This window comes from Phyllobates terribilis, unplaced genomic scaffold, assembly GCF_046119375.1.
Source record: "Phyllobates terribilis strain yellow unplaced genomic scaffold, ASM4611937v1 Scaffold_5__5_contigs__length_657084704, whole genome shotgun sequence".
Taxonomy (NCBI): domain Eukaryota; kingdom Metazoa; phylum Chordata; class Amphibia; order Anura; family Dendrobatidae; genus Phyllobates; species Phyllobates terribilis.
Window position 1 is genome coordinate 440,352,996 of NW_027362765.1, and position 67,005 is coordinate 440,420,000.

At 41.4% G+C, this 67,005-nt stretch overlaps 1 protein-coding gene across 1 annotated transcript; it reads right to left on the minus strand.

The window, feature by feature from the left end:
- Window positions 1-32,724: 32,724 nt before the first annotated feature.
- On the minus strand, window positions 32,725-58,220 carry TLX1 (T cell leukemia homeobox 1). The gene is made up of 3 exons (XM_073685288.1): window positions 57,561-58,220; window positions 55,392-55,629; window positions 32,725-39,564 (listed from the first exon to the last, which is right to left on the minus strand). Exons 1-3 carry the CDS (start codon window positions 58,033-58,035, stop codon window positions 39,342-39,344), a joined length of 936 nt encoding a protein of 311 aa, XP_073541389.1. The 5' UTR covers window positions 58,036-58,220; the 3' UTR covers window positions 32,725-39,341.
- Window positions 58,221-67,005: the final 8,785 nt, after the last annotated feature.

Here is a 67,005-nt window from a genome sequence, read left to right on the forward strand (position 1 = left end):
GCGAATCAGTAGTGTTGGCGGGGTTATACACAGCTCAGCATTCAGAGAACTGGTAGATCTGCAGCAGATAAAATAGTCAGCATGCAGCCCAGTAAGTGATACATCACTTGAATGAGGGTCTCTGCCCCATACCATGCTGCTCTCAGATGGGGTAGTAAAAACCTTGTAACAGATGTCCTTTACTTAAAACAGAAATAGAAATAGTCGGATGCTTCACGAGTCTTGATTTTAAAAAGGATGAATTGCTGACTGAACCTTGAAAACAGTCAAGTTGCATATCCTCTTTCTATGTTTTTATTTCCATTCAGTATGGAGCCCTAATCCATAACATAACAGACTGGGTTTTAATGGATTGTAATGGGGTCCGACTCGTTTACATTTTGTCAGTTTTTTTAACTCCTTCCCGATATGGTCAATTTCCATTTTTGTTTTTTGTTTTTTTCCTCCCGTTCCTTCAAGGGCCATAACTTTTTTATTTTTCCGTCCACGTAGATGTATGAGGGCTGGACGAGATGTACTTTCGATTGACGCTATTCATTTTACTATATAATGTAATGGAAAACCGGAAAAAAAATCAAAATGCAGTGAAAGTTAAAAAAAACAAAAGCAGCGTACATTGTGTTTTAAAAATGACCTGGCACGGTACGATTCCGGCGATATCAAACTTGTACAGTTTTTTATATTATTTCAGTGCTGAAAAAAAATTTGTAAAAAAAAAATCTTTGATTGTGTCACCATTTTCCGAGACACGTAATATTTTCATTTTTCCGTCGTTGGAGATGTGTGTGGGCTTATTTTTTGCAAAGCAAGCTGAAATTTTTATTGATAACATTATGGGATATATATTACATTTTGATTGCTTTTTTTTTTTTGCAGTGTTGAGGCAACCAAAAAAAAATGCAATTTTGTCATTTTGACATTTTTTTTGTTTATGTTGTTTACTGATCGGATTAATTCATTTGTATTTTAATAGATCAGACATTTATGGATGCGGTGATGCCAAATATGTGTTTTCTTAATATTTATTTATTTTTAAAAGGGTAGGTGATTTGGACTTTTATGAGTTTATTTTTTTTTTTTTCTTTACTTTGTACTTTAAGACTTAGTCCCCTTAGGGAACTTAAACCTGTGATCCTCTGATCACTTTTAGTATATTTAGCAATGCCTTAGTCTTGCTGTATGTAGTAAAACTCACTCTCTATTTTGAAGCCGAGCCACAGGCTGGGTTTCAACGGAGCTCTGTGATGATAGGAATGGAGTTCTTCCACAGACCCCTGGCTGTCATACCAAACCCATCATCACCATGCCAGCTTGCTGTAAAAGCTGCTGTCAGAGAATAACAGAGAATAACAGCATTTAATAGGTTACAATTGAACTCCACTTGCAGCTGTTACAGGCAGATCCTGGCTGGGTGTCTCAGACTGTGAGTCTAATCCATAACCAAGTTCCAATATCCATGACCCTTTGCAGCCTATTAATATTAGCCCGCAGCTGTCTGCTTAGCCTTTGCTGGTTATTAAAAATAGGGGAGACCCCATGTCATTTTTTTAGGGTCCCCCCTTCTTAATAGTCCTGCTATGTGTAGCACAAACGATCAGATAATCGCAGCGTCAAGAGACTATTGAAGCATGTAAAAAGTAAAAAAAAAAGTTGTTAAAAATATAAAAAAAATTAAAGATCTAAAAGTTCAAATCACCCCCTTTTGACCCAATCATAATAAAACAATTAAAAAAAAAATCAAATACACACATATTTAGTATCGCCGCATTCAGAAGCACCAAATCTATGAAAATGTAAAAAGAATTAATCCGATTGTAAAACGGCGTAACGAGAAAGAAATTCAAAATTCAGTTTTTTTGGTGGCCACAACATTGCAATAAAATGCAAGAACAGGTGATTAAAACATTTAATCTAGCCCAAAATGGTATCAACAAAGTCAGCTAGGTGCGCAAAACATTTTTTCATTACTTAAATAAAAAATAACCTATACATGTTTGACATCTGTGGACTTGTAATTGACGCGCCCCCTGGGACATATTCCTTTTTGAGGGGAATACCCGGCACCGGATCAGATGGGGGGTTGTAGTCTCCGAGCGGCTGTGACCCGGCCCCGTACCCAGGGCGTCAAGCTCAGTGTTATGTGGCAGTCCTACAGATGTTATTAAGAGTTCTTTTGTGTCGACTACGCCACCCGTTGTGATGCGGTCACTGTGGCCGCCGCTGCAGCAGGGTCCGCTGAGGCTGATGGTGGGTGCGCAGCTTGGTGGGATAACCCCCAACGGGAGGGGTATAGCCTCAGGGAGGACCGGTGCAGAGGATGGGGGTTGTGGTGGTGCAGTGCAGACGGCAATGAAGACAGAGTCGGGTTGTGCAGTTAAGGGTGTTTACTTACTGCAGATGTTGTACTGGTCACTCCAGCTCCGAGTGACCACCCGAGCCGTGCTGCGTCCACCAGGTCCTGGATCCAGCCAACCCCCAAACAAGTCCGGAGCGTGGCCCTGAGCTCTCCTTCTGTCCCGTTCTCTGGCCGTCCCCACCAGGGATCCACCTAGGTCCAGCTCCCTCGGGCCTTCTGTTGGGACACCCTTGGCCTTGGGTTCCCTGACCCTTCATGTGGTGTGCCTTCGGGGTGGATGTGATGGGTGGCCGTGGCAGATGCTGCCCACGGCCTCCGGTCTCTGGCTAGGGTGTGTTTTCTGCCCCCACCAGCTTGGGTTCCGGTACCCTGTGCCGACTCCTCACCCGGTGCTTTAATTTGGGTTCTTGGGTCCTCTCTGTTCTCGCCTCTGGGTACTCCTTCTCTGCTCCTCTCTCACTCAGGGTCTCTCTCTTGCTGCAGGCTGACTTCCTCTCTGCTTGCTGTCTGCTCCTCTGCAGCTGTCTTGCTATCTCCAACTGACTTGTTCTCTGCATCTGACCCTGATCTTAGTTGGTGCCCACCTTATATACACCCTCTATGTGTGAGCTCAGGTGACCAGCACCCAATGAGCTCCTATCTTTACCCAGGCTGCTCCCCCTATCTGCCCCTACACTACTTGGGATGTACCACCCCCCCTCCCACTCCAGCCAGGAACAGACTCGGTCGTACCTGCACATTTCTAAGTGGGAGTACCGTCGGCCTGTTCCTCGGAAATGGGATGTGTGTAGTGCATGCAGCCTACCGAGCTCAGTTCCACGCTCCATCCTTACCCGGGAGTGGAATATCACACCTCTGGGTTGAGGTGCAATACTCCTGTAGCAGCCGAACCCTCAGGGTGCTACATTCCCCCCTGGTAAATCACAGCACGTCCTCGGGCTGTAAAGACAAAAACACCAAAACATACAATTTTTTTTTTTTTTCATATAAAACATATATAAATAACATATCTTAGCAGATAAAACTTTCTCGTCGTCTCTTGTTTCAGGTTCCTCCTCCGGACACTGTGCAACGTGTGTCCGGGAAAAGTGCGACAGTCTCTTAGAAAACTGGTTTTCCTATAAAACCGGTAGGGGGCGCTTTAGGACGCGCAACTATATACAGGGGATTATGGCCGCTCTCAGTCCTCGGCCAGGTAGAGGGAAGGGAATGGCTGCTCACAGTCCTCAGCCTGTGGGATTAAGGGGTTAACGGGTAAACAGTTCACACTTGCTGGTCCCAACGGGGACTATACATAAGTATCAACAGTTTCTTTGGTACCCGGTCGGGTAACTATTTACATCACTTGCTCTGCCGCACTCAACGGCGTCTTCCTCCTGCTCTTTGCTTACAGCTGGTTGTTACTTCAGACCCGTCCGGGTCCTCTTGCTCCTCCTCCTCGCACTGCAACTCCTCCTCCGTCAGGCGGTGTACGTGGAGGGCGTAAGGTCCTTTGGCACACTTGTGCCGGGTGAAGGTGACCTCGTCTCCGATGTAGAGGTCACGACCTCTGTGCCCCTCCGGCAGATGGGACTCCACGTCTCTGCGCGTGACAAAGACGTCGCCGGGGGTGTTGTTGTCTCTAATGAAGCCCCACCCATGCTGCTGGTTGAACTTGATTACAGTCCCGGTGGTACGGGGACTGTGCGCTGCACGGGAGTCCCTCCTGGTCCGGCTCTTTTGCTCGGCGCTCCTTATTTGGGCCTGTTGTTCCCGGACCCGCCTCTCTCTCCGCTCCCTCGCAAACTCCTCGAGCTGTTGGCGGCAGCACTCCGCACGCTCTGCTGCAGCTGCCCTAGTTTCCTGAGTGAACCCCATTAGATCTTCTCCGGTGGGGTCCCACTCAAACTGTGCTTCCGCTAGCGGGGGCGAGATCCTTATTACGGGCTTCGGAGCTGGAATCAGGGGTGCACACATGGCCCCAACCCTCCTCTGGTGCTCCAGTTCGTAATACTTCTGGGGCCAGACGAAAGGCTGCCCGTCCGGCCACGTGTGCTGGGCAAACAAGTCCTCTCCCAGACGCGGCACCCTTGGTTTTACGGGTGCGGGCGCGGTGGTGGTGGCGCCCGGGTTGCCCAGGCCTTGCGGCCAGGCCTGGGGCACCTGGAAGGTGAAGGGCACCGTTAGGACGGCGGCGCCCTGGGCTACCTGGCCTTGCGGCCAGGCCGGAGGCTCCGCGGAGGTAGGGGGCGCTGTTGGTGATTCGGCGCCCGGGGGTACTAGGCCTTGCGACCAGGCTGGTGGTATTTCCCGCTTTGTCACGCCCCGGGTCGAGGCGCGTGACGTCACAGGGGTCGCGGCGGCGGCTTCCGGTTGGGGCCTAGTCTGCGTCGGTGACATGGCGTTTTCGGGCACAGCAGGGGGACTTTCGGGCTCTGCGACGGGGAGCTGGGGCAGGTAAGCGGTGTCACGGCTTGGGGTATAGGCGTCCCCTTTACCTGCCTCCATGCGTTCGGCTCCCTTCTCGGCGCCGTCTCCGGCCTTGGGTCCTCCCGCGCCATCCTCAGAGGCGGTCTCCTTCCTCATCTCGGCTGGCGTGCTCCGGGTCTTGGTTTCAGCTTGCGTCTTGGTTTCAGCTTGCTGGGCCATCTCCCGGCTCCATTCCACCAATATCTCGCGCTGTACCCGGGCCATCCTCCGTGCGAGGCCCTCCAGGGCAGTCTGCGCACACTCCCGGTCTCGGGGGAGCTGTGCAAGGACCTCCACTAGGCCTAGTGGGGTCGCGGTGTCCAGCAGGCTCCTGACCAACGGGTCGGTGCTGCTCTGCTCTTCTTCCAGCAGGCTCCTGGCCAGCGGGCCGGTGCTGCTCTGCTCTCTGGACATCTCCGGGTGAGCTTCTTTGCTGCTCCTCTCCAGGCTTCCTGCCTCCGGGTGCGCTCGCTCCAGACTGCTCCAGGCGGCACCCATCTTTGCTCTTTTCTTTCGTCTCCTCCCACTTCGAGGGCGGTCCCGGGGCAACTTGGTGACTGTCAGCTCCAGGGGTAGTTCTTTCACGCTGACAGACACCTCCAGCATCACAGTCTCTGTTGGTGGGGGCGGTTTCCACTTTTGGCGCCATTTTCTGTCCTGGCCCACGATGGGAGGTGGCCTCTTGCCCTCCTTTGGCACGCCCATAATGGCGTCCGCTGCTCTTCCAAGGCGGGAAATCTGCGGTTTTGGCGGGAAGCGTCGCCCAGTGGCGGGAAACTCTGCAGATGGCGGGAACAAGTTGGAAATGGCGGACAATCGGCGGGAAACGACTTGTGATGGGGTCCGATGGTGTGGACCCTCCGGAACCAGCGGGAGACTTCTTTCTGAGGTAAACTTGCACTTTTCTTCAGGCACGCAGTACCCGGGTGTTGCGGGCACGTAATCCTGCCGACTACGCCAAAGTTGACGCGCCCCCTGGGACATATTCCTTTTTGAGGGGAATACCCGGCACCGGATCAGATGGGGGGTTGTAGTCTCCGAGCGGCTGTGACCCGGCCCCGTGCCCAGGGCGTCAAGCTCAGTGTTATGTGGCAGTCCTACAGATGTTATTAAGAGTTCTATCCTGCCGACTACGCCAAAGTTGACGCGCCCCCTGGGACATATTCCTTTTTGAGGGGAATACCCGGCACCGGATCAGATGGGGGGTTGTAGTCTCCGAGCGGCTGTGACCCGGCCCCGTGCCCAGGGCGTCAAGCTCAGTGTTATGTGGCAGTCCTACAGATGTTATTAAGAGTTCTTTTGTGTCGACTACGCCACCCGTTGTGATGCGGTCACTGTGGCCGCCGCTGCAGCAGGGTCCGCTGAGGCTGATGGTGGGTGCGCAGCTTGGTGGGATAACCCCCAACGGGAGGGGTATAGCCTCAGGGAGGACCGGTGCAGAGGATGGGGGTTGTGGTGGTGCAGTGCAGACGGCAATGAAGACAGAGTCGGGTTGTGCAGTTAAGGGTGTTTACTTACTGCAGATGTTGTACTGGTCACTCCAGCTCCGAGTGACCACCCGAGCCGTGCTGCGTCCACCAGGTCCTGGATCCAGCCAACCCCCAAACAAGTCCGGAGCGTGGCCCTGAGCTCTCCTTCTGTCCCGTTCTCTGGCCGTCCCCACCAGGGATCCACCTAGGTCCAGCTCCCTCGGGCCTTCTGTTGGGACACCCTTGGCCTTGGGTTCCCTGACCCTTCATGTGGTGTGCCTTCGGGGTGGATGTGATGGGTGGCCGTGGCAGATGCTGCCCACGGCCTCCGGTCTCTGGCTAGGGTGTGTTTTCTGCCCCCACCAGCTTGGGTTCCGGTACCCTGTGCCGACTCCTCACCCGGTGCTTTAATTTGGGTTCTTGGGTCCTCTCTGTTCTCCCCTCTGGGTACTCCTTCTCTGCTCCTCTCTCACTCAGGGTCTCTCTCTTGCTGCAGGCTGACTTCCTCTCTGCTTGCTGTCTGCTCCTCTGCAGCTGTCTTGCTATCTCCAACTGACTTGTTCTCTGCATCTGACCCTGATCTTAGTTGGTGCCCACCTTATATACACCCTCTATGTGTGAGCTCAGGTGACCAGCACCCAATGAGCTCCTATCTTTACCCAGGCTGCTCCCCCTATCTGCCCCTACACTACTTGGGATGTACCACCCCCCCTCCCACTCCAGCCAGGAACAGACTCGGTCGTACCTGCACATTTCTAAGTGGGAGTACCGTCGGCCTGTTCCTCGGAAATGGGATGTGTGTAGTGCATGCAGCCTACCGAGCTCAGTTCCACGCTCCATCCTTACCCGGGAGTGGAATATCACACCTCTGGGTTGAGGTGCAATACCCCTGTAGCAGCCGAACCCTCAGGGTGCTACATAATGACCTGGAGAATCATAACGGCAGGTCAGTTTTAGCATTCAGTGAATATAGTAGAAAAAAAAAATAAACAATTGTGGAATTACACTTTTTTTTGCAATTTCAGTGCACTTGGAATTTTTTTCCCGATTTCCAAACCACAATATGGTAAAAACAATGGTGTTGTTCAAAAGTACAACTCATCCCACAAAAAACAAGCCCTCACACAGCCATATTGATGGAAAAAATAAAAAAGTTATGGCTCTGGGAAGAAGGGGAGAAAATAACGAAAAAGCAAAAATGTAAAAACCCAAGGTGGTAAAGGAGTTAATGGTATGTAATGTGTAAAAAATAATTCTCTTACCTTTTATGGGCTTCTAACTGATGCCAAATTATATAATACTTATTAGCCTTCATTAGTTTAGTCATTTCTTTTCAAAATAATTTTATTTTTTTAGGAGTTGATAAAAATAAATCCTGCTAACAGATGTTAATGCATCAGGGGCATATACAGGTGCTTCTCACAAAATTAGAATATCATCAAAAAGTTAATTTATTTCAGTTCTTCAATACAAAAAGTGAAACTCATATATTATATAGAGTCATTACAAACAGAATGATCTATTTCAAGTGTTTATTTCTGTTAATGTTGATGATTATGGCTTACAGCCAATGAAAATACAAAAGTCATTATCTCAGTAAATTAGAATAATTAACAAAAAACACCTGCAAATGCTTCCTTCGCGTTTAAAAAGGTCCCTTAGTCTGTTTCAGTAGGCTCCACAATCATGGAGAAGACTGCTGACTTGACAGATGTCCAGAAGGCAGTCATTGACACACTCCACAAGGAGGGTAAGCCACAAAAGGTCATTGGTAAAGAAGCTGGCTGTTCACAGAGTGCTGTATCCAAGCATATTAATGGAAAGTTGAGTGGAAGGAAAAAGTGTGGTAGAAAAAGATGCACAAGCAACCGGGATAACCGCAGCCTTGAAAGGATTGTTAAGAAAAGGCCATTCAAAAATTTGCGGGAGATTCACAAGGAGTGGACTGCTGCTGGAGTCATTGCTTCAAGAGCCACCACACACAGACGTATCCAGGACATGGGCTACAAGTGTCGCATTCCTTGTGTCAAGCCACTCCATAGACAACGCCAGAAGTGTCTTACCTGGGCCAAGGAGAAAAAGACCTGAACTGTTGCTCAGTGGTCCAAGGTTTGTTTCCAGATGAAAGTAAATTTTGCATTTCTTTTGGAAATCAAGGCCCCAGAGTCTGGAGGAAGAGTGGAGAGGCCACAATCCAAGCTGCTTGAGGTCTAGTGTGAAGTTTCCACAATCAGTGATGGTTTGGGGAGCCATGGCAGCTGCTGGTGTAGGTCCACTGTGTTTTATCAAGACCAAAGTCAGAGCAGCCGTCTACCAGGAAATTTTACAGCACTTCATGCTTCCCTCTGCCGACAAGCTTTTTGGAGATGGAAATTTCATTCTCCAGCAGGACTTGGCACCTGTCCACACTGCCAAAAGTACCAATACCTGGTTTACAAACAACAGTATCACTGTGCTTGATTGGCAGCAAACTCGCCTGACCTTAACCCCATAGAGAATCTATTATAGAGAATCTATGGGGTATTGTCAAGAGGAAGATGAGAGACACCAGACCCAACAATGCAGACGAGCTGAAGGCTGCTATCAAAGCCACCTGGGCTTCCATAACACCTCAGCAGTGCCACAGGCTGATCCCCCTCCATGCCACGCCGCATTGATGCAGTAATTGATGCAAAAGGAGCCCCGACCAAGTATCGAGGGCATTTACTGAACATACATTTCAGTAGGCCAACATTTCGGATTTTAAAATAATTTTTCAAGCTGTTGTTATAAAGTATTCTAATTTAGTGCGATAATGATTTTTGTGTTTTCATTGGCTGTAAGCCATAATCATCAACATTAACAGAAATAAACACTTGAAATAGATCACTCTGTAATGACTCTATATAATATAGAAGTTTCACTTTTTGTAATGAAGAACTGAAATAAATTAACTTTTTGATGATATTTTAATTTTGTGAGAAGCACCTGTATATACATGCATCCTTTTATAATAATGGATTCAATAATCTGTTCCCCTGTGCTCATTCAAGCATAGCCACTAGATGGCAGAACAACCCAAAGAATATATGGCTTTAGCTTCTATGTGATGCATGCTTGCTCTTTTTTCTGTCCTGGACTTTGTTTTGACTTCTGTTACAATATTGATGGTTTTGCAACTATCTTCCATCACAAAGGACTTGTAGTGATCTGCATTATATACATAAAAAAATAACAAAAAAGCATTTATATTTGTGGGATTTTTGTAGAATTTTTGGAGTGTGTCCCTCTTTTATAGCAAAAAAAAAGAAATCAGAAGGCTGTAAGGAAAGCTTTCTTGGACATTTTTCCCTTTTATTTCCCGATAGGAATTAGAAAATGCCAGTAATTTCATGTTATAGGTTAAAAACAAAAACAAAAAAATTTTAAACAAAAATGCTTCTGAAAAGCACTTTAAGTCCCAATGTATAAAAATAGATATTTCTACGTATATGTTAGTATTACTTCTTATGTGTATCCAGGTTGTAATATAGAAGGTATGTTCACACCTTGTAAATATGCAGCAGATTTTCTGTTGTGGATTTGAACATGTAAAATCCAGTATCACACAAGCATAGATTCTCTCCTCCGAGAGAATTGGGGCAATAATGGTAATGACACTTCAAGAAAACTCTGATTCGAGTTTGATCTGAGTGTCAGCTTAGTGTGATCTGATTCTCTCCATCTTCTCCATTCTGTGAGTCCGCGAATGTCGGACTGCATTCAGATGTCATCCGAGTGCAGTCCGATGTTTTGCATGCAGCTATAGACTTGACTTGAGTGTGTGCCATCTAACTTGAGCTGCAAATCACAGAATGCTGCAATTGTTTTCTCATGATAAAAAACGCATTACCCCATAGAATAACTTTGGGCCATGTTTCGGGCTGTTGCCCCTCAGCAGTGCAAAGTATGAGATCTGATTTGGCTATGTGAGAGTCTGTGGACTGAGGTCTAAGGGGTAACGTTTCTCCTTGTAGAGAGTGACATACAGGTTCTGACATGCCAGGGTAAGGAGGCTTATTCGCCATGCCATGTTCCTCTGGGAAATTAAATATGCAAATTGCCTCTTCAGTGAGGAAGGGGACTAGAACTCTATAGCGCCACCTGTTGGAAGCAGTGACCCTACAAGTCACTAACGACGAGTCGTGCAATGTGACTTAGGATGAAAGCTAAATCAGAATCTCAATTTGCAGACACGGTGTTTGGGTTATTGCAAGATCTCAATAGAAAAATTAGGAAATAGCACTTCATAGGGCCCCTTTAATGAGGGGTGATTCTACTCACCTGCGGGTGCTGTGGTGAGAACACAACGCCTAGGCTCAATTAAGACATGAAACTGGGAGATGCTCCAGCGACCCTTGTCCAGATCCAATGTGATCCGTTGATCAACAGGAGTTCATTGCGGGAAACTGGTAGAGTTCATTTTGCCGCGCTCCTACCGCATGTCGCTGTGTGAATGAGCGCTAACCTAACTTTTCTAAGGATAGTTACTTTATTTCATAAAGACAAGTATAAAATAAAGTTACAGTCATTTAAAGTTCGGGCTTGCGCTCATTTATACGGCTACACATGGGAGCAGCACGGCATGCCGAACATTATTAATTTCCTACAATGATCTTCTATTAGTCATTCATGTGCGATGAGGATCTTTTTAGCATTGTTGTTATCTGCAACACAATTTATGAAAGAGTCTCACAAATTTTGATAAATTCGCACATTGCTTCATAGTTTTTAATGTTAAAGACAGATATAAGTCCATCGAATTCAACCTATAGCCTAAAATGATGATCCAGAGGAAGGCAGAAATCCCATGGGTAGATACTGAGAGCTCAATATTAGGTCTCGCGCCGACAACTGTTTAAATCAGACGAGTGCTATCCGTGGTTTTGATACCACTCATATCCATGTAATTCAATGCACAGGTCTGATTTTTTTCGCTGACTGAGTGGTCCAAGGGAAAAAAATTGTGCCTGGCACAATTGTAAAACTTGCCTCTGAGAATCGGATGGCACTCGCCCATTTAAGTCTATGAAAAAAATAGGAAGACATCCGAGTTCAGTCCGATTTTCATGGACTGACATAATGGAGAAGGTGGAGAAACTTTTTTTTTTCTCTCCACCTTTGAGAAAACCAGATCCAACTTTGATCAAACTCTGATCAGAGTATGATTAGCATAATCGGACCATTTTTCTTAGATGAAGCCAAAACAGTCTTGTAACCTTAACCTTAGGGCGCAGTTACTGTAAATGGCCATATTACTCGTGCGTGACAACATTTTTTTCTATGCATCTGTCACTCTCAGGTCAGGAGGGCAGACGGCCAGTCTGAGGATGCTATACTCACACAAGTAATACAGCCATCTGACTGCGCCCTTAGGCCACGGCCCCACTATCAGTATTTGATCAGTATTCGGTCAGTATTTTTTCTCAGGAGTGAGAGCCAAGACCAGGTGAGGAACAATCAGAGAAAAGGTGTAATAGAAACAAGTCACCAATTCAGCATTTATCACCCACTCCTGGTTTTGGCTCCTACTCCTGAGAAAAAATACTGACCAAATACTGATCAAATACTGATAGTGTTGCCGTGGCCTTGGAGGAAAAATGCTTTGTCCACTCCACGTACGGCAATCAGACTAGTTCCCTGAATCAACAGCCCATTATTGTAATACATAACCCTTCTGTCCAGAAGTATTAGGCTATGTGCCCACGATGCAGAAATGCTCCGGACTTTTCCTGAGCGTTTCTGCATCTCCCTGGCAGAAAAAAACGCATGCGGATTGTACATGCGGATTGTGCATGCGGATTGTACATGCGGATTGTACATGCGGATTGTACATGCGTTTTTCCTGCCAGGGACATGCGGATGTGAAGCGTTCTTCACTTGCAATTTCGCATGCGGGTTGACAAGCGCTTTCCAAGCGATTTTAGCATCACTTGGAAAGTGCTTGACAACTTGGTCACACTATATAAATCCATGCAAACGGCATGGATTTATATAGTGTGACCAAGTTGTGATGCTGCAAATGCAGCATCAATAGTATATAAAAAAAAAGAATAAAAATGCAGAAAATAAAAAATAAACATTATTCTCACCTTCCGATGGCCCCCGGTCTCCTTCTCCAGTTTTTCGGTGCTGACGTCAGCAGTCACGTGACCTGTCACATGACTAAATGACGTCATGGAAGGTCCTTTTACCACATCGAGCAGCCGAAGACACCGGAGAAGGAGACCGGGGGCCATCAGAAGGTGAGTATATGTTTATTTTTTATTTTCATTCTTTTTTTTTTTACAGGTTCTATGGTACCCGGGTCTGAAGGAGAGTCTCCTCTTCTCCAGACCCGGGTACCATCCGCTCATTGAATTGTGGCGCCCCTGAGGGTTCAGTCGCCACAGAGGTACTGCACCTCACCCAGAGGTGTGGTATCTCCTTCTCTCAGGTAAGGAGGGAGTGCTGCCCGGAACCCCAACACCTGCATCCAACACTACACTGCTCCAGGCCGGCTGGAAGGGCAAGATGCATTGTGCTTTCCTGCTGAGCCCTGTCCCTGGCTGGAGTGGGGGGAACCAAAGGTAGGGGGAACCAGTAGTGGGTGTGGGTGGAGGAAGTAGAGTAGGGGAGCACCATAGTAGGAGGTATATAAAAAGGGAAGCCATCTTAGGGTGGCAGGTCAGTCAGTGGAGAACAGTCAGTGAGCAGTCTGAGGAGCAGAGTCTCGTCAGGAGCTCTGCTCCACAAGTGGGGCCTAGTGATAGAGGCCCAGGAGGGGAGCAGAGGAGAAAGGCTCCGTTCTATAGACGGGATCCCAGGGGGTACGGCGAGTGCAGGACGGCACCCGTACGCCCCGAATCTGCCAGGTGTCAGAGGGATCAGGCCGCAAGAAGGGGACCGGCCCCTGGACCAGCCGTGTTACTCCAGGTCTCGACTGGAAAAACCGGAGGCTTCTGACTTTTATGGTGCAGTTGCCACAGCCTCATCGTAGTCACCGTGAGGGTCAAGTAGGTCCGGGAACTCCAGGTTGCCCAGAGGGACCCGATCCGGACTGTGTGTGGGGAAGCGCAGGGCAGGAAGGAGAAGACCCAGCGTGAGAAGTCGGTCTAGTAAGGAACATAAGGAAAGCGGGGTTCCGTCAAGCGCTCCCGATCAATCTGAGGAAGAGCTGAACCCCCGGTCTGGTGAACGCAGCGCGACGTGGGAGGCTGACACCCGTACAGTGTACCTGTGGAACTTACAGAAGAACTGTGAGTAAAAACTCGGATGACTGCACTGCACTGCCTCCGTCAATTATTTCAGCTGTGCCATCTCTCCCTCTGCACTACAAGTCCCAGCATCACCACCCACCATCAAACTCTACCCTGCCCTGAGGCCCTCTCCACCTGTGGGGAGCCGCTCCATCCCAGCTGCCTTATGAACTGCCGCAGAGGTCTGCAGCAGCGCTGGTATAAATTACCAGAAACCACAGGTGGCGTCACGATCGAACTATAAACCCCATATAAACTTTATCCTCCCTTTTAGTTGACCGCCCTGGGACACGGACCGGGCCGGCTACTGTGACATATCCCTTTCCCCCAGCATCTATCGGCCCGGACTCAGAGTACCCCATTGCCCTGGGGGCGCGATAGAATCGCTTAATATCTACATGTGCACATGTAGTCATGCGGATTTTATGCGTTCCAATGCATGTCAATGGCAGGTCAAACGCCGCAATTCCGCAAAATTAATGGTAGTGCTGCGGATTTTTCCGCAATGATAATCCGCAGCGGAAATTTCCGCAGTTTGTACACAGCACATGCGGATTATCATTGGGGAACATGGCAGGCCTTTTACCAAGTGTTTTTTAAGCGTTTCTGCGGCGGAATTGCCGCTGCAGAAACGCTTAAAAATTGCATTATGGGCACACAGCCTAACTCCACTTTCTACACTGTCCCCTTACTAGAGTGAGTTTGCATCTTTTTTTGCAACCTTTTAAGACTGTTATGATTTGTAAATCTCACTGACACTTTATTTGCACAGCTAACCAAGTGGCTAGCTATGAAAACTTGAAAAGTTAAAAAGTGTCAAAATCAGAGTACAAAAAAAGTGCCCTTTTTTTCTACGACTTTTTGATGCCAGAAAACCTTAGCAAAAATTCTCCATATCTGCTCCCATGATCAGGTACTCTTTCTAAAAAAAAAAAAGAGGTTTCTGCAAACAAACATATTGCATGTAGCATTCACACATTGCTTTTCTGCAGAGTGCATTTTTTACAGTTCTTAAAGCATCCTGCAATTGTCTCTAATGTATCTAATGAACCTGATGGATTTATGGCAGAGAAGGTGTCATAAAACACGTACAGTGGAGTGTGCATGATTGATGTCTAAGGTGGAGGCTGAGAACTCGCAGACTATAAATGAACTCCGTCTTTCTGGCTTTTCCCTGCCCTGTGATCTGTCACCTCCTATCTGCCAATGAATGTCTCTCCTGCAATTAACCAGGACACTGTGTGAAGTTTAATCATAAAACACACCTATTCTCTTTTTAAATACCTTATACAATAAAATAACCGCTCAAAATGCTTAAATATAGGGTTTTCCCACAATGGACGTTCATCACTTATCCACAGGTTGTGCCTGATTCTTTCTACCAGTCCCATAGACATAAGAGCAAAAGGAAGCATGTGTGACCACGGATCTATCCAAACTCCTCCTGAGAGCGGTCATGGAGTAACTCCGGACCACCATTATAGTGATTGATGAGGCCCCCCCGTGAATAAGTGATAAATATAAATTTTAGGAAAACATCTTTAAAGGGATTCTCTGCGGAATTATTTTTTATAGACAAATAGATTAATTAAGCTGTGTACCCAAAAATTACACCAATCTTTTTGATTCAAGAGGTTATCCATCCATTATGAGAATTAAAAAAAAAAACCTCAGATCATGTCCCCTGCTGCTCTCCTTACTCCCTGCTTGGAAGAGACCGACATGTGACCGCTGCGGTCAGTGAATGGCTGCAGCAGTGATGTGTTACTCACTGGAGAGCCGCTGATTGGCTGCATCGGTCAGGTGAACAGGAGACAAAGAAAAAGGAGAAAAAGAAGCCGCGTGGGCAGGAGATTTCTATAAATCCGTTGCACTTTGCTGGAACAGTGTTAAAACTCACCAAAAACGCATCATGGGAACTTAAACTTAAACTGAATGTGTCAGCAAGTTTTTGTTATGTAATCTGAGAACTTCATGATAACCTACATATGTGACACAGGAACTAGGATAATATAAAATATAACATTTATTGATGAATAAAGATTATTAAAGACAATAAAAAAAATATATATATATATTTATGTGTGTACGGGAAAAGTAACACAACAGAAAAAGTCACAAGGGGGTAGTAGCTCTAACATTATTTTCATACATAAAATCAATCAATCATAAGCCAGAACAAGACATAAATGTGCAACAGGGTCCCTAGCTAGATTGCAGGATAAAGTGCATAGTGCTGAGTGTAAAGTCTATAAAGATAGAGACATAGTTACACAGTCATTGAAGAGGTGATTGTAGCAAATGAATGTATGAAAAAAGTAATAAGCCTATACTGGCCCAGGTGACAAATCCAACGCGCTTCGCCAGTGGCTTTGACGAGGATATGATGTCAGAGAATTGACAAGGGATATTTAACAGGAATCAGGCCAATCACAAGTGTGTATAATAAATACCTGATGGGTCTCATGTGTTTGAGCATGGCGCCATGTCAAATGAGCCGAACGCCGCCTCCCCATGGTGAGCTGCGGCTCCAGAGAGCGCAGGACATCCGGAGAAGGCAGGTGTCGGCGTGCGTGTCACCGTGGAACGCAAGAGGCGGAAGTGACGCGGGTAGCACAGTTGGGACGCATAAAGATAGAGGGAAAGAGAAGACAGTGTGTGTGAGTCACTGGGTGTGAATGAAGGTAGAGGAGATGGTGAAAGATGAATGACAAAGGAATGGATGAAAATAAAAAAGAATATGTAGACAATATTACATTCATAAAGTGATAATGTGCAATTTGTATAAAAATAGAAAAATAGATCAATGGGCATAATATATGTTCAGTCATTTGTGCAAAAAGTATACATATATATCTATAATGAATATAATGCCATAAAATAATATATCATTCAATTAGAATAAAATAAATAATAATAATAATAGTGAAGAATATATATAGAGTATATAATATATAGGAATATGATGATTAAAAAAATATAAAAAATACAGAAATCCACATTGGCAATGTGCAAAATAATGTGCAAACAGTGCAAAAGTGTAAGTATGTTGCTATTTGATGTCAAAAAGTGGCAAGTGCTGTATAAAAATAAAACAGGAATGAATATGAGTAGTGAAAATAAAAATAAAAAAATAAAAATAATAATAAATCTGAAAATAAAAAATAAATGAAAAAATAATAAATAAATAAATGATAAATAAAAAAATAAAAATAATAATGATGAATGAAAAAGGGGTATAATGGGAAATAAATAATAAAAAATACAATAAAGACAAATAATTAATTGAAAAAATAATGAATAGTTATTATTTGTCATTCTGTGCTCCTTCACCAGCCAATGAAAAATGATGGGGACAGAACGATCACTAATGGGATCACATTGCACGTTATCAACAGCAGGTCTCATTTTTATACAGAGCGATGTGCTGCAGGTATCGATGATTTTTCTGCATGCACAATAATCCAATCACTGTTTTGATTGTTTGTTGGGTTATTGCCGGCATGTTTACCGGCAGATGATTAGGAACTAACGTTCCTATTGATGCTCATTCGCCAATTATCAGCTTGTATGAAAGCACCGTTAGTCTCAGTGCCAGTGATGGGACCCCGACCTGTCTATCAGTAATCACATATATATAGGGCTCATGCAGACGAGCATATTTTTGGCCCGAGTGCAATCCGTCAAAACATCGGATCGCACTTGGACCAATGTTATTCTATGGGGCCATGCACATGTCTGGTTTATTCCTCAGACACAGTTTGTCCGATCAAATAATCACAGCATGCACAATTTGCTTCAGATATTCGGATCGCACTGGGCCATATAAGTCAATGGATCCATCAACAAAATCGGACTGCACTCGGATGACGTCTGAGCGTGGCTTGATTTACATAGACTGTCAGGAGGGAGAAGGTGCAGAAACTTTTTTTTTCCCTGCACACCATGATCAGTTGAAATGTCAGCCGGGAACCTTCTTAAGGCCCCCATGTCTGCCATGTGAGATATCCTATAGAGCCCAGCTTCGCAGTAAATTATTTATTTTAGAATTGTATTACTGTGTATTGCACAGGCGATCTAAAGATCCCCTTTGGAAACTAATTATAAATGATAAAAATATATATTAAATAAATATATTTTGAAAAATATTTAAAGATAACCTCAGAATATAAAATAAACAAAAAATATATATATACATTTATTTTTTTTTTTACTGTTTCACACACTTGGAATTTATTTCACCATTTTTCTGTACATTATATAGTAAAATGAAGGGCGTCATTCAAAACTACAAGTAGTCCCGCAAAAAAAAAAAAGTATTCGTATGACTACGCTGATGGAAAAAGAAAAAAGTTATGGCTCTTAGAAAAAGAAGGGGAAAAATGAAAGTGCAAAAATAAATAAATAATACAAATTGTCGGTCCTTATTATATATGTCGCTACACTGTGCAAGGTAACTACAAGAACGACAAGTTTTGAAACAGAAAATACATCAAAGTTGAGACAAGGAAAAAACTGAACTCATACAATAGTTCAACTCATATAGTGCCAATACTGAATAATTAAAAATTGCAACATCAAGGAAATTCATAGGCACAATTTGGAATCTGTACAAAGAACAGTATGAGATCAGTTTTTGTTTCATATATTTTGCATTAAGATGAGAAATGTATTTTTAACTTACTATTGTGGTTTTATTTTTTAAATGTATTAGCATTTTTTTGTATACAAACTATAAGGAGTAGAAGACTCCGCTGTTATAACTATGTGATCAGTATTATTTGGTAAAGGTTTATATTTAGTTTTGAACAGCAAAATACAGAACAAGAACATAAGAAGATTGTCAGCCCCAGCTCACCGCCCAAGTAAGTGGAAATGGAAAGTTGCAGTAATTTTTTCCCTTTTATTTTGTGATCAGATTTTCAAAGGCAAACGTATTGGCTCTAATCACATCCGCATTCCTATATATTTGCTATGTTCGCTGTTTGCCCTGTAGAGGTCGCTGTAGGCCAACTTCTCTTATACTGCAAAGTTAATGAAAGTGATTCTTTCCGACGGTATGTGAAGTTTTTAGAAAAGTTCTAGAATCAATGCAAGGTATCTGCAAAGTGTCACACAGCGATCAGAGGGATGGAAGTAAGAGATTTTCTATATGTATAGAGTAAGTCTGTGACCACAATGGCCCTTTAAGAAAGTAAATATTTTAGGCTTTTGGAGTTTGGTGCATCAATATAAAGAATGTATTGTATGCAAATAAAGGTGCCTTCGGCATGATTGGCAAGTGGCTTGTAGCATTGTCTCTAAACCAATAAGTCAGGGTGACATCTTCAGTTACGCACAGCAAACAGTCTAAGGGCTGGTGCAGGCGGTGATAATTTCGGTCCAAGAGCGATCCAACAAAACATCAGATCACACTCGGACCAATGTTAGCCTACGGGACATTCACATGTCCGATTTTTTCCTCCAACAGAGCCAGTCCAAGGAAAAAATCGCAGCATGCCCGAGTTTGATCCGATATTTTGATCGCACTCAGTCATGCAAGTCAACGATTCAGTGGAAATCATCGGACTGCACTCGAATGTCATCTGAGCACAGTCCTATTTCCACGGACTGACACGATGGAGAAGATGTAGCCATTTTTTTCTCCATCTTCTCCTCATCCGAATCGAATAACACTATGATCACACTCTGATAAAACTCTGATAACAATTTGATCAGAGTGTGATTTGTATAATTCACATGATTCTCTCAGATGAGAGAATATACGCTCCTGTGACTGAAGCCTAAAGCGAACCTGTCAGCATGTTTGTATGTTTGGATGTACTAGTATAGCTGTATAGTGACTTGTCTCCAAATAAAAATGGTACATTTATTGAAGACATCCAATGTGCTAGCCATGAGAAATCGTGTATAGAAGGCACATGCAAATCAGGCTTTCAGTGCAGTGGGGGGGGGGTGTCAGTGCAGTGGGGGGGGGTGTCAGTGCAGTGGGAGGGATGTCAGTGCAGTGGAGGCGTGTTAGTGCAGTGGGGGGGTGTCAGTGCAGTGGGGGGGATGTTAGTGCGGTGGGAGGGGGGGTGTCAGTGCAGTGGGAGGGATGTCAGTGCAGTGGAGGCGTGTTAGTGCAATGGGGGGGTGTCAGTGCAGTGGGAGGGATGTCAGTGCAGTGGAGGCGTGTTAGTGCAGTGGGGGGGTGTCAGTGCAGTGGGGGGGATGTCAGTGCAGTGGAGGCGTGTTAGTGCGGTGGAGGGTGTCTGCGCAGTGAGGGTGTGTCAGAACAGTGGGGCGTGTCACTGCAGTGGTGGGGTGTCACTACAGTGGTGGCATATCAATGCACTTAGATTGCTTCTTCCAGATTCACATGTGACTTCTACACCAGAGTTCTCATTAGTGAGGCATCAGATCTCTGCAAAAAAAGGTATTGTTTTTTTGGGGGCTGCAATCATCTATGCAGCCTCACCCCTACCTACATGTAAAAATGAGCTGACAGGTTCCCGCCTGATGGGATTTTAGAGTCAGTGCATCCTTAGCACTCACTGATGTCATTTATTGGAAACATTATTTATATATTTATTGGAATAATTATTTAATAAAAGGTCAGAGAGTTTCTCCATTCTGCACATTCTGCATTTTTAATGTAGTTTTCCATTACAGCTTATTAAATAAAAAGTACCGTATTTTCCGGAGTATAAGACGACTGGGTGTATAAGACGACCCCCAACTTTTCCAGTTAAAATATAGAGTTTGGGATATACTCGCCGTATAAGACTACCCCTCTTCTAACGCACATACGGTAAAAATTAAAAAAAAATCTGATTTGATTTCAATATGGTAATTTTAAAGTGATGAACCTTACCAGCGATTGGCTGGTTGTTGTATACAAATCCTGCTTGGATTGGTCAGCTCTCTCTGCCTGCTCAGCCCTCCCTTTCTCCAAGACTATGAGCGGTAGCACATCCCTCTGGCCCGCCCTTGTATCCTATTACCGGTACCTCCTTCTCTGCCTCTCTGATCTCGCTCCTGAGGACTGCAGTGAAGTGGTGCAGGTGCGCATGTGCGAGATCTGAGAGGCAGAGAAGGAGGTAATACAAGGGCAGGCCAGACGAGTGAAAGACGCAAGTTTTTCTGGGCACAGCGCCGCTCTTTCTCTTTTTTCCATACCCCGGGCGTCCCGGACGCCTGCAGCTTGCTTCACTTACACTTTCCCAGTGAGGCGCCCCCTCACCTTGTCACTGCAGTCCTCAGGAGCGAGATCAGAGAGGCAGAGAAGGAGGTACCGGTAATAGGATACATGGGTGGGCCAGAGGGATGTGCTACCACTCATAGTCTTGGAGACAGGGAGGGCTTATAAATTACCATAAATACCATATTTTTCTTACTATAAGACGCACCGGACCATAAGACGCACCTAGGTTTTAGAGGAGGAAAATAGAAAAAAAAATGTAAGCCAAAAATGTGTTCACAATGCACTTTTAAGGGGGAGGGGGTCTTCTGTTGACACTGGTATAGGGGTAATGTCCCCCAATTCTGACAATATCCCGCATCCTGGTATATATGCCCCCCCTTCCTTTTATACCTGGCACCCCTCCATCCTGGTATGCCTGGCACCCCTCCATCCTGGTATGCCTGGCACCCCTCCATCCTGGTATGCATGGCACCCCTCCATCCTGGTGTGCATGGAACCCCTCATCCCTATCCTGGTATGCATGGAACCCCTCATCCCTATCCTGGTATGCATGGCACCCCTCATCCCTGTCCTGGTATGCATGGCACCCCTAATCCCTATCCTGGTATGCATGGAACCCCTCCATCCTGGTATGCATGGCACCCCTCATCCCTGTCCTGGTATGCATGGCACCCCTCATTCCTATCCTGGTATGCATGGAACCCCTCCATCCTGGTGTGCTTGGAACCCCTCATCCCTATCCTGGTATGTATGGACCCCTCATCTTTATCCTGTTATGTATGCCCCCTTCAGCCTTATCCTGATATGTATGGCCCCCTCACCTTTATCCTGTTATGTATGCCCCCTCTTCTTTATTCTGGTATGAATGGTCCCCTTAATGCCCATCATGCTGCACATAAAAAAAATAAACACTCCTACTCACCTTTCTTCTCTCCTACAGCACTGCGTCCTGTCTGCCTGCACTGATGTTGCCATGTAAGCCGCGCATGGCGTCACTGCCATGCGCGACTCACAAGGAGAGATCAGCTGCCGGAAGTCACTGCTCCCCACGCCGGGACTGTGTGATCGGGGAGCAGTGACTTCATGCTCCTTAATAGCAGGCACACAGCGTAGCCGCAGCGCGGCTCCTGCTGCTGCCGGGCGATCGTGTGTGCCCGTTATTAAAGGGCATGCATATTCACCCCTCCCCACGCCCATGGTTGAATATTCATGCTCTTTAATAGCGGGCACAGGCGATTCCGGCAGCAGCAGGAGCCGCGCTGCGGCTACGCTGTGTGCCGGCTATTAAGGTGCCCCATGGGCGTGGGGAGCAGTGAATATTCATTTTCTTTAGCAGCGGGGACAGTGTAGGCTGCAGCAGGCGGCTGCTGCCTCCTGTGCCCCGCACCTCCGCTGCAACCGCTCCCCCCACACCCCACACATCATATATATATACCTCCCCCAACATTCGGACTATAAGGGTATACGCCCTATAAGATGACAGCCGGCTTATAAAACGACTCCTGACTTTTGAGAAGATTTTCAGGGGTTAAAAAGTCGTCTCATACGCCGGAAAATACGGTATAGAAAAATATGTTTGGTAAAACTGGTGAATTAAAAACCTATAGTAACAAATCAGTAGTCTAATTGTATCCCCAGCCTATAAAAATACCTTCTATAATCTGTTTTCTGACTATTTAAAAAAAATAATGGTTTTATATAGAAATAGTCCCCATAATTGTAGATATCACAAGTGATGCAACTCCGGCGGTTTGGTTCTAAGTGTCCCATCTCCGGCCATTGTTTATGGTGTCGTCACATTCTCTTCACGCACTCTCTCAGTGGAAGATGCATTCTCTTTCTTCTGGGTAAAAGCTTTACAAGTAGCAAATGACAGCTGAGGGTCTAGATGACAGGATCTGAACAGTAGATGGAAGACAGGTTATCAGAAGTCTCGGCTCTAGCCGTGGGCAACAGACAAGAGGTCTGGACCAATTAACCATTTCATCATAGAAAGTTATTTGGGTGACAGGTCTAGGGATTCCTAACAGTCTTTGCCCACAAGCTGCACAGGTCTTAGGGCGTCAATGCTTCCTGTTAAAATCATCAGCATCATAACTACTTCTAGAACAAATACATAATGTAAAAACTCCAAAATACGCTGTTAATGATTTGGGCAGGATTCTTCATATCCCTCACCGGGGACGTTTGATTATTATTTAATGATTAGGACAGTCCCCTCACAATATTTGCATCCCAGTTCTTGGAAACTTTTATGGCTCATCCCTGATCGCTTAGGGATTGCCCACAAAACATCCCAGAATAACCCAGTTCTATATAAATTTTCCTAAGCTACACTCACTGTGCATCCCCTAATGCTGGAAAAATCCCAGTAAAAATGTGATATTAGGGGGCATGAGCACATTATTATTATTATTATTATTATTATAGCGCCATTTATTCCATGGCGCTTTACATGTGAAAAATGGGTATACATAGAAGAACAATTACAATAATCAAAATGTGACGGCGACTGGTACAGGAGGAGCGAGGACCCTGCCCGCGAGGGCTCACAATCTACAGGGGATGGGCGAGGATACAGTACATGAAGACTCATGGTCAGAGGGTCCACTAAGAACCACATACATGAGATAAGTGGTCTTTACATACAATCCAGGGTTGGTAGGAGGACAGTGATATTAATGGGTCTTCCCAACAACATTACATTTTTTATAAACCTGCAGCAAGTATGTAGCACACCGACACATGACTGCTGCCACTAATCACTAGCTGCAGTGTTGATTAGTCAACACCATTGAGGTCCCTGCTGAGATTAGCTGCATCTATCACGTCATTGCGACATATCATGGCTTTGGCCGAAAAACATAGACCATTATGGGGAAGTGATCCTAGTGGCTGAGGACTGTTAATGCTAGCATTATTCCTTTTGTCATTTTAGATCACAGTGATTTGTTAATAATGTGTAGATTTTAAAAACTCCTTTAGGCAATGTTGCGTTTTTGCTGTATTTTTTTTCTGCAGGCAAAACTTGCTCACTTGGCAGTAAAGAAGCTGCTTACAAAATGGAGGTTTTGCTGCGTTTTTTGCTGCGTTTTTTCCTGCATTTTTCAGGATCCCAAAGTTTAGCTTTGCTTCCACCACAGAAGCATGAATACAGGTCACCAATGCAAGACATGTGTGAAACAATACAACCATTTTTGGAAGAAAAAAAAGGGCAATTTGATCAAATTATTTAGTGGAAAAGATTTTTATGTTCTGAAAAAATAGTGACTAGTCTGAAGAAAAAAGTTCATATTAGTTCATGAAAAAATACATAATTATAAATGTAACAGCGGGGTAGGTGAATTGGTCGGGAATAGTTTACCTAAGACAATGGCAGAGCATTGAATTTGTAGGATATTGTTTACTTTCACACTTCACACTTTGGTCAGCCCTTGAGTTGGTCACGTATTGTTTAATTTCACACCTTGGTCGGCTTATTTTTGCTTTGTATGCATCCCTAATTTAATTAAACTATACTAATCCTAACTGCCATTCTCAGGTGATGAGACCAAGACATTATGGTTTAAACTTGGGAAAATCACAAAAATAAATGGGTTTCACATCCTGCTGTACATGCTTTTTTCACTAAAAACGCAGCAAAACCTGATCTGCGTTTTTGCACTTACTCATCGCTTTCTATGGGTGAAAAGACACTGCAAAAATGCTGAAAAAACACTGAAAGAAGTGACATGCTGCTGTTTTCAAAAACGCTGCAGTTTTCCAATTCAGTCAGGAAAAAAAACAATGTGTGTGCATGTGATTTTTGAAACCTCATAGCTTTTTCTGGTTCTGTAAAACACAGCTTTTAATTTGCATAAAAAAAGCAGCAAAAACACAACATGTGAACATAGCCTTAAAAGGGGATTTTCAAATTTCAGAGTTATCCCCTATCTGAAGGATAGGAGATAACTTCCTGATTGCTGGGACACCCTTCAACACCAAGAACCAGAACTGCAATGACAATGGAACTGTAGTCAATCATGCGCACTGCCCATGGATAGGGGATAACGTTCAAACTTGAGAATACCCCTTTAAGGCATTGTCCACAGAGCAAAGCTCTGGGCACATAGCCTGTAGAGAGTTACACAGAGTCTTATGAAACTACTATTCTAGAGTCGTAAGTACTCTGTATACTGAGATATGGTGTCTGTGTATCATGTCATAATACAGAGACATTCTTCCCTTGTATGTACTTTATGAGCACATTACCTCTCCATATACTCCAGAACTGTAATAAGGTGTCATCAGCCTTAAAGACCTGGTCACTGTTGTGGTAGCCATACACATTAAATAAATGTGGTCTAAACCTATCAATCTCAGTGAGACCTGACAACCATCCAATGTGTATGATATTGCCCTGACTCTCCCCCATTAGCAAATATTGGGGAAGAAGGGTAAGGCATGTTGTATTTCAATATGACCAATCCTTTTTTTTTTTTAAGAAGATAAGCTTACCTCCCCACTTTATATTGAGAATGCAGCTATCTAAACTATATGACTTGTCTTAGTCTCACCCAGAAAGTGGACTCTAGAGATGTTGCTCCGACAATCCCAGGCTTGAAAAGATGGTCTTCCATCAACCTGATGATGGTCTTTGGGTCTAAACTGGAATAATGAAGTAAGTAATTTCCATACAAATGACCAATCCTGTAGATAAATCAGAAGTCTAAAGGCCCCGTCACACTTAGCGACGCTGCAACGATCCCGACAACGATACGACCTGTCAGGGATCGTTGCTGCGTCGCTATGTGGTCGCTGGTGAGCTGTCAAACAGGCAGGCTCACCAACGATCAGGGGAGCAGCGACATCGTGGAAAGAATCTTTCCACGATGTCCTGCTCCTGGTTACCAGCCTGCTGAAGCAGGAGCAGGCTGGTAACCATGATAAACATCGGGTTACTAGGGGCACACGCGCACCTAGTAACCCGTTGTTTATCATGGTTACCACTCTGCTACGGTGAGCGGGAGGTTACCGCTCACTTTAGCAGGCTCGTAACCATGATAAACAGCGGGTTACTAAGTGCGCGTGTGCCCCTAGTAACCCGATGTTTATCATGGTTACCAGCCTGATCGCTGCTCCCGCTGGTCACACACAGCGATGTGTGCTGACCAGCGGGAGGGCAACGACCAAAAAATGGTCCAGGATACTTTGCAGCGATCAGCGACCTCACAGCAGGGGCCTGATCGCTGCAAAGTGTCACACATAGCGACATCGCTGGTGAGGTCACTGTTTCATCACCAAAACCGTGACACAGCAGCGATCTCGCTAGCGATCTCGCTATGTGAGACGGGGGCTTGACTCTCCAGACCCCAGAGCAACAGTGTAGGGTGCTTCAATAAAAGATAACATGTTCCACCACATTTCCCTGAAGTTTTTTTCCTGATTTCGATGAGTCATTCTGAATGATTTCATGTTAAGGAAAACTAAATTTTACTGTCTAAATAGAAAATAATAATGAGTCTATACACAGATACGTATTTGCTGAATAAGGTGAATGAATTCATGTAGATGTGTGACTATTTGGCCCATTAATAAAAACATAAGTTAATATCGAGCTGTATTTTTGTAGTGATGGCCCAACTGGACTTATTGATGTTTAACTGAAGCCACTGGTGGATTTGACTTATGGCTAAAGCAAGAAGCAAAGTTTTAGGTCTGCCCCCTTTTTGGTGCATAATTGTGCACCAGTTAAGTGTCCATGGCCTGATAAGATAACAGATGAGCCAGGGAAAAATCATAAAGAAATCTATAAGATCAGTTCTGTCATCAGTTTCCTTCTGTTGTTTTTATAACATGCAAAAAAAAAAGCTAGATGGCCGGATAAATAGAAAAAAACCCTAAGCAATTGTATATTTTCCCAATTATCTCCACATGGGGTGTGAACTTTCCGATAGGGAATCTTCAGATCGCTACCCCCCAGAGTAATCTCTGTAAGCAACTAGTGCCAAGGTAGCAGGCATGAATGTAGTCTGATGGAGCAAGGGTCAAGGCTGGCCGAGCTCTGTCATAAGTGAAGAACTGGATGAGGTCCGGATGGGCAGCAGACAGGAGAATGAGGGCAGGAACACAAGAGCAGAAAAAACACCTCAAAGCCAAGTAGTCCCTGTTGGTCTGGCCCAAAGTGATGTGGTAAGGAAGCTTATAAAGCCTGGGGAACTTGGGCATTGGTTGGTATCTGTGGCTTCCATTTAAGTGGTCCGTAGCCAATACATGTGTGTATACTCATAGGCAGAGCAGCGGCGGGGAAAAGGACTCTTGGCACCCATAGAGGAGCTTGGGATGGTAAGCTAATGAATCCTTAAGGCTGCTGTACAACCCCTGGAAACCACTCCAGGTTGATTTTTTTTGCCATTGTAACCACTTACTAATGTCAGAGGTTTGAGGGAGATGAGTTGTCTCCGTACCCAAGGGGTGTTGTGTTTTACAGCTGACACCTCTAACTGCCACGATCAGAGCTAGCTCTGACTATGGCAGTTTAATGTCTTAGATATGTGGCGCCCCTGAGGGTTCAGTCGCCACAGGGGTACTGCACCTCAGAACGAGGTGTGGTATCTCCTCTCCCAGGTAAGGATGGAGTACCTCACAGGACCCCAACCACACACTCAACACTACACCACTCCAGTTCTGAAGGGGGCCTAAAGCACCATAGTGCTGCCCCGGGCCTGAATGGAGGACTTGGGGGGAACCAAAGTTAGGGGGAACCATGTAGTGAGTGAGGGTGGAGGAAGCACTTTACTTTAGCACTTAATAGAATCATATATAACTGGAGGCCATTTTAAGAACTGGGTCTTTGGTCATGGGTCTTTGGGACGGCAGGTAAGCACAAGGCTGCAGCCGCCTCACGGTCCACGGTTCCCGGTCTCAGGCCTCGAGACGGGTGATTGGGGCAGAGTTATAACCGGCTCAGTCCCCGGTCGGAGTCCAACCAAGAAGGCCCAGGAGGGGAGCAGAGGAGATAGGCTCCACAGGCGAAAGGATCTCAGGGGGTGCGGAAGGAGCAGAATCGCTACCTGCATACCTTATTCTGGCCCAGCCAGAGAGACTCTGCCGCAAGAGGGGGTACCGGTCCCCTATTATCTGACTTTGCACTTCACATCTCTGTCGGAAAAGTCTGGAGGCTTATGTGGATCCCAGCGGGATACGGACGGAGCGGTGTCGCCACCTGTATGCCCTAATCTGAGTTTATCCAGAGGGACCCGGCCTTACGCCATGTTCTCACCACAAGTCACCAAAAAGGGCACCCAGTCGGTCCGGGAACTACACGTTACCCACAAGGGACATCGCAGTACTTGTACGGGACTCAGTGGGGGACACAAGGCGGAAGAAGTTCAATAAGAGAGGAACACTTTAGAGCGGAGGTCCTGTCAAATGCTCCTGAACTACCTGGAGTGTGCTGAACCCCAACCTGGCAGCCGGAGCTCGCCTTGTGACAGCAGAGAGAAGCTCTGAGCTGAGAAAACGCTACCGTGAGTAAAGACTTGGATGACTTCAACTACTGCCTCTGTCTGTTCTTTCCTCCGCGGCTCTGCACCCACCAGCGCTCTATCCTACACTCTCTACGCTGCCCTGAGGCCTGCTCCACCTGTGGGGAGCCGAACCATCTATAGCTGCCCTGACACCTGCCTCGGAGGACTGTTGCAGCGCTGGTGACCTTCACCAGACACCACAGGTGGCGTCACAAACATTTCCCCTTTCTCACACACCTTTCCCCCCTTCCCTTTGCTTTTAAGAGTGACCCCAGGGTATGGGCCCGGGAGCCGGCCACCGCGGCATCCCCAAAACCAACAATAAGGCCCGGGCACCGAGTTGTTTCCCCATCCCCTGGGCGCGTCATCTCTTCCTGGCGTCACGAACAGGATTTCGTGCCCGTGGCAATGGCAGAAATCTATACCCATTGCCATCGGGTACTGTGCGCCTTTCCTAAAGACTGTATTTCCACAATCAATGTGGCGCCCGCCCAAGAAGAACGGGCGCCATTATGTGCAGGGAAGACAACAACTTAAGCCCTCCCATCGTGGGCCAGGCTCCCCATTGGTGCCAAAATCTCAGACCGCCCATTGCCTTAGAGACTGTCCGCATAGTTGTGTCCGTCAAGATGGATGGGACGTCCCAAAGAGTGCCCATCTGCGAGCAGCCACTGAACCGCCCCCGAAAGAGGAGGAGAAAGAGAGGGAGACAAGGTGTGGCTTGGGCAAGTCTAGACAGACCTCACCTGGCAGCCGTGATGGAAGGAGAACAGGATATGCCCTCCGTCGCTGGCCCACCAGCAGCCACCTCTCTCACCCTGGAGGGATTCAGTATTCAACTAACAGCGGAGGAGGCCGAGATCTTTTGCGGCGAGACGCAGGACCTGACCCATCGAGTTGAGGAGGCCCAGCGGAAAGCGGTCACGGAGTGGAGAGAGGACCTGCTGGAGAAGCTTGCGGCCCGACGCCAAGGCACGTCGCGCCCCACCATCGATGCCCCAGCCCAGGCGGAAAAGAAGGAAGACCAGGAGGCCGCATGCAGCCCAGTAGCGGGTAAGAGTGAAACTCCTGTCCCGGGCACTGAGTGTGCCGACCTGCTCCTGGACCTCCTACCGTCACTTCCATCCCCGGGCGCCACCGTTTGGGAGCAGTTACTAGCCCCAGAACCTGAGGCCCAAGCCACCGCAGCCACCGGGAGCCTGCTACCCCTCATGCTCCCGGAACCGCCAGCACCTGCCCTCGCCTGGGTGTACTCACACCCGAACCCAGACTGGTCCCCAAGGGTCGAGGACCAGCAGCGGCCCCCGTTAACGCTGTTACCAGCGCCCCCGGTTGCTTGCCAAAAAGCAAAGGAGTTTAGATGGGACAACCAGGGGGGGATCTAATGGGGTTTCCCCGGGAGACCCAAGCCGAGGCTCGACAGCGGGAGGAGTTTTGCAAAAGTGAGCTCCTCCAGCTAGAGAAGGAACGACATGCCCGGAGGGTCCGCTGTGAACAGTTGGAGGTGCGGTCAAAAGCCGCCAAGGCCCAAGCCAGGCAGGCGGAGGCCTCCCGTCCTAGCCCCCGGGAGGAAGGACTTATCATCCGGTTCCACCAGGAAGCAGGATGGGGCTTCATCCGCAGCCCCCAGTTCAAGCATGACGTCTTTGTGAATAGGCGGGACGTTGAGCCCCACTTGGAGCAAGGACACCCCGACCACAATCTCTACCCGGGAGACTTGGTCTAGTACACCCACCACCACAGAGTACGTGGGTGGTATGCCCTAGAGGTGCACCGGGTGTTCAAGGAAGATGCCCCCCTGCGCATTGCCACTGGAGACCGGTCCGGATCTGTGGGCAAACACGAGCCGTACCCCCGGTGGGGATACCATCATTAGTGCGGCCCCGGAGGCTGAACTTCCTTATTTTGCAGTTATCGTTCATGTTTTACTAAGACATTGTGTCTGCGGACAGTGAGCAGTCAACAAACTTTATTGTAAATAGTTTGCACCTATTAAGATGCCCCCTATTGGTTTTATATGCGCAACACCAGACCTCAGAACAAAAACCTGTCTGGTGTGGCACAAGAGGAGGTCCAACTCAGGATCACCATGCCCTGCAGCCACCCCAGGGCCTACGTTGAGGGTTTGCTTTGGACAGGTCCCTCGTGCTGCTCAACTTGCACTTATATAGTATTTTCTACTGTTTTCTATGTATACAATGTTTTAATATTTATCACATATAACCTGTAACGTTCAAGCAAAGTGCCTCCCATAAAGGGAAGATTGTTATGTTTAAAAATTTTGAATGTCTGAAATATACCATGTCTTTGCTCTATTGCAGCCCGTGGACGTGCTGTGTTTCACCAGGGGGGAATGTGGCACCCCTGAGGGTTCAGTCGCCACAGGGGTACTGCACCTCAGAACGAGGTGTGGTATCTCCTCTCCTAGGTAAGGATGGAGTACCTCACAGGACCCCAACCATACACTCAACACCACACCACTCCAGTTCTGAAGGGGGCCTAAAGCACCATAGTGCTGCCCCGGGCCTGAATGGAGGACTTGGGGGGAACCAAAGTTAGGGGGAACCATGTAGTGAGTGAGGGTGGAGGAAGCACTTTACTTTAGCACTTAATAGAATCATATATAACTGGAGGCCATTTTAAGAACCGGGTCTTTGGTCGTGAGTCTTTGGGACGGCAGGTCAGCACAAGGCTGCAGCCGCCTCAGGGTCCACGGTTCCCGGTCTCAGGCCTCGAGATGGGGGATTGGGGCAGAGTTATAACCGGCTCTGTCCCTGGTCGGAGTCCAACCAAGAAGGCCCAGGAGGGGAGCAGAGAAGATAGGCTCCACAGGCGAAAGGATCTCAGGGGGTGCGGACGGAGCGGAATCGCCACCTGCATACCTTATTCTGGCCCAGCCAGAGAGACCCTGCCGCAAGAGGGGGTACCGGTCCCCGATTATCTGACTTTGCACTTCACGTCTCTGTCGTAAAAGTCCGGAGGCTTATGTGGATCCCAGGGGGATACGGACAGAGCGGAGTCGCCACCTGTATGCCCTAATCTGAGTTTATCCAGAGGGACCCGGCCTTACGCCATGTTCTCACCACAAGTCACCAAAAAGGGCACCCAGTCGGTCTGGGAACTACACGTTACCCACAAGGGACATCGCAGTACTTGTACGGGACTCAGTGGGGGACACAAGGCGGGAGAAGTTCAACAAGAGAGGAACACTTTAGAGCGGAGGTCCTGTCAAATGCTCCTGAACTACCTGGAGTGTGCTGAACCCCACTCTGGTGGCCGCAGCTCGCCGTGTGACAGCAGAGAGAAGCTCTGAGCTGAGAAAACGCTACCGTGAGTAAAGACTTGGATGACTTCAACTACTGCCTCTGTCTGTTCTTTCCTCCGCGGCTCTGCACCCGCCAGCGCTCTATCCTACACTCTCTCTACGCTGCCCTGAGGCCTGCTCCACCTGTGGGGAGCCGAACCATCTATAGCTGCCCTGACACCTGCCTCGGAGGACTGTTGCAGCGCTGGTGACCTTCACAAGACACCACAGGTGGCGTCACGAACATTTCCCCTTTCTCACACACCTTTCCCCCCTTCCCTTTGCTTTTAAGAGTGACCCCAGGGTACGGGCCCGGGAGCTGGCCACCGCGGCATCCCAAAACCAACAACAAGGCCCGGGCACCGAGTTGTTTCCCCATCCCCTGGGCGCGTCAGATACTGTAATCTTTAACAACTGAGACATCTGAGAAGTCATCCGGGGGGCGCTCTTTCACTCAATGGATAGTCATGGCTGCCAGAGCCTTCATGAATAAATTAATAAAGGAGAGAGGAGTGTGGTGGGAAAAGGTTGATCCAGAAAGTTAGTATAAAGAACAACGCATTTCGGAGTAGAACTTACTCCTTCCTCTGGCATAACCTTTCGGGTTTCTTATACTTACCGCCTGGATTAACCTTTGTTAGTGGCATCGCCCGGGATCCACCGCTCTCCTCTCTTCTTTACTTGTAATGTCCTCTCTTTTTTCAGTGTGAGTACAGCGGCCGGAGCAGCAGCCACGGTTGGAGCATACATCACTCTTTACGTAGTTGTGTTGGGCACAACCAGGTCAGGTGAGCGACCAACCCTCTGACTCACCCTCACCTGTTGCCCACTGTGTTACACTTGGAGCACCTCTTGCTTTTTATCTCTCCAGGGCTCAGGTAAAGACCCCATGTTTGCCATCTCTTTGTACTTTTGTTTTAGTGAAAATGAAAAGTGGGCAACAGGACCTTCTCTCTGAGGTTACGAGTGGGGAGGTGGCTGGTAGCACCTATGGTAATTGGGGGTTAATTTTGATATATGCTACAACCTACCCTGGCCTTTTTGTGCACCACTGAAATTATATCACCACAGCTGTCAAACAATAAAATGGAAAAAGAGTAGAAGGCGAAATGATAGAGAAAGAGACATAGAGAAGGGCAAGGATACTACAGTATTTGATAGAATTTGTAATGTAAATAATCAAATTTAGGCAGAATCTGAAAAAGAAATTATTTTATTTACACGATGTGTAGACAATTCATATTGATGCCGTTATTAAATCTCCATTTGTAAATTGCAATGAAAATTGAGTGTACATAAAACATAAATAGACGGTAGGTTTGATACTGTAAAATAAAGATACAAATAAATAAAAATTTCTTAAAAAAAAAACAAAAACATAAAACACACATACAGGATGTGGCTGCTTTTACTTCGGGCCCCTAGTAGACGGGCTCTGTGCATGTAAGTTTCTTCCTATACATGAACCCATTCTCCGTGGGGCAAGGGTTAAAATACTGCACAAAGTCCGACATCCCCATCTTCATAGGCGAGTCTGCACGCAGCAATATGTTCTGCATCAATCAGTCCATGTGAGCAGTGAAGGAGGTAGTCCTCCATGCATGTGAATAGTTCATTCATGGACATGAGCACCTCCTAAGTGCCTCATTCATAAATGAACATGTGTTTTGCCTGAGACGAGACGTGGGAACAATATTGAGAGAAGCCTAAAAAGTGTAGTAAAAGTATAATCAAGTACTTCACTGAATACGTAGTGATGTAGAAGTGCTTCCTAAATAATTGTAGACGTTCATTAGGTTGGAGACTACATGGCACTGGAATCCAAGGCTCTCCAGCTGGGCTACAACTACAGATCCCAGCATATCCTAGCTGAAGCCCCTGGGTCATAATATAAAATCTGTACCATTAAACCCGATTTACCATGTGCTTTAGTACTGGTGTCTTCTTCTGTGGCACAGAACCTTTGGGCCCCTTTTTGGCACCAGTGCTCAGGTACTGCCTCTCCATTTTTTGGTAAGCCAGTATGGTTTCCCCCCACCCTAATGGGATTTTCCTATCTCAGTATGTGACAGCATATAACTAGAATATGATCGCTTGTGGTTCAACCTCTGGGACCACACTGATCCTGACATTGAGCACTGAGTTCCTGTTACACCTCTGCACAAGAGCGTTCCAGACCACCGGCTGCACCGTGGTACCATTCCAGCAAACTTTGCCTGCACAACTGTGTGGCCAAGAGTGCTGGTGTCCACAGAGAAACTGTGGGCTCTTCTTTTAGTAGGGGTGACAGATATTGTACGTCCAGTAATCATTAATGGGGAGAATAAAATTCTGCAGTCACTTTATGTGACTAAGGATTGCTAAATCCTGACAATGTGTAATATGCATGCAGTCAGGATTCCCCTCTATTGTCAGGTAGAGTGGATGTCACAGGGCAGCAAGTATGCATTCTGGTGGTCATGTGTCGACTAGCAACTTTTCTTGCTTTTCTCAATGTGCTGATTAGAATCTAGTCAGCACCTGACCACTAGTAAATTACATACTTGCGATCACGTGATGACCACCCAAGCTGGCAATAGAGTGTAATCCTGACAGCGTGCATATTGCACATTGACAGGATTTGCAATTTGCAGTCACATGGAGTGACTGTAAGAATATATTTTTAGCCATTAGGTTATGGAATAGCCAAACAATATGCCATCACATCCTAAGACCTGCATACTCCTTTACAGCTGCATCGGAATTGTGGTGATGGTCGTGCAATTTTATCGTGAATGGTGCAACTGAATAGTGCCATTTAGTCTTAGTCAGAAAGTAATTTTTTACCATAGTTAAATATTTCATGCATGGTTATTATTGGTTTTGAAAGGATTATTGGGCAGATCAGCCTAAGACTCTGTGAATTCTTTTAAGGCCCAGATTACAGTAACTCAAGTCAAGCATCACAACTTTTACTGTTTCCGTCAGATTCCAAAGGAAAATGATGAAAATTGGAACTGACAGCTTTCTATTGAAAAATTATATTGGGTTGTAGCATGGTAACAATGGTAATTTTTACATGTCCTGTTTTTTTTACATTTCTTCTGATGACCACTATAGCTATCATGTAGCCTGGACTAAGAGGGGACCATTGGCTCTTCTTGTAATTGAAATGTAATTTCAGGGGTACTCAGGTCTGAAACACTTTTCACCTATCTACTGTTCAAATTCCTCCTAGAATCAATCAACATAAAAAGTTTAGTACCTTTGTAAGGGCGCAGTCAGACGCCCATATAAATCGTCCCTAGATCGGAACGCAGTGCTTGGACTGGTCTTGCGGCTCTCTCGACCCAAGTGTAACAGCTTCATATATTTCTATGCAGCTGTCACTCTCAGGTAGGGGGAGCCGCCGGCCAGTCTGTGCACTGCGTTCCGATCTCGGCCATCTGACTGCAACCAAAATAAATGGTATTCCATATGTTGTATCCTAAAGGCCTCCATACACATTAGATGAAATCAATATCAGCAGGAACGCCAACAGTCTAAAGAGTATGGAGGTCTCCCGACTCTCCCTGACAGATGATATTGGAGGTGATAAGGAACGATCAGTTTATATTTTAATGACCAACGCTTTAGTTGTCCCAGGGTTGGGAGGAGTCTGGCAGCGGCTTTCTCTACTCTTCCCTTTGAAAACACATGATCGCTATTGGCTAAACAATCATTTAGTCAACAGTTATCTAATGTGTATGGGGGCTTTAGCTACAGCCTATATTAACGTCCAGAGCTGAAATGAGATGTGTGGCTTCAGAGCAGAACTCTAAAGGTATAATGTGTATGGGGGCTTTAGCTACAGCCAATATTAACGTCCAGACCTGAAATGAGATGTGTGGCTTCAGAGCAGAACTCTAAAGGTATAATGTGTATGGGGGCTTTAGCTACAGCCAATAATAACGTCCAGACCTGAAATGAGATGTGTGGCTTCAGAGCAGAACTCTAAAGGTATAATGTGTATGGGGGCTTTAGCTACAGCCTATATTAAAGTCCAGAGCTGAAATGAGATGTGTGGCTTCAGAGCAGAACTCTAAAGATATAATGTGTATGGGGGCTTTAGCTACAGCCTATATTAAAGTCCAGAGCTGAAATGAGATGTGTGGCTTTAGAGCAGAACTCTAAAGGTATAATGTGTATCGGGGCTTTGGTCACAGACTATATTAAAGTACAGAGCTGAAATAAAATGTGTGGCTTCAGAGCAGAACTCTAAACGTATGCTCACATGACGTCTTTTTCATGCAGGGGACACTCCGTAAACCCTGAAAAATGATCATTCAGCCAACAGTTATCTAATGTGTATGGGGGCTTTGGTTACAGCCAGAGCTGGAATCAGATGTGTGGCTTCAGAGCAGAATTCTAAGGGTATATGCACATGATGTCTTTTTCAGGTGGGGACACTCTGTAAACCCTGAAAAAGCTCTAAATAAGCGTTAAAAAAATGAATACATGCACTGTAAAGTAAAAACGTCTTGTTGATCACATGTTCAGTCTTTTGAGCTTCTTTTAACTACTTCACATTTGTAAAGACGCAAAGCAGTTAAAAGAAGTGACTGGACTATTCTTCGCTGCTGCCATTTGGAAGACATTATAAGGAATAGTAACTGCCTGACGCATTATAGGAGCACAGATAAGCTGTTATGGAGGTGTCTAATGACAAATTGTTGGCTGCTTCCATAGATGACCAGCAGAACTATGAATGCAGCTCTGGACTATGATATAGCAGTATCACAATGTATATACAAGGTTAGTAAACTAGTTTTAGTGCATAAATGAGAACATTTAATTGAAATGGATATCCAGGCTTACGATTATTATTACTGTAGTCATTTTCCTACTTTAAGCAATATACTTAATTCCTTCTTTAATGTCTCCTAGTTTCAAAATCTGTACTTGCTGTCGATGAATGAAACTTTTTTTGTCTCCAACCTCAGGCTGGGAATCTGTCCTCATCATGTCTATCAAAGGTGCATGACTCATTATAAGAGAGCTCTGACTCAAATAAAATAGTTGTATGAGAAGAAAAAAACACATTGATTAGAGCTGAACTGCAATACCAGAAACAGCCCCTGGACAAGAGTGGCGCTATTTCTGGAATTATAAGGGGGAAAAAAAGCTAGTTGTTTTACAATATCATACAACTTCTTTGATGTGCTCAGCACCTGTGCAAAACTAGAACAAGACCAGGACTTACTTTCAGCCACTGAATATACTTTATACAATTCATTTTTTCATATGTCAGCAAGCAAAAATCTTGAAAATGATCAGGAACTGAAACCCAAAGGGGATGATTATTTTATAAAAAATGAAATAAAATTGTCTAATAGCTTTCCATTTGAGTGTATAATACAATTTTTGCACACTTAGCCAAATTTAAAAGCACAGGCATCATTTTCCATGCCGGGAAATTATTATCCTGCTCACATCAGGTCAGGCCAGTGCTATTCTATCCAAGGCTTTTGAACAATGCAAAATATGCATTTTGTGTAATTTATGTGAATTTGGCACATCATGGACAGTATATGAAACTTTTTTCTAAATGTATCCCAAAGTAAATAGCACAATATAAGAAAATCCCCTTAAAAGCAGATACAAACTGCAAGCCTTATTAAATAGATCTCTTAAAGGGATTATCCAGGACTAAATTATTTTTTTTACTATGAGCCAAAAAACTATCAGGCTAACTACCTGCCAGCGCTCAGAGTGGTTCATCTGCTCCACGTCAACAGAGAAACTCTTCTTCTTCCCGGCTGCTCTGTCGACGGTGCGTGACAGCCGATGTCATGCTGATTGACAGCTGGCTTCCTGCAGTTAGGCAACAGAGAGTTAATCAGCATGACATCGCCAGTCACGAACGGTCAACAGAGCACAGCAGAAGAGAAGCCATGGCTCTGTCAACGTGATGTTAAGGGAAGAAGCAGAGTTACCGGCAGGAGCAATCAGTGTCCGCCCAGTGTCAACAGAGATCAGCGCCGGGCACAACAGGCAGGTAGTTAGCAATTACCTGCTTGTTAGTTCTTAGACCCATAGTAGAAAATTCATATAGTCCTGGATAACTCCTTTAAGACTCCTATACACATTAGATGAAAGTCAGCTGAACGTGCCAGTCTTCGAGGGACTGACCAACCTTCTCATATATCTTGCATATGGGGTCTCCCAACTTTTCCCCCATCAGATGATATCAGGGGTGAAAAGGATTGGCCGGTTGGAATTTCAAACATTCAGCCAACATCTATCTTGTATGTATGACCAGCTTTGGACCTGATAAAACTGGTGTACTTACCAAGGTAAGTATCACAGCCTTAATAGGTCTAAGATCTATTAAATAATGTATGCAGTTTTGTATTGTGAAATCTCATTTCAAGACAACTTTAGATAAATCGGCTTTTTTTTTTCTCGCTGAGCAATGTATTTTTGCTTTATCCACTCCTTGGATGAGTAACCCATTACCATTGTGACCAACAAATACAACAGTAAAGTGATGAGCTTGTTTTTCTTAGTGACAGGATTTACCTTCCCAACTACAGCATTTATGGCAGTTCCGGACATTACTTGAATGAAAAGTTGTTCCAAAATTGGATGAACTTATAAAGTTTTGCTGATCTAGCAATTCTGGCATTAGCTCTTAGAGGTGTGGCTGAGAACACATATAGAGAATAGTCGCAAATTATTTTTATAGGCTGCTCTGAGATAGGGTATGCTTGTTACTCAGTCAGAGGTTCTGTCTGAATCCCAAACAATGGGATTCGAACGAGATCCTGATAGAACCATGAACTTCAATTATCAAAGAAAGTCCAAATATGCAACTTTGGTCTACTTTGGAGAGGTTTTTTTGTCATCATTATTTGTCTTGGACGTTAGAATCAGTAACACCGTAGAATATTCTATTGTTTACGACTTCAAACATGGATTTGTGTGAAAATAAGATCTATCAGAGTCCAAAGTTGCATGTTGATAACTGAAGTTTAGAGCACCGTCACTGGCACGTCCAAATCCCATTTTTTGGGGCATTCAGAAGGAACTCGTGATGGAGTCACAAACGTGTGGCCAAAACATAAATCGAACCAGGCTTTAATCAGTTGGCCAGCCTTTGACTTGACATCTTAAAAATTGCTGTGACATTAGTATATATCAAATGAATCCACTGGCAGTCTGGTAGATCTGTCTTTTTTTTATAATCAATGACTTGGATGTGACTGCATCATTGTGGTTTTCTGGGTAACAAATAGTTGGCCTTCCCTTAGGTCTACAATGCATGATTAGTGTAGGTCGGCAATGGAGTCATGAAGTGGTGCCTCTATATGTGCAGCTGTACCTTAAATTGGAGTTCTGCCCCATTTTGCTTTCCATGGGGGAGTTGGGACCCCCACCAATCACACATTTAAGTCCTTAGGATAGGCCATCAATATATTTCCCCCCAAAACTCTTGAACACTGTTAAAATAAAATGGCAATTGTTATTATTCTAATGAGAAAATATTAAATCAAACATTGGAGAATTAGATTTAGCGCTAATCTCAGTGTCGGTAATGAGAGCTGAACATAAATATATTTTGGGAACATGTACGATCCTTGATGTTAATTGTGTAAAACACAACGATATAATATAATAGAGCCTAGATCCAAAAAAAAGAGGGTGGAGGCTTTACGTGACTCAGTAGAGACGATGAAGGTTGGGGTTGGCGTTGCTTCGACAAGTCTTGTCCTGTGGTTATGTCTGCGTTTCTGGAAAAAGTCCTCGTTTCAACCAGTTCTTGCGCCTCCTAAAGTCATATTGTGTCCGTCTGTTCATTCACAGGCAGAGGCCACGGAGGTGACGCTGGTAATTTTCGAGACATCATCTGACCAAGGCTGGAGGTTCTGCAGGGCGAAGAGAGAAGAGTTGTGGATGCAGATTGGATCTGGCTGGAGAGGCTGGTTTATAGATTTCTGAAAGGCCTCTTGCTGAAGTTGCATTAATATCCTGTTGGCTTGTTGTCTTTCTGCTTCCCTCTCTTCAGCTGTCTGTCTTCTGTAGGTGGAACAACAATAATGTCATTCTCGTTGCAAGCATGTCAAGTAAAATAGCTTTGCTTTTATTCTTTTTTTTTTATAGTCTAATAAACCTAAATGTCATTGGTATGAAAACCTCTCTATGAAAAAGTCTGTTTGAACAACATCAAATGTGTATTGTGTTATATGAGCTGTTCATTAGGAGGATCCCACTGATCAGCCCTTATCTGACTGCTGATTGGCACACGATCCAGGTCAGGATTGGGCGCAATATCTTCTTAACTGAGACCTCTTATAAGTAGGAAAGCTGATGTGACCTATGTGCTGGATGTCACCACCAAGTGACTCTGCCATAGACAACGCCTTTAGCTATATTGCCCCAGGTGAAGGGACACATAACTATAGCTGTGAGAAATTTTTGGCCTCCACCACTATTTCTAACAGTCTATGGGCAAGTTTTAAACTTTCTTTTTTTTTTTTTGCAGATCAATCTGGTCCATTCACTTGAATGACTAAAGAAGGTCTCGACACTCACCTGTAGAATAAACCGTTTTTAATCTATTTGGATTTCCATGTGTGTGCTGGATTAAATCCGATTTACTCTACATGTGAGTGCCGGGACCTTATTTATTCATTATACTGCTTCCCACGAGCACCACTTTATACGGAGTGCCGACCTACCCTTTTTCCTTTTGATTCATTCAAATGAATGGGTCCATGAAAAAAAAATCGGATAGCAATCAGATGCCATCAGTATGTCACCAAAGTGCTGTCCATTTTAAGGGCAGGTGCAGACAACAGTAGATTCTCGAGAAAATCTGGTCGAGTTTGTAAATCACACTCTGATCAGAGTTTGATCAGAGTGTGAGCAAAGTGTGATCCAATTCTATCGAATGAGAAGATGGAGAAAAAAAATTCTCCATCTTCTCCGTTCCGTCAGTCTGCCGAAATCGGACTGCACTCAGATGTCATCCGAGTGCAGTTTGATGATTTCCACTCATTCATTGACTTGCATGGTCGAGTGCGATTCGAATATCGGATCAAACTAAGTCATGCAGCGATTTTTCTCGGACAGACTCGGTCCAAGGAAAAAATCAGACACACGCAGATCCATAGAATAACATTGGTCGGAGTGCGATCCGATGTGTTGTCAGATCGCACTCGGGATGAAAATACGGCCACCTGCATGAGCCCTAATGTGATTTTATTAGGAAACTTAAACTTTTTTTTTGCATATGATGGTGAAAAATTGTGAAAATAAACACATGGACTTAAACTAGAATGCATAAAATTCGGATCTTGCACAATGAACGCTAAAAAAACGGACGTCTGAATGAGGCCAAGAACATGGAATAATTGGAACAAGCAGATCATTCAGATTCTTTTATGTCCAATTAAAATTTTCAATGTTCACATCTATTAGATTTGACAAGTGATTCATGAATCAGTTTTTGAAATAGTCTGTACACATTTTCTGGGATTAGTACAAGATGTCTTTTGTGATAATTGATCGGTTTCCATCTTGTGCTTGGCAGGCATTAAGAAGTATGTTTGCTTTTGACCTTAGCTTTTCAGTTCATGAATAGACTGAATCTACGTGAAATGTTGTCTACACAGTAAGGCTATGTTCACATCATGTTTTAGGCATGTTTAATGTATAAACTCGGATGTATACATTAAACAGATGCCTCAGACAGATACCGCACTATACATCTGGACCATCTCTATAGGAACCGTCTGTAAAGAAGGTGTGCAGCCACCATTCCTTCTTCAGAGCTCTCGGGACAATATTATTATTATTATTTATTATTACAGCACCATTTATTCCATGGCGCTTGGAACCAATATCACTTTCTACAGATACGTGGGTATTTTTGGAGGGAGGATCATTTCTGTTTGTGGCATCATAATCATTATGGAGGGACACATGTGGATTTATTAATAGTTATGGAGGCATTATTCATTTTTGGTGGGGAATTCACAGGACATTATTAACATGGGGGCACTCCATGCGTTTGCGTGGGTTTCCTCCGGGTTCTCTGGTTTCCTCCCACACTCCAAAAACATACTGATAATGAATGCAGATTGTGAGCCCCAATGGGGACAGTGCCGATAATGTCTATTAAAAAAAAAAAAAAAAATTGTCTGCATTGTAAAGCGCTGAGGAATATGTTGGCGCTATATAAATAAAAAGATTATTATTATTATTATTATGGGTTCCTATGGGAGTCGTCTCATTCATCTGTTTATCCTATACACCCTAGCATTTAACATATATTATGGAAAGTATTATCTTTGCACCAGGCATTGTACAGTAGTTCGGTGTAGGAAAAACGAAAGGTCCGTCTACATGGACCAACCAGCTGCATGAACGCCGATCAGTAAACTTTTACCAATCCGCGGTTGTTTAAATGCCTGTTTCCACAGACAGACCAAAGTAAACTAAGCACCCTGAGTGATCTACTAGATCGCTCAGTGCGCATAGGCTGCGATAGTTCTCGACAGTGTGAGTCCTGTTTACACAGGACGGCTCACCGCCGAAAATGATGATATCTTGTGCTCCACTCGTTCAACAGGTGATCGGCAGCCTGTTTACATGGCAAGATAATTTTAACAACACTCGTTCACAATTATTTTGCAAATGTCCCTTATCTCCTTTCTGCATTACAGGAGCTGTTGTCCAGAGAATGAGAATCCAGAGAAGGATTGAGTGGTCTTAATTCAAATGTCTGATCTTTTTGAACACATGGGAGAAAACTGTTGCTGCAACTTGCATTAAGCCAACTGTTTTCTCATGTGCATTGGCACCTATTGTTTATGCTATATTAGATTAATTCATGAGGTCCTGTATCAGGGGCATAACTAGGGTGGGCTGGCGGGGCATTCCCACTAAGTAGTGTAGTGTAGACTGACCTGCAAGATTCGTCAGAACAGAATATATGCCCCAGGTGAGCAGATCCTCTGAGGTGGGACTGCGGGTTACTGGTACTTGCAGGCACTAGGAGATTGCAGCTATGAAGCTGCACAATTAGGAATGCAGCCCTGGGCTATAATACATGCTGTGATGCCTGATCAACATAAGGCATAAAATAGCATACTATGTTTGCACATTTCTGAGTGAAAAATCTGATAATAGACTAGATAAGTGAGGGGGTTTCAGATCTACATTTAAAGATTATAGATTTATTTTGTAGTGTTGGGCAACTTTATAGAGTAATCATCGGTTTAATTTTATTTCATAAATCAATAGTACATGTTAAAATTAGCAACTTTGTAATATATCTTATCACAGAAATCTGAATAAATCATCCATTCACAATATTCTAAATTCACAGTTAAAATCTGTATTCAGTGAAGACAGATTTTTACAGCACCGAGATAGGAGATGGCAGCTGCTACTGATAATATTCTATACAGATGGGAGCAGGAGGAGCTAGAGAAAGAGCTCCTTCTTCATCCCACCCTTCTGTCTACGTATAATCTTATCAGTATCTACTATATAAGAAATTTAAAAATCTGTCTTCACTGAATACAGATTTTACCCATGAATTGAGAATTTTGAAAATGAATAATCAGTCCTGGAGGAGAGAGAAGCAGACTTTTTGATAAGATATATTACAAAGTTGCTTATTTTCATGTGCACTCTTGATATATAAAATACAAATAAAACAACATAATATTGGTGCATTATGGAAATGATGGGGGTGTTACCAGACTGGGCTGTGCCCAGAATATCATCTATATTGCCTATGTATGAAACCAGCCTTAACATGAGAGAAGATATTTCCTGACATCACATTTATAAATTAATGAATACTCCATTTGATATCACGTTAATTAAGAAGAAAATACATCTGGAACATGTATTACTATAAATGATGCGGTATATTTTACAATTGTCTCCAAGACTTCTTGTTTCAGGGTGGAGTCATTTGCATGAATGCTTTTCATGATTACTAAACAGCAATAATCCTATGAGGATGATTAATTAGAGGCAAAAGTTTATATGACCTCAGCAACCTGTGTTTACATCCGCAATCTAATCATCAGAAGTGATAAAAGAGGTTTTGTAATACCTATACTTTCTGAAAACAAAGTATACAAATATCCAAGCCAGAATAAAATTATCTACGGGCTTCTATGGTTTTGCCAAATCAGTCCGATTTCAGCAAGATCAGAAAACAATCTGCATGCGAATCATCAGGGTGCATTTACACTGGCCAATTATCGTGAATGAGTTTTCCTAGGAAAGTTTGTTTCCCGATTATTGTGCAGTGTAAACAGGCTGCCAATTACCCAACAAACAGTTGTTTGTCAGATAAAATGATATTTTGGCTTTGCTTAAAAATTATTGTTCTCAGCAGCGCATCGTCTTGAGTAAACAGGACTAGGGATGATCGGACTCATGGAAGTTCGGGTTTTGGTACCCGACTCGAACTTTATTCCAAAGTTCGGTTCGGGTACCAGAACTGTACCCAAACTTGAACCAGAAACTGAACCCCATTGAAATTAATGGGAACCCAAACTTTTGAGCTTGAAAAAAAAAAATCTCTCTCTCTTCCCCTGGAACTCCAAACATTGCAGCAGACTTCCGGGAGAAGTCTGTGTTCGGAGTTTAGCACCGGACACTAACTGTCTGGTAAGAACCATGAACTTTTAAGTTCGGGTTCTCTCATTTCTAAACAGGGCGTGCTACCAAGAACAAACAAAGTCTGTACACACAGAACGATCATTCTGTGTACATGGGAAGGGTGGTCAACCTATCTAAATAGGCGATCAAACAGCAGCCGATCAACTTACAAGTTGTTCAACATTAATTTAATTGGATAGTGTTAACGCATCCTTAGTCTACATCAGACACAACAACTAATGATCTTGGGGGGAAAAAAAATTCTGTTTCTGAAAAATTAATCCCAATCAAGCTGCGCCCCTCACTTTAGAAAGCAGCCAATGGTTAACACAACATACTTGCCAGGTTTTAGAAACTGGTTGTGTTAGAGTTATAGTGCAGCAAAAGTTTTTTGCCCGTTTTACAAGTCATGCCCTTCCATGAGACGTTTTTCTGCCTCTGAATATGTGTCTGGATGTTGGGCCATGCCTGAAGATGAAGCTTTCCACAGACCATCCACTGGGTTATAATAGTTTTTTTCACAATGCAGGAAAATTTGCCAACTCTTCCAGGAGTTCTGAAGGTCTCCTCTTTTTTTTAGAGTCTTCTAGATGTTCTGGGAGAGTTGGTAAGTAAGATTTACAAGTAAATAAGTTATTTGGAACAAATTAAAATTTTACTTAAAGGGGTATAGAAAAATACAAGTCACATAAATACCAAACCAGGAAAAATAACTTAAGGATTGCATGAATAGAAAAATATCCCTTTGAGGGACAGGGAGAGCCTCAAATGTATCACCCAGTTTTGGCTTTTTCAGGGAGTGGAGATAATGTAAATGTATCTATATTTTATATCATTTAACTTATAGGGGTATTCTCACCTCCAACATCCTATCCCAATAAGTAGTAGGTGTAATAATAATAATATTATCAAATACCTCCAATTAGAAATGTATTATAGTTCTTCTGATTCGCTATGTCACTTACCTCATATGCAGGGCATTACAGTAGCTAATCACTAACAACTAACAAACTGTCACTATATGAGTGGTCGTAACCATGGATACCTAAGCTACAGTAATGCCCTGCACATGGGGTAAGCGACATAGAGAATCAGAAGAACTATACTACATTTCTAGTTGGAGGTATTTGATAATATTATTACAAGTACTAGATACTGGGATAGGATCTTGGATCCTTTAAGTATAATATGACGTCCATAGACTTCTGTGAGGCTCTACTGTACCTCTGTATGCCACAGGGTTTCCGTTTGCCATCGTACTGACTCCATGCATGCACCTTATGAATAAAGACTTTGTCTCACTCATATATGTAAAGTATCTACAATAATTCAAAGTTCCATTTTACAGTTAATCTAAACTGTGCCACCATCATGATAAAAATGCGTTAATAACAAAGACGGGGAGATAAGAAAAAACAGGGCATGACTGACGTCTGTCTGCACAGCTCACGTCTTCCTCTGGACTGATCATTGAGACAAGCTGGATGCTAGGGGTACATAAGCCTAACAACTACATCTTTGCTAAAGGCAAAAATTGCAAAAAGCCCTTGCTATTGACTGCCATCCGATTATCACCCATCTTTGATTTTCACACTCAGGGTTACAGTTCCTTCCATTTTTTTAAGTTTCCCTCCAATTAAGAGATTTTACACTTCTCAAGGTCTATACATTTGCCAGAGAATAGCGGGAAGTCGCATTTTGCTACCATTTTTTAGAGCATCATCAATGTTACCAGCATTGGGAGAGATCCCTCAAAGCAGGATTCACATTTATCAATTGTGTCCTGTTACTTTTTTTTTGCCTGAGCCGGACAGAGGAGCACTTTGTGCCTATGTCCAACATCCATAGGCAGATAGACAGATATTTAATTCATTATTTATTTTTCCAGCCCAGAGAGATTTGAGGCAATAGAACCAATGCTGCTGAAGAAAACATGGATCTTGTAGGAAACCACAAGATCAGTTTTACCATTGGTTTTTGTACTTCTCTAGAGGAATAAAAGATAAAGGAATTGAACATATGTGAACTTGCCTTTATTTGTATTAGTTAAAGGGGTGTCTCATGACCGACATTTATGGAATATATGTGGGACCCCTCAATTAACTCCAAAATGGGGGTTCACTCGTTGTTCTCACTGGCACCCAACCACAGTGACATTAGAGGTGGACCCCTGTTCTGGAGATAGGTGGAGGTCCCAGAAGTGGGACCAGCATCTATTAGATGGGCAGCACGGTGGCTCAGTATTTAGCACTGTTGTTTTGCAGCGCTGGGGTCCTGGGTTCAAATCCCACAGAGGACAACATCTGCAATGTCTTTGCATAGGTTTCTCCTACACTCCGAAGACATACTGATAGGGAATGTAGATTGTGAGCCCCAATGGGGACAGCAATGTTGATGTCTGTAAAGCGCTGTGCAATATGATGGCGCTATATAAGCAAGTAAAATAAATAAATATGCCCTAATTGTCTCTTATGAGACACACGCTTTAAGAAAAGTTGCACAAGAAATGCAAGAAGAAAAACTAGACTAGTGTGAATGTACCCTAAAGCTCTTATCAGATCATAGTTAGACCTCAGAGTTGTTTCCAAATGAGTATCTCTGATACTGTATATGCCACCATAGATGAATACAGTCAGTCATAAGGTCCAACTGTGAAAATAGCATACTGTATAGCATATATTTTATACTGCCACTTTGTGTATTAGTGTAGTCTACTAAGCTATTTCATTCAGAAAAAAAAGTACGTCCACGCACCCAGAGTGCCCCAAAATGGCACTCTTTAGGCACACATAGGATCAATGGAGCTTCATAAAAATGTTTGGTTTTGTGTATACAGTAACAAAAATGACAGGCTGGTAATAAGAGACCCTTTATACCCTTGCTAAAAAATGTTTGTTTTCATATGGCGATATTATTCATGTCTTACAACACAACCTTTTAGGGCCTTGTTTCCACTCAAGCGTCTGTCTTATGCTCTTCCCCTATGGCACGGTAGGGAAACTGATGCCAGTCCCAATTCCATAGATTTCTATGTGATCATTCCAGGATATTCATGGTCTCCCCAGAATGGTCCTTGGTCCAGATCAAAAAAAACATGCATGCAATATTTTTTGACCCAGCTGGACGGGTGCACAACCACATCAGATGTGTCCAGCTCAGGCAAAAAACAGCTAGTTGGACACAATGAATGGAAACCTATGCTTACATTGTCAGATGTTTGCATTACAATGGAAACTATTCCTTCAATCATTACAATGATTTCTCAGTGCAAAACAGATATTTAAACAGTATGTAGAATCATTACGGATCAATGTGAGGTAGCATGTAAAAAGCTGGGGTCACTCAGTTTTCTCCAGTCTGGGGTGTTCTGCGTGAACTGGACACAACTTATCAAAAAGTTGTGCTAGTTGTTAGTTAGACGGAGAAACGTCGCATGCATATCCAACTAACATGGAACTAAAATGACCACATAGAAAACTATCAGACAAAAGACTGGAGACCTGGACATATGAAAAGGGTTGTCAGCGGACTTCTCTATGGCTGTTCTTATATGTGCAATGTCTGTATAGGCCAACAATGGTCAAGGTGTCCATGAGATTGATTGAATCAGATTGCATGCAGTGAAAAAACAGTCTAACTCTGGGTATAATATGGCAACCTGATCAGTTATGTGTCAGCTTTTATATTCCAGAAGGTGTAGTGCTTTTATTTTTTGCTTTGTGAACCATAGTTTAGAGATTGGGTTTACACAGATTAGTTGCGTCTGGTCATTCGATTTTTTGCCTGAGCCTTGCACAAGTAATGACAAAGTTGTGCACTTTATCTACCAGTCCGGGGTCAATAGTTAGATTTAAAAAAAATGCCATGTTTTTGATCCTTCGACAGGACCATCCTGGTTCAACAACTGAACCACCAGATGCCGGGAATGATCCCATAGAAAACAAAGGGGATTAGGTCTGGCGTCAGATTAGGTTTACAAATCACGAAGAAGATGAAAAGTTATAGAAGGTCGGATATATGGAAACAAGGCCCTACAACAGTTGTAGATGCAACATGTATGTAATTTTTTTTTTCTGAAATGTTGCATTTCATAGGTCCCTCTACACATAAACTCAGCCACTTAGCTAGCATAGGCTACGTTCCCACAATGAGTTTTTGGTGAGTTTTTGATGTTGCAGATTTTCTGCACCCATTAAGTAAAATGAGTTACTTGCATTTTTTCAAAAATAGGCAGCGTAACAAAACCTTACCAAAAACTCATGGGAACGTAGCCTTAATGACAGAGTAAAGAAGCATGAGCAAGCAGTAATTATTTTTTCACTTCTCCCAATAAAGTAGTTCACAAATCTTAATACATATAGACCATTTAGTTGAAAGGAATTTGCAAAAATTTAGTTCTTATAATTCCAAACTGCACAAAGGAAACATATGGCCGAGAGCAGCAGCTAATCTCCGCAAGGTAAATCAACGTAAAGCTGGATGTAAAGGATTCCAGAATAATTGATTCGGGGATTTGGACTCAGGAGACTTAATTCAGAGAATGGTCTCTAGGATAAGCAATATATTTTGGGTAGATAGATAATATTAGTTATTTATATTACTGAATAGTCTTGTAAAAATCAAATAAAGCACTGGGTAGATTATTATAAAATATAGAGCGCTAAATAGTACAGTACAATAATATACAGCACTGGATATTTCAGTTTATTAATATGAAAAAATATAATGTAATATAATAATATACTATACAGCACTGAAAAGTCTTGTAGTAAAAAAAACAGTGCTGGATACTGGATTGTCTAATATGATAAAATAAAGCACTGGGTAATCTTACAAATAACATACAGCACTGGATAGTGTAGTTTGATCAAATAGAGCACTGGATAATCCAAATTAATGATATATATAGCATTGGATAATCTCTTATAATAAAAATATACAGCACTGGAAAGTCTAGTATAATAAAATACAATGCTCTTTAATCTAGAATAATAATATACAACAAGGATATATATAGCACTGGATAGTTTACTATAAAAAAAATACAACAAAGGATAGTTTAGTGTAATAATATATCAATAGGATAATTTAGTATAATAATGTACAGCATTGGATAACCTAATATAATAATATACAACAAAGAAATATACAGCACTGCATAGTCTGCTGTATATATATATCAATATATCACTGGATAATATGGTATAATAATATACAAAACTGGGTAATAATAGACAAAGAAATATACAGTAAAGGTCAGCCTGGGATAAAAATAGATGGCACTGGATAGTCTAGTATATATATAAAATTTAGTATAATAATGAACAGCACTGGTAATCTGGTATTGTAGCATAAAATAGGGTTAGTCTATATAATAGCACAAGGGACTGAATAATTTGATACAATAAAGAACAGAAGTAGAAGTAGTATTCCAGTATACTAAGGTGCAGTACTGAATAATCTAGTATTATACAACACAAAATACACTATTAGAATAACATACAGCACTGGATAGCCCAATAAAATATATGCCAATGGATAGGGTGGTATAACAATTGACAACATGGATAGTCTAGTAGTATAAAAGCATAAAATAGCACTGGATAGTCTAATATAATAAACTGCACTGGATAGGCTAATAATATAATAATATTCAGCCCTGCATAGTCTAGTAATATAATATACAGCACTGGATGGTCTAGTAATATAATAATATACAGCACTGGATAATCCAGTAATATAATAATATACAGCACTGGATAGTCTAGTAACATAATAATATACAGCACTGGATAATCCAGTAATATAATAATATACAGCACTGGATAGTCTAATAATGTAACTGGACAATCCAGTAAAATAATAATATACAGCACTGGATGGGCTAGGATGCTAATATGCAGCACTGCCTGCCTTGGTATAATAATATACAGCACAGAATAATTTAATATTATGATACATAATTCTAAATATTCTAGTATTATCATTTACTGCATGAAAAAATCTAATAAGATTCACAGCTCTAAATAGTCTAATGTTATTCTATGCAGCACTGGATAGTCTAATATTATAACAGAAAGCTCTAGATCCCTCTATATAGCATTGGATAGTGTAATACACAGATCTAGAGAGTCTAGTATAATGTAAAGCACTGGATAGTCTAATAGGATACATAGCTGTAAATATTGGAATATTATTGTATAGAACACTGGATAGTCTAGTATGATGTCTAGTATAATGATATACAAGGACACATATTGTAGTTCTGGGGAACTAAAGCAAAAATATCACCTGTCTGCAGTGATTTCCCGTGTGACCATGGAGGCATCGACACCGCAATTATTACAGACTTGTCACTTTGGGGGATCTGAAGACATTCATGACATCTTTTGCAATAGAGGAAGATTGTGAGCAAACTCCACCTATATATAGTCTGGATTGTTTTATTTTAGTTAAGAATTGCTGATACATAGTATAGTTTAATATTTTTGCAGTGTGTATATATATATATATATATATATATATATATATATATATATACTGCAAAAATATCAAACTATACTATGTATCAGCAATACTTAACTACAACAAAACAATAACATATGTACACACGATAATATATATTATTTCAGGGATTTTAGTGTGTGTATATATAGAGAGAGATTAGATAGATAGATAGATAGAGTATATATACTGTAAATATATGTATATAGATATATATTCTGAGTATATTAAAACTCTCTCCATACATTCCATACATCAGCAACTCTTAAATTCACAACTACAACTGTGCTTATTTATGTGTGTTGTGTGTATGTATATATATATATACAGTTATATGAAAAAGTTTGGGCACCCCTATTAATCTTAAGCTTATTGTTTTAAAAAAATTGGTGTTTTTGCAACAGCTATTTCAGTTTGATATATGTAATAACTGTTGGACACAGTAATGTTTCTGCCTTGAAATGAGGTTTACTGTACTAACAGAAAATGTGCAATCTGCATTCAAACAAAATTTGACAGGTGCATAAGTATGGGCACCCTATCATTTTCTTGTTTTAAATACTCCTACCTACTTTTTGCTGACTTACTAAAGCACTTTTTTTGGTTTTGTAACCTTCATTGAGCTTTGAACTTCATAGCCAGGTGTATGCAATCATGAGAAAAGCTACTTAAAGTGGCCACTTGCAAGTTGTTCTCCTGTTTGAATCTCCCCTGAAGAGTGGCATCATGGGCTCCTCAAAACAACTGTCAAATGATCTGAAAACAAAGATTATTCAACATAGTTGTTCAGGGGAAGGATACAAAAAGCTGTCTCAGAGATTTAACCTGTCAGTTTCCACTGTGAGGAACATAGTAAGGAAATGGAAGAACACAGGGACAGTTCTTGTTAAGGCCAGAAGTGGCAGGCCAAGAAAAACATCAGAAAGGCAGAGAAGAAGAATGGTGAGATCAGTCAAGGACAATCCTCAGACCATCTCCAGAGAGTTGCAGCATCAACTTGCTGCAGATGGTGTCATTGTGCATCGGTCAACTATACAACGCACTTTGCACAAGGAGAAGCTGTATGGGAGAGTGATGTGAAAGAAGCCGTTTCTGCAAGCACACCACAAACAGAGTCGGCTGAGGTATGCAAAAGCACATTTGGAGTAGCCAATTTCTTTTTGGAAGAAGGTCCTGTGGACTGATGAAACCAAGATTGAGTTGTTTGGTCATACAAAAAGGCGTTACGCATGGCGGCAAAAAAACACAGCATTCCAAGAAAAACACTTGCTACCCACAGTAAAATTTGGTGGAGGTTCCATCATGCTTTGGGGCTGTTTGGCCAATGCCGGCATCGGGAATCTTGTTAAAGTTGAGGGACGCATGGATTCCACTCAGTATCAACAGATTCTTGACAATAATGTTCAAGAATCAATGATAAAGTTGAAGTTACGCAGGGGATGGATCTTTCAGCAACACAATGATCCAAAACACCGCTCCAAATCTACTCAGGCATTCATGCAGAGGAACAATTACAATGTTCTGGAATGGCCATCCCAGTCCCCAGACCTGAATATCATTGAACATCTGTGGGATCATTTGAAGAGGGCTGTCCATGCTCGGCGACCATCAAACTTAACTGAACTGGAATTGTTTTGTAAAGAGGAATGGTCAAAAATACCTTCATCCAGGATCCAGGAACTCATTAAAAGCTACAGGAAGCGACTAGAGGCTGCTATTTTTGCAAAAGGAGGATCTACTAAATATTAATGTCACTTTTCTGGTGAGGTGCCCATACTTATGCACCTGTCAAATTTTGTTTGAATGCAGATTGCACATTTTCTGTTAGTACAATAAACCTCATTTCAAGGCAGAAACATTACTGTGTCCAACAGTTATTACATATATCAAACTGAAATAGCTGTTGCAAAAACACCAATTTAAAGAAAACATTAAGCTTAAGATTAATAGGGGTGTCCAAACTTTTTCATATAACTGTATATATATATATATATATATATATATATATATATATATATATATATATATATATATATATATATATATATATATATATGGAAAAGCCCTATGCAGTACAGATATTGATATCCTATCACACATAACAAATTGTAATGCTCGAAAGACTGCCATCACTCAAGGGGTTAATTAGCTGATGTAATTTCGCCGGTAATTATGAACTCGTAGAAAAAAGGTCGTTTGACTGTTCAAATTAATTGCAATTTCATCTGAATGCAAAATTTCCAATATGCATCATGGGATATTGTGTGGCAATATACAGTAATATAAGAAGCTGGTAATATTGTTAACCTTAGATGACATATCATTCATGCCTTCTCATCATTAAAATATTCCTCTTAATAAGTAAGATAAATATTACTAGGAAGGATAGATAGATAGATATATGAAAGAAAGAAAGAAAGGAAAAAAAAAGAAAGAAAGAAAGGGACAACATAATGAATGGAGAATAGTAGGTTCAAGGCCTCCCGAATAGCAATGCGGTTGTAATAATACAAAGTAACCTTAGATGACATATCATTCATGCTTCTCATCATTAAAATATTCCTCTTAATAAGTAAGATAAATATTACTAGGAAGGATAGATAGATGAAAGAAAGAAAGAAAGAAAGAAAGAAAGAAAGAAAGAAAGAAAGAAAGAAAGAAAGAAAGAAAGGGACAACATAATGAATGGAGAATAGTGGGTTCAAAGCCTCCAAAATAGCAATGCGGTTGTAATAATACAAAGAAAATAAAGAAAGGCAGCACTCCAAAAGTATGCAGAAAAAAAGCAAACTTTAATTAGCCCATGTGGCAATGTTTCGGTACACAGAACCTTTCTCAAATGTTTGAACCAAAACGTTGCTACATGGGCTAATTAAAGTTCACTTTTTTTGCATATTTTTGCAGCTCTGCCTTTCTTTATTCTGATAGATAGATAGATAGATAGATAGATAGATAGATAGATAGATAGATGATATAGATAGATAGATAGATAGATAGATAGATAGATAGATGATAGATAGATAGATGAGAGAGATAGATAGATAGATAGAGAGATAGATAATAGATAGATGATAGATAGATAGATAGATAGATAGATAGATAGATAGATAGATAGATAGATAGATAGATAGATAGATAGACTGACAGGCACACAGAGAAAGAGATTTTTGCATTTTTTGCATAGGTATAATTAATAGATAGAATAGAAGCAAGAGAAGCGGATTCGAGTCCTCATACAAGAATCTAGTCTTTATAAATGTATATACAGGTGAGATAATGACATTGGTTATAATTAACTATTTTCAGCCCAGTTGAATGTCTTTCATAGACTTGTAGAATAATTTTCATAGTGATGTCAGCTACAGGTGATATACATATTTGCAGGTACAGAATGTTGTATCGATCTATTTTACTAAATGGATATTCTGCACTCATTGTCCATAAGAATGATGCCGAAAATGTGGCCCAGAAGCTGCAAATGTAGATAAATGGTGCAGTGTGAATAGTAGCAAAGGCTCAACTGAAGAAGTAGATCTATGAGATTAAAAAAGCCCAGATACAGACTGTCTTAATACATAAAGGGGAATCCCTTTCTGACCATGGCCCTCTCTATAGATATTATTGGCACACATTGGTAGCCAACAATTTATTATCATTGATGAAGTGATTCTTCCCTATGTAAACATAAGTTGTAATAGGATAATACAGTGTTACCTTCTTGTCTGGGATAAGAATTGGATTATTTATGGCGGCGCCATTGCTGAGGCCGCATGTTCTGTGCAGGAATGCTGTAGTATAATCAGTCCTTACTGTTAGGACCCAAAATTTCCACAATGGTTTATAAAACACAGAATTTAAAAATAAAGGCTATGTGGATACAGGACATGAGGCTAATACTGTACATTATACAGTCAATGCAAAATCAGTTATGTCAATGGATCCCTATCTATTTCGGACAACAAACAGGCCAGAATGCATCTCAGCGCCTGACACAGATACAAAGAACATAATGGAAGTTCACAAAGGAGAATGAGACATTTTAAGACTATGACATAGAATAAAAATAAATACATGTTGTATAGTGTATGTGTGTATCAAACATGTGTATATTATCTGTCTGCCTATTATTTATCTAAATATCTTTCTATCTATCTTCTACATTTTATAAAGTCACATTGATCGTAATGTATGTAGACCCAGGAAATGTCTTCAGGTGAAGTCATAAATATATGTCATTGAATTTACCTTCCCCCAGACGTCTCATAGCTTCTTCAGGTATTGTCTATCTATCTAACTGGAAAAAATAGCGCAGCACCAGAATGGGTGCAAAAAAAATACATATATAAATTTTTAAATAATCTATTTACCTAATATCTATTATTTATCTATATATCTAATCTATCTTTCTATTATTTATCTACCTTTCTAATGTCTAGCATTCATTTATCTATCTTTCTATTATCTATCTATCTGTTGTCTATCTATATATCTAATTACTATATAATATTTATTATTTATCTATCTGTCATCTATCTATCTAATATCTATTATTTATCTATCTATCTAATATCTATATTATTTATCTATCATCTATCTAATATTTATTATTTATCGATCTATCTATCTATCTAATATCTATTACTTTTCTATCTATACACACGGTAGCCCCCATTGTGCATGCAGGACCACCAGGTGAAGTGTGGCTTTGTTACCTCCACTTGGTCCTGCGGTTCTGGAACCAGGTCTTGACCTGGGCATCTGTCATCTTGAGCGCCTTGGCCAGGGCGGCCCTCTCGGCGGAGGCCAGGTACTTCTGGCGGTGGAACCTCTTCTCCAGCTCGCAGATCTGTAGTCTGGTGAACGATGTCCGCGGCTTCTTCTTTTTCGGCGGTGTCCGGTTCTGGTACGGATGACCTATACGGCGTGTTACAGTGAACGGTGAGAGCGCCACTGAGCGGGAGAGGACAGAGGCAGAAGCGGCAGCGCCACCAGCAGCGGAGAGACAGACAAGTGTCATCAATACAGCAAGACTGGTACCACAGACACATAACACTGCATGACATCAGGACAAGACAGCCATGTATGACTGACAAACCATCTATCTATCTATCTATCTATCTATCTATCTATCTATCTATCTATATATCTATCATCTATATATTATCTATATATTATCTATCTATATATCTATCTATCTATTATCTATCTATTATCTATCTATCATCTATATATCTATCATTTATATATTATCTATCTATTATCTATCTATTATCTATCTATATCTATCTATTATCTATCTATCCATCTGTCTGTCATCGATTGTCATTTTTTTTCTTTCTATTAAGAAAGACATAAAATTTACAATGTATAGCTACTATCTATCTATGTGTTTAAAATCTTTGTCTAAATCGTATACAATATATACAAAACATATTTATAGATACAGATAATATATTTAAATAAATATGAAGTAATTAGCATTTAATAAAAAGTGTAAAGTAAAAAGTAAAATCTAGAAATACATTTTTTTTAAAAAGTACATTAAAAATACACATATGTGTAGTTATGCATATACATTTATGTGTGTGTGTATATATATATATATATATATATATATATATATATATATATATATATATAATTACTATTATTATAGGGAAGTTAGGAATGTAATTATAGGACACCTAACATTGTTTCTTATATTTTATCCACTCTGAAGGAATAGCTCTGGTTGAAGGGAGTTTATTATTTGTTTCATTACTGTTTTCATTACTGTTTTCTTATAATTATGGCGAAGTTGGGAATGTAATTATAGGACACCTAATATTTTTTTCTTATATTTTATCCACATTTAGAGGATAGCTCTGGTTATAGGGGGTTTCTTATTTTTTTCATTATTTTTTTTATTCTTAAACATATATACAGAAATACACAGAATATTTATAAGTCTAAATGAAACACGTGACATTGTGAAAGCAATGAGAAATACTATTTATAACAGAACAATTATAAGAATTAGCTAATGCATTAATTTATTATATATCATAGGATTTGTATATTCTGTACACAGCACGTTTTAATATTCTTACCGAATTTTATTGCAACATTATCAATTTTTATCTATATTTATATATACCTTTCTAAATACTTACAATTACCTGTTGTGATTTTAGCATTACCACTAGGCCCTAAATGGGCTCGCAGTTTTAAATAACATGAACCTATCCAAAACTCTATTTTTTTAATTGGTATCGTGTAATTTAATCAACCAGTGTCATATAAGGTTTCGAAACTTTACCATATACTGCACAGTTCCATCTTTCTTTATACTATTCTATTTCTGCAGTCTGGTAAAATGTATAATTAAAAAAAAAATCACACTCCATGTGTATATTTTGGTATTACAGTTAATAACTGTAGAAAAAAAAATCAGCAGTATATAAGAATTATTATAATTGTCATATACATTTGTCCAAATACATAATACTAAAGGAAATACAATTAAACACAAATGTATAAGTACCATTGCTATAATTATCACTAATAAAATAATGGTCATTTTTATTTTATGGACTAGTGGAATTTGTATTTAGTAACAGCAAATAATATAACTGATAATAAATAAGAAATTATTCATATGATAATAATTTAATGGAATATTAAAATAAATTGATATAATAATAATGATAATAATAAAATAAATAATAATAATGCGTTTTATTTTGAGACTTTTAAATCTGTCAGTACAGCATGTCAGCATACTCTGGGTCCTACAAGAAGCATAGTGTCATGCATGTAACTTCCTTTGATGTCACAGGCATTATTGTCATAGAGAGTGCAGGTAGCAGCACACAGGCCAAGCAGAGCTTGCAGGTACCTACCTGTGAATCTGTCCTTAGTATATCTCCTATTACTTTCCATCCAGGGGAAAGTTAACCCTGTGAGATTGTTCATATTGTTCATGGCCCCAACACTGGGTACAGTAGGCATTCCAGTGGAAATAGGTTGGTGCACGCTGCCAGTTAAAGGTCTGTGGGCAGGAACCCTAATAACCCCAGCAGAATTGAGGTTGTTTCCATTCATGTTCATCCCCATGTTCATATTATAAGAGCCCGTCAAGGAGGCCATACTGCAAGCATTGTTGTTATATCCCCCGGTGCTGTTGTTGCTGTAGTTGCCTGTCATTGTGTTGTAGGCACTGCTTACAATGCATCCCAATCCATAGTCTGAATCCTGGAGCCTGGAACTGGAAATCATACAACTCCCCTGATCTGGATTGTTCAAGATCTGATCAATTCCAAAGCTGATGGGTTCTGCATGGCTCTGGTGCAGGTGATGAGCCCCTATGTGATCCATGCTACCTTCCCACTCTATCGTGGAGCTCCAGCCCCAGAGCTCAGATCACTTAAGAGATAAAAAATGTAGCTTGGTCTCGCTTCAGTTGCTTCCAATTCCTGGGGCAGGATAAAAAGAGCAAAGGAAGAGCTGAAGTGGATAGTGCTTTTTGCATTTGGTTAGTGCTCTCTGTGCAAACTCTGACATCAATCACCCAGCCAGGAGGCCTGAGAGAGAGGCAGCCAAGACTCTTCCACCCTAACTCACTGCTTATTGGCTGCAACAGTTCAACATGCACTTGAATGACAGCCTGAGAAAGGAGTCTCCTTCCTCCCAGCCAAACCCAGCAGCGTCCATGTGCCAGAGCAGAGCCCTACAAAGTCAAGTCAAACAGGCATGAGACACAAGACAGGCTGCAGATAGCACACAGCAGGAAAAGCAAGCCTACACATACACTGAGATATTGATCTCGCTATAGTACAGACTGCATACAGTATGTGTGTATGTATGTGTGTGTATATATATATATATGTGTGTGTGTGTGTGTGTGCATGTGTACATATATATACATATATGTGTATGTATATATGTGTGTAAAAATGTGTATATATGTGTGTGTATATATGTATAAATATATGCCTGTATATATATATATGTGTTATATATATATGTGTGTGTATATATATATACATACATATACAGTATATATGTGTATATATACATATATATGTGTACAGATTAATAGTTCAGTAAGTAAATGGATCAATACATTTAGATCTACATCTATTATCTACATATTTATTTATTCAATAACTATCCATCTGTTAATCATCAGTTTATTGATATCACATCAATCTATCTATCTCTCTATCTATATTTCCAATTATCTATCTATCTATTATCTATCTATCCCATATCTATCTATCTATCTATCTATCTATTATCTATCTATCTATCTATCTATCTATCTATCCCATATCTATCTATTATCTATCTATCTATCTATCTCTCTATCTATATTTCCAATTATCTATCTATCTATCTATCTATCCCATATCTATCTATCTATCTATTATCTATCTATCTATCCCATATCTATCTATCTATCTATCTATCTATCAATCTATCCCATATCTATCTATCTATCTATCTATCTATCTATCCTATATCTATCTTTCTATCTATCTATTATCTATCTATCTATCTATCTATTATCTATCTATCTATCTATCTATCTATCTATCTGTCAACTTATTTCTATCCTAACTATCATATATTTCGAATTGTCTTCATTATTACTATATGTATAGACAAATAGGTGTATGTATCCATCTATCATCGATCTAACCGAAATTTCATATAATTGTTTCATATATGTATACCGAAATTTCATATTACAATTGTTTCATATATATATATATATATATATATATATATATATATATATATATATATATATATATATATTTATATATATATATATATATATATATATATATATATATATATATATTTATGTTATTCATTTATTTATCTGTCATTTACCTTCTTATTGGCTTATACTTGAAGCCGCAATCACGACCATCCCAGGTAATTTATCATAGACCATTTTATCTCTCCATCAATGCTTTTATATATGTATATAATTTATATATTGTTTTTTATTTCATGTCTAACGCCTTGTAATGATGCTCTGCTTGCTGTCAGTGAATGTTTTGTCCCCTTGTTTGCTCCTCGGAGGATTTAACATAAATGCGACTATTAAAGGCAGCTGTAACTACCACTCTTATTATTATTTCATATACTTTGCTTCCAGGGGTTCTGCGATCTGGTAAAATAATTGGAGCCTTTAAGATCATGTTGACACCAGAAAATTGTGTAAATTGATAAGCAGTTATCAGTGTAATTTGCTTTGCACCAGGCAATGCATCTTCTATACACAATTTATGTCAATTCCCTTTCAATTGTGTAATTAATCAGTGAGTAATGGCGCTGGGGTAGGGTCTTGTTAGAAATCATGGCTTGTATTATTTACTTATCTCCTGACCTGTGCACTGCTCCTCTGTACATTAAATTTGGGGGTATGGGGGTCCTGCAGGCTCCGACACCTCTTAATCTCCCAGACGTTTAATCTGCTCCTGTGATTGCTAATGGCACAATCTCTACCAGGACGAATAATCACTTTCACAGGATCTGCTAATTCAGTTTATTTTTTGTTAATTAGGACCATTTGGATTGTTTACAAACTCCATTGCAGTAAGTAGCTGTGTCTGGTGGTGAGGATGTAAGCTGAGCCGCCTGTCATTACAGGGCAGAGAACATGGAGGCAGAGGTCCTCTCTCCAGCCTTGGGCTATAATTAGTGATTCTCTGCTCCAGTCTTTGCTGGTGCTCTTTGTTTTTCCAGCAGAATATTATCTCCCACCAGTCTGCCACCGTTCTTCAGTCTCTCCACTTAAGGACAACACAAAAAGAGCCATCAGTTCATTGTGTTCCCCCATGTATGCAGTGTATGCACCTAGCACTGGGGAGAAGGAGCAGGGTGCATTTATTGTTATCATTGTCAATGTAAGATATGTCAATAAAAATGGTTTATATTGATATAGCATGCATAATATAGATAAATAATGATATTATTAGTTAGGGATGAGATAGATAAATAATTATATAGATAGGTCATTCTAAGATAATGATAACAAAGGTAACTTTATGCTAAGATAATCACTCGATAGATAGATAGATAATAGATATATAGATAGATATGAGATAGATAAATATGAGATAGATATTAGATAGACAGATGGTAAATAGATAGAGAGACAGATAATAGATAGATAAATAATAGATAGATAAGAGAGATAAATGAAATATATGATAGATAGATGATGGATAGATAGATATGAGATAGATTATAGACAGATAATAGACAGATATTAGATAAATATGAGAAATATGATACGTAGATGATAGATAGATATGAGATAGATAGGTAAATATGAGATCGATATTATATAGATAGATGATAAATAAATAGAGAGACAGACAGATAATAGATAGATAGATAATATATAGATAGATTGCTAAATATATATATGGATAGATAGTAGATATTAGATAAAGAGAAGATAGATAAAAAAGAACAGATAGATGCACATCAGAATATCATCTACCTGTGCACAATAAATTACTATTGTAGTAAATGACATACATGGATAGATATAGATTGATACTTTACATATAAATACAAAACAAGTAATAAAAGGATTGTGCATAGGAATAAAGCACTGCAATTAAAATAATGAAGGATGAATTGATTGATTTCTCAATTGCCACCTGCACTTATAGCACAACTATACAATTCATGGCATATTCACCTAAGATGTAGATAAATTCTCTTGCTGACATATTTGATAAACTAAAACAGATAATATCTATGTAGACAGGTGCATTACCCTCCCCTGCCAAGGATTTATGATACATTATCACATGTGCTGGGTTGGAAACAATCCATTGCCTTGTACTTGATTAAATTTATATGTTGGGCTCTGAATAGCATTTGTTTGATCCTTTATTATACATACTTATATACTTATTGGGGCAGATTTACCATCCTTTTCCAATATACATACACTCATGCAGTGTAAGCTAGACAGTTTGAAAATGTGCCAAATTTACCAAAGTGACTCTCACAAGTGATACAATTGGTGCATACTTTGGGACTATTGATTCATTTTACACCACCTCTTGGTTGGTTCAATGTTAGACTTTTTTTTTTTACAAAAATGGTGGCTATGTTGGTGCATATTAAGTCATGTTCCTTGTTGAGCACAGCTAGAAAAAAGTGCTTAACACGCTTTTTAAAGATCTCATTCCCCTTAGTGAAAAATGCTTCTATGAGAGAGTATCTCCCTAAAATCATATGAGAGTGCTTGCCATAATTTTATTTTTTTGTGTGCTGTCATATAAAATGAAAGACTTGCAGTGGTACAGTGTGGACCCTCATACCTCTCTGGGGGTCATATTACTAATCTTTGCCTCACAGACCCATAATAGACTGCTAAATTGAAAGTCCATATTTCCAACTCAAGTCCACATAAGGTCAGGTTTCCATATATCCAGGCACTTCGTATCAGTTTTTGTGCCTCCATCGATGACAACTGATGTCAAAATAAACCAGTTTCCATCAGACTATTCACCAGTTTCTACTGCAAAACTGGTGAGTCGGATTGAAATTTGAAAAATGTGGCATTTTCTGATTTAGCTTTTAGGAGCGACAACTGATGAATATGAATGATCCCATTGTAAATGATGGGATCTGCTCTCGAATCAGTTTCCCGCCAGCTATTCATTGCCACGCCGGATGGTCGGACATGTAGAAATGACTAGGCCTCAGCCACTATTCTGACTGCTCCACTGAGTGCTATTTCATGTCGTCATCTCTCCTTAGGCCTCATACACATAAGTATATACAGCAAGTGTATACAAATTGCCCAGTATTGATTCTGTATGAGGGTTATGAATGGTGCCCAGTGATGTAACTGGAAGCTCATGGGCCCAAATGTAATATCTACAACAGGCCTCCTAAATATCATTGTCTTTAATAGCATTGGTCTTCTCATATGGAATTAATGGACCTTTGGGCCACTGCGGACACAGACAGAAGAGGGTCCCTGTGCTAGAACAATAAATGGGCCCTTGCAGCCCACTGGCTCAACGTAATGCATAATTCCATCTGTTTTGGAAGTGGAAATGGGCCCCTTATCTCTTGGGCTGTTGGCCAGCCATATAGGTTGCACCAATGATATGTCCGCCCCTGCTTTGGGACCTCTCAAGCTACCGGGCCATGGTGGATATTAAACTCATGCACCCATAATTATGCCCCTGTTGGTGTTAACAATGGGATTAGGAATAGTGATGTCTACTCTCCCAAAGTTTCTGTTTTCCTGATGACATGTCTGACCTCATTTTGAGACTAAGTTTACATACATTAGTTTTGTCTGGCACTTTTGGGAAAGGGGACATGAGTAGAGATGACCGAACCCGAACTGTGAAGTTTGGGGTTCGTACTGGACACCTAGTGTCTGGTGCTGGACCCCCGAACATGGACTTCTCTTGGAAGTTCATTTCACACTTTGGGAGTCCGTGGGGAGGAGAGAGAGATTGGGTCTTGGGGTTTGGGTTCTGGTTGAAGTTTGAGCACAGTTCTTGTACCCAAACTGAACTTTGGAGTAAAGTTCGGTCGGGTTCCAGAACTCGAACTTCCACGGGTCCACTCATCCCTAAACATGAGTTTTCATCAGTTTAAGGTGGTAAGATTTTATTTCAAATATGTGGAGGTGTGAACAGCATCTAATATTATCTAAAGCATGAAATAGAACCAGTACATTAGGCCTTATGTTCCCTACCAGAACAAAGTAAAGTCAACTTTTAGATTGTAAACTTGCGAGCAGGGCCCTCACTCCTCCTGTAACTATTGAACTAGGTGTAAATTTGTGATGTCTTTATTGTCTGTACATGACCCCACTCAATTGTAAAGTGCTGCGGAATATGTTGGCGCTCTATAAATAAAATTATTATTATTTTTACTTTTAGGCTGGGTTCACAACTATATTGGAGACTCAACAAGTTTTCTCCATTGCATACTCTGTAAAAAATGTGCTATTTTACCCAATAAATTACAGCACTTTTGGCGGAAACTCAATGGACTCAACTATAGTGAATCCTTCAGTTATACTAATTGCTCTGCCCTTGTGATGAAGCAGAATAATAGAAATAACTAACTCATTTATGAACAAAATCATAATTTATATACTATATGGAAAAAAAAGGAGGGAGTGAGAGTAGCGCTTTACTGAGTGTGGTATGTGAGTATAAGTGTGACCATTAAAAGAAAAGCCTTTTACCTGCTGGGGTTGTGCAGATAGGGCATATCTCCATGTACCTCATGAACAAATACAGATGGGCGCAGCTGACCTGGCTGCTGTGGAATAGTTTTCCAAGGAGAGTTGCAGCAGAGCGTAATTAGGAGGAAAAAATTCAGGTGATCAGCAATCCCAAAGGCAAAAATCAGATCATTCACCTGAGTTGATGAAAATGAGAATAAAAATGTATTAAAAAAACCCCCAAAACAACGCGTTTTGCCTATATGTATTTATTTATCTTACTCACTTATATAGCACCATTAATTCCACAGTGCTTTACAGACATTAACTAAATATAGAATATTAGTATTGTATCCAGGTATTGACACCTGAGGAAGGCTGGGTACAGCGAAACGCATTGTGTTTTTTAATACATTTTCAATTCTCATTTTCATCAGCTCTGGTGAATGATCTATTTTTTGCCTTTAGGAGCACTTGGAATTTCCCCTCCCAAAATCAAAGTTTAGATTTTATATTAGCGTTCTGCTTTCCATTTTTCTGTTTTCTTCTAGGAACAGAATAATGGAATTAATTAAGGAAATGGGTCCATCCATGATGGACACAAGAGGTGCCAGCTGGAACTCTTTGACTCTAGTGGGGTGTTTCTTTAGGATGTCCCTCATTTAAACAGAATCAACAGTGCAGCATCCTGTGCTTTTTCTTCCAATGACAATGATGGAACTTGTAAGGGGACCTCCTAAGGAAGGCTAAAATGTCAGTGTCAACCCATCTGAGCTCTCCACTCATAAATGTCTTCAAGTGGTTCAGGGGATGGCATTTATTTTGTCACTGAATGTCTGCGCCAATCACAAAAATGTAGCATGCAAAATGCATAACTTTTGCATAAACAGTGTCTTAATAAAGACTTGGCCAGACACAGCTGATGAATCCCAGTCTAATCAGCTCCAGTAGTAACAATTTGAACCAAAAATATCCAAATAACTATTTGAATGCCATTTTATTCACATTTTCAGTGCCCAACAAAAAAAAAAGCATACATGTGTGGCTGTGTCCATGAGTTGGGATTGACTTTTGTGACTTGATTAGAGAAAAAATGTTCCAAATACAATGAATCACTTCAATGTATCCAGTTATATTTTAATGAGAACTTTTTTGAACAAAAATATAGCAAGAATGTCAATGTTTTTTGTCTTTTAGCCTCTCTTGCAAGACTGGTGCAATGGAAGGCAGGTGGAAAAAAAATCTGGGTTTCTTCCTTGCCTCCAAGATTTAGGGGGAAGGAACTGATCTCTGTATTACAAAGGGGAAGAAAACCTTAAAAAAAAAAAAAAAACGAAAACAAATCCTGATTGAATTGATAGAAACCTATTCAAACTGATGCACAATATCATCCCATATAAAGATTACTTATTGCATAGGAGTCAATTGGTCAAACATTTTTAAATTCAGCTCAGTTATAAAATATATATATTTTGCAATTATTAAAAAATATTTTGAAGGTTTTAGCGCAGGGGGATTTCTGCTTGGTTCCAAAAATAAGATGGACAGGTCTGTAGTCAGAAATGTGCAAATCAAGTCCCAGAGTGGCAGAGGAGAAGGACAATGTGGTGTACAAATGTCCTGGTGTGTAGTCTGTCCTCAGCTCGACAGGATCCCCACAGTCCATCGCTGCATTTATTTGTTGTGAGGTCGGCAGCAGAGCATTGCGCACAATTGATTGGCACCAGGGGGCTTTTCCCTTTACATCCAGCATTAATATATGAATATTTTATGCACGATTTTCTTATCTGTCCAGCAATTGACCAGCATTAAGATTTCATGTGACGATCCTCCTCGCAGATTTTAGGCCATTAGTGAAAACTTGGAACAGTTTCCTTCTATAGGTAAATAATTCAGTAGTAAAGCTGCCTCCGAGATAACAGCAGAGCACAGAGACTGGGCTGCATATAATCACTGGGAAGAGAATGAATGAATGACCTGGGAAATAATTAATCAATTAATAAATACATTAATTGATTAAAACTTTTTAAAAATCTTTAGAAAGTAACAGATATTCACTTCTCCAGCTACTAATATTCCTACTAATGCACAACTAACAGATTTGTTTCCAAAGTCGTAATATTGATAGAAATGATAAATAAACATTATACAAAAAGTAGAATAGTATGATAACAGCAATGATAATACGGATAATAACAGTAATGATAATAATACCAAATGATAAATAATAATAATAGTAATACAAATAAGAATGAATGATAATAATGATGACAATAATAATAATAAATTGTAATAATAATAGTAATAATAATAAAATAAGGATGAATGCTGAGGATATTATTATTATTATCATTATTAATAATAATAACAATAATACGAATAATTTCTATTAATATTCAGAAAAAAAAAACACTATAACAGACAATACCAGGATACATATTTCTTTAAATGTTACTATTTTTTTACGAATCGCTTAACTTATTATTAATAACATTAGTATTATATTTTCAAATTTCATCTAAAATCATAAATGTAATAACCAAATACTTAGAAATACATAGAATGAATTCAGAATTAAGCATAATCAAAGTTAATTAGATAAATTAATAAAGTAATAATGACAAATAAGACTAAACCATATATACTCACCTCTATTTATTATTATTTTCATAGCCGTCAAGTTATCATTATTGCTTTTCTTCATTTTGCTATCTCTCTTGAGAATTTATATATATATATATATATATATATATATATATATATATATATATATATATATATATACATACAAATGCAAGGCAGTTTCAGGGTGATATTTAGAAGATGAAATATGTGTTTATATGTATCAGATGTAATTTTTACAATAGTAAATATTATTATTAGTATTATGATTATATTTACAGTAATTACGGCTTTGAACTAGAAAAGGGTAGAGTGATTAGTAAGAAAAAGGTAAAAACAAAACAAAACGATAATTTAGGAGTTTTCTGCTTTTTCTCAATCCCCGCTGCTTTCTCGATCATTAGTTTTAATAAATAAAGAATATTGTTTTGTGATTGTAATAAAAGTGACTTTTCCTGATTCTATATGATGTGCCACTATTATAGCTT

Excerpts from the sequence above, each read along its gene's own strand:
- TLX1 (XM_073685288.1), bottom strand. The coding sequence starts at position 58,035 with ATGGATCACATAGGGGCTCATCACCTGCACCAGAGCCATGCAGAACCC. Across the intron at positions 55,630-57,560 it reads TACTAAGGACAGATTCACAG|TGGCGCTCTCACCGTTCACT; the intron begins GTAGGTACCTGC and ends TCTCCCGCTCAG. Across the intron at positions 39,565-55,391 it reads AACCGCAGGACCAAGTGGAG|AAGACAGACAGCTGAAGAGA; the intron begins GTAACAAAGCCA and ends TTCCACCTACAG.